Source organism: Coturnix japonica, chromosome 1, assembly GCF_001577835.2.
Source record: "Coturnix japonica isolate 7356 chromosome 1, Coturnix japonica 2.1, whole genome shotgun sequence".
Taxonomy (NCBI): Eukaryota; Metazoa; Chordata; class Aves; order Galliformes; family Phasianidae; genus Coturnix; species Coturnix japonica.
The window spans coordinates 19061283-19125432 of record NC_029516.1 but is presented as its reverse complement, the minus strand read 5'-3'; the positions used below and the strand labels follow the sequence as shown (position 1 = coordinate 19125432).

Here is a 64150-nt window from a genome sequence, read left to right as displayed (position 1 = left end):
ACTGTCTCCTTCCTACTTCATGTTCATTTGCCTGCTCTTAAAAGGTCTCCATGGCACCACTGGTGCTGGGCAGACTCAACTTGGCCCAGTAAGTCATTCAGATCTTTCATTGCAGCTTGTTTCTCTGCTCTGAATTTCAGCCTGGAGAACATCTGCTTGTGGTTTCAGAGGAACTTTGTCCAGAGTGAGGAAAGGGACAGAGGACCACACTGGGACACACTGACAGGCCTGAGCCAGCCAAACTGCATGGGCTGTGTCAGGGAAATACCCAGTTACCCTCCCTGCTGCTTTCTGGCTCCACCCATTGAAGTAAATCAAAGCCCTGACCTGGCTGTGCTGTATTTCTCATTCCCTTTCTAACCCACTTGTTGCATTAATCAGCTATTCTGATTACGTTTTTCCTGCCTGTTGTTTTAACTGGGTTCTCCTCTTTCTTTCTCTTTGTCTCTCTTTTAGTCTGGAGCCTTTCATTATAAATTCCTACACTTGAGATTTTGTCGAGAAGCTGCAGAATCTTACATTCCAGTAACAATTTACATAAAATTTTAATTAAAAAAGCATTGATTTGAAAAATTTCAAACCTATTTGTGTAAGATCTTACCCAGGATAACTTAAAAATTCTCTTTTTCAGATCCCCTGTACTGGGATCTAATTTTGCCTACATTCTATGCTATCATAGCCATTAGGTAGTTAAGAAAATGTTTTGATCGTATACGCTGGTGTAGAGTGAAGCAGTGCAATTTGAAGGGCAGATGCTAAAGGGTACATATTGTGAGGGACCTCTTGAGATCCTTCAGTTCATCCTCTGTGCAGGACTGGAAGCAGGACTAACTTTTCCATGAACATCTGATTGTAAGCAGTTTGGATTACTGTGTTTGTCCCAGCCCTCCATCTGTCTCTTTTCCCATCTGTTTCCAACCACTGCCCCTCTGCCTGCAGCTCTGTACCTCTTCCCTGGCTACAGTGGCATGGTCACCCACCACAACTCCAGACTTTCCTGCTCCTGTCCTCACTTCCCTCTCTGCCATTTGCATCATCTCTCTGCGTTGTTCCCTGGGCATAAGCAGCAGCACAGCCAGGAGTGGCTGTTACTCCAACAGAGGTCAGAAACTGAACACGAGTCATCAAAAATTGATCTAAATCAAGGAAGATAAATCTGGCTTATTTCTTATCTAACATTCATTGTCTAAGGTGGGGCTTTCTTTGCCTATTCATAGTAAAATGCCCACAGTTTTCTGTTTTAAAAAGAAGACAATAAACTGTTGTTTAAGAAAAATTAAGAAGAAAAAGAAGGAAATGTGACTCAGTGAAGAGGTGTTTCCTCACCGGATACTTAGAAATGTGCTATTTAATTATGATTAATATGATCATGACAGAGATGATTGCAGATATGTAATTATTTTTTATTTCATTTTATTCTTCCTTAGTTAAGTACACCACTGTGTGGCATCAGTATACATAAGTGGATCACTCAGCGGATGGTATACCTAGAAGATGGACTAAATATCTCTTCATGCAATTAATGGCTCCTGTTGTCACCATGACCAAGGGCTGCTGTTCTATTTACTAGTTAAGTTAAACATGCTCAAGTTTCCCTAAACAAGTCACCACTTTTGGAAATCATTTTGGTTCAAGTGATTTTCTGTATCCTGGAACTTCTGATGCTTAGCAGAGGCACCCAAATGTCAGAGCCACACGACATTCTGCATTACCCTTCCCACACATGTGGGCCCTACTGCTCAGTGGGGACCGCATCCGCATCCCCTTATCTTAATGAACTGAGCATGAAGCCCACCTTCCAAACAGAAGTATCTCCCATATTCTCTAGGTTAGGCCATTCCTTCAGGAATGAAATTGTGTGTAGTGGTACAAACTACAGTCTTCTAACTCATTGAATGCACTTTCAATCCACCTCTACTCCACCATGATGGCATCTGCTGACACCAGGAGCCTGGGAGGTGCTGAGATCAGGCACTGAAGGAACTGGAACCATTTCAGCATGGGGTGTTGTACTCAGAGTCCAAGTCTGTTGGCAGCAACATGCCCACCTGAGGAAAATTCCCTGGCTGTTTCCAAGTGTGGTGTACCAGCAGAACCAGGGTGAAGGACGCAGTGCTGCCCAACCTTGAGAGTCCTCAGTTGGAAGGGACCAACATGGACTGTTGAGTTGGTGGTTTTAAATAGCTGTGAACTCACCTGCCAGTGAAATATTCATTGCAGGGCTGTAACCTGATGGCACAGTGTGCTCAGCTCCCAACACACAGATCTGCATGCTGGCACCTGCAAAACCTGGTAGGCCTGGCCCATCCCAGCCTTCCCGTGCCCTTGTCTCTGCCTCCATCCCCTTCCTCCTTGGCTGTAGGAGGAAGCGAAGGTGTGCAGGGAGACCTGATACCTCAGGACAGGGCTCCCAACACCCCCATTTTCACTATTTATTTTTTTTTCTCCTTTTCTTTTCAGCATATGTAGCCTGAAAGTATTTGTGTCTGTGGCTATTGTAGATCTGGCACACTGAGTTTCCAGATGCCTGGAAAGCCAATTGAAGTGCCTCTGGTTCATGGTGGCAGACAGAGACCTCACAAACACGCATAATGATTTCAAAGCTATTGTCTCTATAATCACTTCACAGCACCGTACACAGACTGACATTTTCTATGTGCACTGTAAAAAAGGGAGAAACAGGACTGGAAAGGCAAGGAGGGAGCAGACCTCTCAACATCCTTTCCATTCCCTATTAATGTTCATGAAATCTCCAAGGAAGTCTGCTGTATTCATTAACTTCAATGCCCATTGCTGCTGCAGTTGCAGAGCAGCTCTCCTGGCAATCTGCTGCTGCTGGTGATACTCCTCGGCAGAGGAGGCTCAGGTTGGCTTTGGAGACCAGATGGTTCTTTCCAACATGCACATGAGAACTCAGGATCTGTTTGCATTTTGGGAGCAGATCCTGGTTTCTTATGGAACTATTTGAGTTGGAAAGGACCCTTGAGGGTCATCTAGTTCATTGCCCCTGCAATGAACAGGGACCCCTACAGCTTGATCAGGGCACTCAGAGATTGGTCCAGCCTGAAGTGCTGCTGGCAAATTCTGTTCTCTGACACAGGCAGTTTAAATGTTGGTATTGTCTAGAGTTACTCCAGAGAGATATTTTTTGGCACGCCTGTATTAAGCAAAATGTGCCGAGGGAATGCTGATAAAGCTTCAAAGCATTACTAAGAGGGGTGTGAAAGGTGCAAAAAAAAAAAAAAAAAAACAACACCCCAAACCAAACAGAACAAAAAAACATCACAGGTTTTAATTCTGACTCCACCCACATCCCACTTAGACTACTGAAAATTAAAACTAGTCACACAGAATCACACAGAATCACAGAATTACCCGGGTTGGAAGGGACCTCAAGGATCATGTAGTTCCAACCCCCCTGCCTAGCAGGGCCACCATCATAACATTGTAGTTAATAGCAACACACCTTTATGTCACCTGTCGGTTTATCGTATTGTCTTTGGAATGGGAAATGCTCTAGGAGATGTGAGAACTGAGAAAATATACTTCAAGATTTTCATAATACTGAAATACTATTTTAAATGTTTATTATTATTATTATTATTATTTTACATGAAACGTATGAGACTGGAGCATTGGTCCTGGTTAATGTTGCAGAACTTCTAGGAGTTAATGATGTACACAGCTCCACTCTATGAAAGAACCTGAGTAATGTTAGAGGGGAGAAGTGGTTCTTATACAGTTTTTAAATCAGTGTCAGACCCTCCTGAGGGTGCAGCACAAATACTCTGTTGCTGTAAGTGAAAGTCTGCTTTATATGTGGGTTTCTGAAGTGAGCAGGATCAGGTGCCCAGCTCGTGTGCAAGCTTGTGTGAGTGATGCTGTATGTTAGGCACAGAGCAGGTAAAGATCTAGGTAATGATGTGCACCTAATCTGCAAGCATTGGGTCAAGTAATCAGGGTGTAAACTTACCTACAAGGCCAATTTCAGAAAGAGGAAACTTAGGAAGAAACAGGAGGGAACAGTGTTGCGCTGGCAATGGCAGAATGATTGTCATCACTTGCTGTCTGTAGTGTGGTGGTGGTAAGAAGGAAAGAACAAATGACCTCACACGTCCAGTTCACAGTTTTTCAAGTTATGTGAAAACAGTCAAAACATACCAAGCATGAGATTCCAGTAATTCACTACCCACCTTGTGTCCTAATTTCAGTGATCTTGCCTGTTTCACTGCATGTAACTAAAGATAGGACTAGAGGGAATGGCCTCAAGTTGCACCAGGGGAGATTCAGGCTGGACATTAGGAAATACGTCTTCTTCAAGAGAGTGTTCAGGCACTGTAATGGTCTGCCCATGGAGGTGGTGGAATCACTGACCCTGGAGGTGTTCAAAATATATTGACATGTTGTGTTGAGGGACATGGTTTAGTGAGAACTGCTGGGGACAGGTGGATGGTTGGACTGGGTGATCTTGTAGATCTTTTCCAACCTTGGTGATTTTGTTATTCTATGATTAATTTAGTCTCGTCTGCCTCAGCACTTCTCCTGTAGTCCATCAATAATCCTTGTCTTGTTGCCACTTAACACTCTTCAATGGATTAAAAAAATATCACATGGTTGTGGTCTATGTAATGCAAGGCCCACATAAAAATGTGTCTCTCCACCAAGGGTGAACATAACAGGTGTTAAAACAAAGCTGCCAGAAGCTCCTCAGTAAGAAGGCAATCTTTCTCTTCATAAAGGTTTGTTCTATCATCGGATATTAAAGGCCATCTCAAAGAAGCAGGTTTTATGTCACTTCCTATTTTTTTCCTTGAGTTAGTTGTGGAAAGTCTGAATGTTTTCACTGTCTTTAGAAACAGAAGCTCTTTCTCCAAACTTTACTAAATCTCTGGCTTCAGTGACATCTTGGAAAATGTAACTTGTGGAAAAAAAACTACTTTTTTTTTTCTGTGTGTGTGTGTTTACAAGATATAGACAGTTTTCTGAGTTTTGAACTTTCTATTCCATTATTCTCATCCTGAGAAACATGCACTGACCCATGACATTCAGGATCTTGAGCATCCCTGCTGTGTCACTTCCCAGTTACATTTTCTTTTCCTGTGGACATTTCTAGGAAGCCTTGTGTTGGACGCTGGGCTGTGTAATCCTTTCTTTCCTCCATTCTTCTTTATGTCTGTCACATCTTCTTCCAAGCAACATATGGCACGTGCTTTTCAGGTACACAACTGTTTTACAGAATGTGAGCAGAGCACCCTGAGACATGGGTTTTGTGTCGCAATAATATAACATCTCTGTGCACTGTGTCCTCCTCCAAAACATATCACATTAACTATTTCCCGAGCCACCTTTTTCCTTCATCTTGTTGGCAATCCACTTATCTTGCTTTCTAACATGATGTTTGTTTGTTTGTTTGTTTGTTTGCTGGAAAGTGCATGAGAGTATTTGAATCCCCTTAAATCTTTAGCATCATTGTCACAGAGCATCTTTTAGCTTTGGAAACCTCATGTTTATATTATCTCTGCAGCTGTGGTATTTATACGCTGTTGCATAGGGCACAGTGGTTGTGGTTTAAGATGTGTGTAGCCACAGGCAGAATGCCCAAGTCTACATGGTTTAGGCTGCCCTCAGCTTATTCAACTTTCCTGAACTGGCAAGTTATCAAAGAGATGAGGACAGACATCTCAGCAACCTTGTATATAGCACAGACATAGACCTTCAGAACGTAAGGCTGGTGGGTATAAAAGGGAATAGGTCGGGTTCTTTGGGGATGTTTTGTGCTTTTATGCCTTTTTCTCTGGTACTTTCTGATTGTGCTAATAATTATTTGAAAACTTTAAATCTCACTTTTTTGAGATATTGAGTGGTTGAAGAGCTGCAGTGTGCCTTGGGGTTCATCTTGAACTGCAGGGCAAGGTGCTTGCTACCCAGCCCCATTCAGGACTTTGGGGACTGTCCTCCCTGGAAGAAACAAGTGCCAGGTAGGTGTCCCAGTGCAGCCTTGTCAGGTGCAGGTGGTCTCAGGTCCCCACAAACACCAGATGACCTGACAGAGGAGCTTCAGTTCTAGCAATGTGTGGGTCAGTCCTGGCCCCTGGCAACCTCTGCCCCCCCCCCCCCCCCCCTCCCATTCTGCAGAGACTGGGCTTCAGCCAGAGGGCTGGGAACTCTCATCCCCTGCAGTTGCTGAGGTATAGAGAAGATTCCCCAGATGAGACATAAAGGAACTCACAAACACAGCTGTAAGATGAAGTGCTGTGGTGTCATAAAGATCTGTTTTTAATAGTGCACACAGTATTGAGTTTCCCTCTTAAATGTATAATTTATTTACAACCTTAACACCAAGTTAATGACTTCTGTCTAGAAATTAGACATATTTTTATAGCTTCAATATGCTCACAGCAGTGCTTTCAACTCTTATTACTGCTCAAAAAATACAGTTATCTCATGGTTCAGCACTGCCTTCTTTTTAGCCAGTGAAAGACAATGGGCAAAACTATCAAGCCCTTTAATTTCTACTTTGTGTAAATACTAATCTACTTTATGTACTAAGTATCCTTAGCAGTAGCAATAGAGTTTCTCATCAACATTCCCCAGCTGTGCTTTGTACTGTAGTGTTTGAGAGCGTCATAGGTGCTTCATTACAGTTGTTATTTTTTTTATATTTATGGTCACATCTACAGAAGCAAAGTGGAGCTATTTTTGAATGATTACATTTCAATCTAAGCTATGTAAAATCACTGAGAATTTCTTCCTAATGTCAGATTTCCTGTTATCCATGGTTCAGTAAAGCATAGGCCTTCCTTAGCTGAAGCAGACTGCACAGTGCCATCTGCAAGGGTGGCATGAGAAAATAATTTTCTGATGTTTTTTACCAAAAATGATGACCTGTAAAATTATAGAGATTGGCAGCACTAAAATCTACTTCAGTTTATTTAGTTAGGGTATCTAAATATGAAGAGTTAATTGAATCAAATATATTTAAAAAGAAGATGAACGTATTCTCAGGTCTGGATAAAAAATGCAGAGTTTGTGAATATTTCTTATAGTCTCTACTTGATATCTGTGACCACTTTCAAGGAACTAAATGGCACCGACTGTGCAGGACAAATAAAGCAGAAAACTAAGTGTCTGCTGAATAAAACTATATCAGACTATATATACTTCATATAAACATAACAGAGCAGTAGGTGTCTACTGGGTCAGACCCCTGCAGCAATTTTGGAGGACAAAGTTTCATTGTATTATTTCTGGCTATAGAGGGACTGTATATTAACTTTAAATTTACCTGCCTTACAAAAATAAGCAAACTGGTTTTATAAAAGGGATCAGATGTAAAACTACTCCCTAGCTACAGAACCTGTGAGTTTCAGAAAGTGGCCAGGAGCTATGGAAATTACTTTTTTTTTTTTTTTTTTTTTTTTTTTAATAGAAGTAAACTTTAAGAGACTTTAAGCTGTACGCTGAGGTGATGTGTTACAAGGGAGACTGCTTTACAGTAACACTCCTGAGACCACTTAGGCATGTGTGAGTGTGAGAGTCAGTGCAGTTTGTGCTCCAAAATCCAGAAATCCACGTTGCAGGAATACAACTCCTCCTATTTAAAACTGAGGTCCCCACCTCACCAACACGAAATTTCCCCTCGTTTAAGTACATACTCACTTTATTTGGACCAACTGAAGAGAAGAACATGACTATGTAAATGCTTTATGTATTTTTCCCTCTACAGGCACAAGGAATATTAAAAAAGTAGGTGGGGCACATTTTAGCTTTTTTAATTTCTCCAGTCTTTGTTTTTTGATACCAACAGGCCATTCTGCTATGAAAAATGGTGTACCCAGCAGAGATTTGATGGAACTCATGCACTGAAGAATGAAAAAAGGCAAGTGAGAGAAAAAAAGGTACTTATAAAAGGGCATGGAAAACTGAAATGCACCACCTCTCTTTAATGTTCACCTTCTCACAACTTTTCCCTTATAGAATTATAGAACCATTAGGATTGAAAAAGACCATTAATGTCATCTAGACTAACCATCATCACCACCATGCCCACTAAATCATATCCTTCAGTGCAGATGGAGATTAACACATCACCAGCTGAGATATGCACATCAGACAGCACTATCTGCACTCTGGAAGAGAAGGAATAGACAGCCATAAAAGGTTATGGATCTGGGAAACAGGCTCATTAACAGAAGTTGAACGTGTGGCCATGATAGACACTTGCTTAGGTGCCTCCACAGTGGTAGTATAAGATATCAAAAATAATCTGGAAATGTACCCAGCACTTGTGCTGAGCGTCTTCATTTCCTTCAGAAGAAAAAAAATATCACACATGAACAAGGAAGATCATCAGATTTCTAGCTATTCAGAATAGGCTGCACTGTCTTAATATTGTTCTACAGTGAGCAAAAACCTGCAAATATTCCAGAGTCTGAAACTGAAATAAAACAAGGCTTGTTTCATCTGTACTATTTTGTGGAAGGATTTGTAGCACAGAAGGGGAAACATCTACCAGTGTTTTGTCATTGTATTTGTACCATAGCCTTTGTAAATCAAGCCTTGATTTTTCCTACAGTTCGTATGGAAGTGAACTGCCTTGTGGATATAAGCCATGGTTTTCTCTTCAGCAGCTTGTCTGAGGCTGAATTAATGTCAGACTTAAATGTGCGGGAGGGTTTTTCTCCCCATTTTCTTTACCCAGATTTTCTGTTCTCTGTCCAGAAAGCCCTTGTCCAGTACAGCCAACAGCACCATTTTGGTTTCCTAGAATGAAACAACAAATGTTTAGTGAGCTGTTTTCTTTTACACACATCCCCAAAAATGTGTGGTCAGGAAAGGGGCAGGATCATTGTAGGCCCCAGAAGGTGGCAGAGACCTGGTTATGGGGGAGATGGGTGGGAGAGAACAAGGCTGGGTCTTCCATTTCAAAGTGGAAGAAATCACATCAAACTTGCAGCAGGATACACTTCTTCAGGACACAAATATTTCTTGTTGGATGTGTAGGTACCATCTTAGCTGGCTTACAGCTCTACCTTACTGACTCTCTCCCAGCAGCTGTAGGTTAGTGCACTTGAACAGAACCAGAAGGCACCTGAGTCAGTGTGCGCCCAGGGGAATGGGAGCTGTTTTTCCATTAGGGATGAAGATTTACATGCTCACACCCCTGCCTTTGTTCCAGCCATGACAGTGAGCAAGGCATAGGTAAACACTAGCATTACTGAAGTGACCACTGCTCTGTCAAAACACAACTTTTCCAGAGGACATCAGCCTAAACTAGAAACAGCTGTGCACCTGGGGGACAAATAATGACTAAACAGTTGATTCTCTGCCCCTCAGAAAACCCCAGGTAAAAGTTCAATTGCCCAAGCCGGAGCAGAATCAAAGACTGCATACCCTATAGGAAGTGCAGTAATTGCCTTATACAAGCTGTGCTGTGTTGTTGAGACAGCCTCTGCTCCAGACTGGCTCCTGTGGAGCCACAGATCACTCGTTAAAATGACTCGCATCTCGACTGAATCTTAATTAAGAAAAGTGTGAGGAGCAGGTGTTAACTTGTTTTATAGAGTAATTATAGTCCCTAGGGACTCCCTAGGCACAGCTAGATACAGTTACAGAACATTCAGAAGTTCCTGATTTTGACACTCTTTGTCTCATTTACAACTTTGTATTTGTAGTAAGTATTTGTTCATATTCATTTAAAGATAATGCTTTGAAGCCAGGCACTGTAACCCCTGGAGCTGCAGGACAAGGCCTCAAACATGACTTTAGTGGGGAAAGATGCTGTTTCTGTCTGCTGCTAACTTGAGACACTGCCAGCTCCACCCTGCCTCCAGCTCATCACTTGCCTTTTCCTCTGTGCCTTCAGAAACACTACCATTCACTTACTGGCATAGCTGGTATGTAGTAGTTGCCCAGACCAAATAATCTGAAATTGCTCAGGTTAGTTTACACACTTTAATCTATAGAGCTGTGTCCTGGTTTATGTTGTTTTGACTGGCTAGGTTAGAGGGTAACTACATGAATAGCTATATCCACAAAGTAATGGGGCAGCAATGTCTGGGGTGTGATTTTATGTTCAAAGGTTGGAGAAATGCACAGAGAAGTAAACTCTTCACAGAGACAAAAGAGGATATGTGGCTAAGGTGTTTGGTTCAAGCTTTTAACACTTATTTGATGCTTTTACTGCATAGTTAAGTCAGCAGCTCCTAAATTACTTTAGGGTCTACATACACTTCCAGGACAGGAATCAGTGCTGATAGCTGGAGCTCTTGGATGCAGACCAGGCACTTTTATCTGATCTGGTATCTAAAGCAAAAAAAAACAAACCTCTTTTCTTTTCTGGAATTGAGTTCTTGCCACCTTGACTTGTCCCATGAAGGGAGAATCATCCATCCTGCAATCTTGTAAAGCTGTAAACAGATATCTGTTCTCCATTTCTGCAAATGAAGGGTCTTGAACCTGCATAACCCAGCCTATCATCTAACGTTTTACTCTCTCTCTCTCCAGATTATGTGCAGGGCTGGTTTCCTCCAGATCTGGTGCATGGATGAATGACTGAGCAGCCCAAGGAGCAAATGCTGAGAATGCATCAGTCTAGGCCATTCTGGGAAGCATGTCCTGCTAGTGGTGGTAGTTTTAGGCACATGATCAAGCACTGGGTCTAAATGAGCAGAGCAGGGATATGATAATATCATCTGTGTTCCAGCTCCATGAATCCCACAGCTGCTTCTCTGTCGAGCTGACATTCATCTCTCAAAACTTCAAGTATCTATTAAAGACTTCTATATATTGCTTTAGGCTTTCTGTACAATAAGCAATATTATGGTATAAATATCTCTAGAGAATAATTCAAGTATTAATCTTTCTGTGATGAATACAGATTATGACCACATCACAGTTAAAATGCCTCAGTTCAATATCTGGAGCCAAGTAGGAGAAATATAGCCTCTGATGCCTGAAAACAGACAGGTGGTTTCTAGAAGATGTCATCCTTGATTTCCAAGCTGAACCTGCTTTGAGGTTGAACATGTTTTGAGTGTATGTTTGGGCTCTGCTTTCATAGCTGAAGGTATGCTATTTTAATAGCTCCACCGGGACTTCAGTGCTGAACTGTTCTAGAGACTGAAGAGCCTCACAGACAGACAGCATTACAAAGTTATCAGATTCTGCCTCCGTGCTTCTGCAGGGAAATGATGCAGCGTGGAATACTGGGACAGATGATGGGTGAAGCAGTAAGACCTGTTAGGATTTAACCTTTTAACTTCAGCAGTAAATCTCCTTTTCTGTCTGTATTTTATAACAACTGGGCAAAGCAGTGAACAAAGGATATTGAAATAGGATTTTACATTAGCTAATAGATACCACAGCTGTAAAGAGAGCTCAACAAAGGCCTTGAGATGAAAAAAATTATCAGTCCATACAAATCGTGTTCAAATTGTAATCACTCCAGTAAAAACATCTGTAGGAGACAGCATCGTATTATTAGTTATAAAGATGCGAGTGATTGTTTATTTTTGAAGGAAACCAGTTGTGGCCTATATCGTGCTGGGTGGTGCACTGCATAATGACTGGCGGGGTTGAGCTTTCAGGGTTTAAAATGTTTTCCATCCTATTAGGATAAATAAGGAACAGTAGTTTTCTTCAAATATATGAGACACTAAATCTTTTAATCTAAATCCACAGAGGATATGTAGAATCTTTGGATCTGCCATGTGAAAGTAAAGGAAATAAACCTCACAGAAATAATAAAACTTGTCTGATCTAGAGAATACAAGACAATTTGATTATCCGGGGAGGCTGTACTGACTGTATCAGGTAAAGCAGAAATATTACTTTAAGCTCCTAAATCCTAGTGAATCACAAAAGAAATATGGAAGTTGGTCATAATATGTAAAAAAGAAAAGTTAAAAGACATTTTCAGATTGTTCCATGTGATAAACTCTGCCAAATCCAGAACTGGTCTTCAAAATCTGACAATATCCCTCAGAATTTACCGACCCTAAGGGGCTGCTGACAACTTTCATTTCATCCACTTTATCTGCAGTGAGCTCTTTGTAACCACACTGGCTTTGCCAAAAGGCATCTGAGGCATTTGGATTCCTCACTCAAGGTTTCTAGTTCTGCAGTGACACCTTCACATAGCATAGAATCATAGAGTGTCTTGGGTTGGAAAACACCTTGAAGACCACTTGGTTCCAACACCTCAGCAACAGTCTTCTCTCAGATTTCCAAAAGCTGAGCTCTCTAAAGTGGAAGAGGAACTTCTCATGTCATCTGAAAGAAACACTGAAGTGAAGTAGAGCAGGTACATACAGTCAAAACAATGAAGTAAGATGAGCCAGATGCAGAGCTAACAGGCAAACTATATTTTTCATCTGAGACTACAGGGGCTTGTTTAGGAGCTTGACTCTATGCCAAATAGTTCACTACACCTCTAAAAAATTGCTTTATTCTAAAAAAGTAATCTGAAAGATCCCTGGACTGTAGTCAACTTAATATCATACATATCTGCTTCTTCAAAGCATTCTCTTTGGCTCAGCATAGCAACAGAAGCATAACTATTAGTGGTTATTTCAGCCTTGAGGTAATCGGATGCCCAACCACTCCACCCGATAAGCAAATAAATTGTCTTTGATGTCCTTTTAATATGTCACAGTAGAGAAAAATAAAGTAGAAGGCCTATATTTAATGTTGTGAAAAGGATTATTCTATAGAATAACATTGTCAAATGAATATTAACTGTAAAAACAGTATTTGTAGATCATTCTTTCAGCTCCTTGTCAAATAAAGCCGGTTGAAATACAACATCTCCAATGGCAGAGCTGACTTGCCAAGGCATTTCCTTATAAACAGGGAAATCTTTTTTTGTTACAGACAGTTATTCCAAAGATACTCATGGAGATGAACTTGGTCCCGGTGGCTCTCTACCCTAGTAGGCTAAAACTCAAATAACTGCACAATTTGTACTTATGTGAAAGACTGTGAGTAACTCTCTGGATGGTGATTCCTCAGCTTCAGTTCAAAGGAATGAAATAATGACTGGAATGAGTGCTTTGTATTTCAGGGCATTTATTTTTTTACTGCACAGCTTTAGTGCCCCCACCTGTAGTTTAAAGTATATCCTGGTTCCACTCTAGGTTTGACATGTTGCTGGTCAGAAATTGAGCAGGAAACACCACTTTTCTGTGTACTTTTCCCCCAGGTTGGTTAGGTTGATAATGCCAGTCCTTCCATCGGTTCTAGGGCAATTCATGTCTGTACTAAGAGGAACTCACCTTGACAATGAGGTTTTTTGCCATTTTAATGGTGCGTAATGTGACTAAGGCAAATATAGGGGGGAAAAAAACTATATTATTAGGCAGCAAATACAGCAGAAACATTCTAATGCTTATTCTGGCAAAATATCATAGCAGACAAGATAATTCTAGAGCAAAACAATAATAGCAGCACATGTGCTTTCACTGGAATTCAGACATAGTAATCCTTTTATTGTCCTAGTCTTAATTCTGATGTGTATGAACAAGCAGTGCTTCCATGTCAATATCAAATCTCTTCTTTCATGTACCTCTAGATGATAGATACATTTTGAGTGAAATAGTGAAAAATCTCTTTTGGCACCTGCATTCCCTTTGTTTATTCCTAAGATTACATGACTCATATACAGTGATAAAAATATATATATTCAAAGAACTCATTTAAATAAACATTGGTTTGCAACTGTAACAATAAATTTGTACACATGTAAATACCTACACAGATACATAAAAAATAGCAAACATACAGAAGAAATATAACTTGCTACATTTGAAAAATATTAAGATTTGGAAAACATTAAGACATCTGTGTGTACAGCACATGTAAACCATTTTGTGGTGAAACTGGAAGTGATGAATTGCACATTCGCCAATATCAGCTACAGTATGACAAAGTCAGCTCTTTTTCTCACTGTAGCTGATGCTTCAGCCATAGTCTTTGATTAAAAACAAACCACAAACACATAAACACAGGTTATGCCTTAAAAACATTTGTGTACATAACAATAACAGCCACAGCATGTGGATTTAAATGAGCAAAGAAGATCTTAACAGAAGCAGAACTGCGATACTCCTATCATTGATCATCTCAATGCCAATTATATTTGGCTGCCTTTTGCATCAACTGATGTTAATGACTTGATATGAAAGCTCTTGACTTAAAGCTTGTGCAGTTCTTTTTGCTTGTGCAGAGTTCCAAACCCAAGCTTATTATCTTATGTCATTTGCATACAATTATATTCCTTAGATAATCACATTTCTCAAAAACAAATACTGACATTTGCAGTATTTATGTACAGCTCCTGACCCTGTCTTTCATATAAATCTCCATTTCAGGAAAAACCTTATGCAGAAATTCAGGGACATTTACTGTAAGCATAGCAGCAACATATTGTAGAAAAACACGTACATATATATTCACACCGTCTCACTTACTGCAAGGTCATTGCCTAAACTAGAAGCTTTGTTTACTTAGTGGGAAGTCTCCGAGATTAGAGGGTACCAAATCCTCTTTTTGAGAATCTACTGACAATCTAGGAAAACAGGACTCTATATTGCATGACTTCATATATATGAAGGAGCAAGAATTCACAATACTGTAGCTGGGGATACGGACTGTGTTTAAGGTTCTTGTTGGTAAACTCTAAACGTGGTGCCATTAATTTCTAGTCTTATTTCTAAATATGGTAGCCCCTCTTTGCTACAAAGGCCCAGAAGATAGTAATTAGTTTTGTACTATAATTTGTGTGTTTACTGACATCGCTTGTGGCTTCCTTTTCCAAAGAGAGTGGAAGCAAGTAGAGGACTATATATAAATCTGTGAAGGGAGAAGCAAGCCAGAGAGCTCAGTGGATCCTTTATTAGACTCATACTTATCCGGTTCTGACTCCCCTCTCTAGTGTGTAGGTGATTTATTTATTTTTTTTTACTTTTCAATTGACCTTTGTGCTTTTAATTCATACAAAAACAATACTGCTTCCTCTTAAGACATTTGTAGTTGTGCCAAAACATATCAGGCCATGGATTGATCAGATGTTTTCTAAAGTATCTGTTATGGTCATCTAGTCAGAGTCAAATACAACCACAGTGCTGATGAGGATGGTGCAGCAGTGTAATTCTGTGTTACAATGGGGCCCGCCATTTGCAATAGGATGTGACAAAGGTCAGCCTTCTTGCATATGGCCATTCTTCTACAGTGTGACCTAGAATAAGTCTGTTAAAGTATTCACTGAATTTACATGTTACTTTAACACAATTACAATCAGTCTCAAGTCTAAGAAATCTATTTCTATATTAACTTTAGAAAATGCAAAAAAATAGAGTAGACATCTGTTGCATTTAAGATAAAAGGAAGGGAAGTGTTTCCAGGGGGCAAAAAAATGAAGTTCAAAAGGGCACTTTCGAATTCTATAAACCAAGTGTCTAAATAGAAAAGATTTGATACTGAAGGGGATCCCATCCACATAAAATAAAACTCTTTAAAATGGAATGTACCCAGTTTCTAAATACATTCAAATATTACAGTGTCTCTATAAATAGAAAATTAGATAGTGCGGAAGAGCTAAAGCAGTCCTTTCCAAATTGTTCAAGTGTATATATTTCTCTCTTTACTATCATTAATAAACAGTTGCTTGAGCTACAGCTGTTCTAGCATTTGGCAACAGTTCAAGTAACTTCCCATCTGCTCTCTCTCTGCATCCCTCCATCTTCCATTTTGAAACCACAAAGCTTGATTTCATAACATGTTAGGAAAAATGCCACGTTTCAAACTCTGTTGGTACATATGCAGCCAATCAAGGAAGCGTGTCATAAATTCAGCATGGTCCTGCTAATGTCATTCACATAGTGGCATATCTCCAGTCCCAGCACTACATCAGGAGAGGCTACGTGCTGACAAGCCCCCTCTTACTTGCGCAGAGCCTGTTCAGAAGGATTTCAGAATAAACTTGATTTATTGGACCTCGGACATGATATGGGGACTGAGAATTTGATGCATAGTCCTGCAGTTGCGATAGCTTGCTTTGACTGCTGAAATACTTCCCCAGTGTGTAGTGCCTTGATAACGTCATTGTTATGTGTGGACTTTCTTCAGAAGGATTGGATTTCACCACCTGCAAAAGAAGTGACATATGTGAATGCTTTCTGCATGCACCTAGAAGGATACACAGCTGTGTCTACACAAATGTTGAGGCAGTTCTCCACAAGGCAGATGCTGATACTCTTACCTTGAGTTGCAAGTTGCTTAGAAATGTTATTTTAGTGGGTCAACTTGTTGCAATAAATGCTAATTAATGTGTAAGATCGGGTTAAGCTTTGAAATAAAAATGTATATGTCCTTCACACTCACTTGGCTGATTCTGTAATATCTTTAGTATATTAGACCCTCTTTATTAGGGATAATTTTTTCTGAGCTATCAAACTCATTTTTCATAGCTTGTCTGCACATCTACCTTGTAAAACACAAACTCAGGACAGCCCTCACTTGCAGAAGTGTTTAAGTCCAGATGTTCTCAGTTCCCAGTAAGTGAGGAACCTATGTTCTATATTCTAAGCCAGAATACCCTCACTCTCAGGTCTTGATGCAAGAGTGGCTCAGCTCTCCGCTGGACTAAGAACCGGGCCATGCCTTGCTTCTCCAAGAAGAGACTTAATTGCATGTTATGTGCAGTCTTCCCTCTGCTAAGGTGTTCAGGGCATCACACTGACAAAACCACGATGAAGAAAAAACCCTCCCCCTCAGGCCTCTACATATGCATAAATCTCTGGAATGATCATGTTCAATATGTATGGAATAATCAAATACATATGGAACTAGTGAGAAAGTGAATGATAGGGTTCTCAGGAGCTTCTTAACTCGAGAAGTCTCATGATGCCGAAGACCTGGGCTCAGTCAACATACAGTCACTGATTAATAATGAAGCGACTTCATGAGAAAAAATACAGAATTTTTGCCCATGGAGGATAGAGTACAAAGCCCAGTCGGTAACAAAGGAGCCAGGCAGTTAATTTATTTCTGATATCTCTGGTAGTTTTCAATTTTGCTGCTGTATCAACCATAGTGCAGGATAAAGAAAAAAACACACAAAACAAAAAGACAAAACAAAACAACCCCCAAAAAACAAAACAAAACAAAAAACAGACTTAATGCATATATTTATGCAGGAGCATATTAGCTTTGTAAAAATATTTATTGTCTGTTTACTGATAGTGAACAATCAGAAACAAAGTTAATAAATAGTGAGGCTCATAGTGAATGGATTGGAATAACTCACACAGAATTAAATGCGAATGAAGGAAAAATGTTCAAAGGCTTGAAAAACTGAGCAGAAAGTCTACAATGGAGACGGCTGAACTAATAAAAGACCAGGAATTATCCAAGTAGCAAATTAATGTATCCTCAGATCAATTTGATACAGATAAGCCAGGGGCGGTTATATTTTTTTTTCAGGCAATTACTACAGGTACATTTTTCTAAATTAGGGCCTTAGGTCTTACAGCTATTCCAAAATGATGCCACCTTGAACCAATCACCCAAACTGCATTCCTGTTAGGCATAATCTCCAAGGAATGCAATCTAATGTTCACTCAGAAGCCAAGCACTTATTAAGATACCAAAATACCAAGCTTGCTTGTTTCTCTTCTGTTGTGCCCATGATTTCATTGCCATCAAATTAGGGAATAAATCTAAATAAAAGTAGGTTCCAATAAGATCTTTATAACTGCTGGCAGATCTACTTCTCCACAAGCATTTTTGATGCATGAGGTAATTACAAAATAATGTTTGCATATGTGCACAGAACTAGAAGTATGGTTGGACAGAAAGATCCAGAATTATGCAAGATTTTTTGTCCCAGATCAATATAATTTCCCACGAGTCTAGATTCCTTGCCAATCTGCTGCAGATTTCTGTGCTGTCAGCATGACCCAAGGCCCTCTGAAGTGTGTTGGTGGGGACTCAAATAATTTATCAGGACAAACAAGATATATTTGACCAGCTGGTGAGAACTAAATGAGAGCTGATGAATGCATTTCGGTTCTTGTTTTCTGATCACACAGAAGGGACATCCCTCCATTGCCACATGGCCGTGTTTCGCTTCAGTTTACAGTGGGGATGCTGTCTTCTGGGAGATTAGAAGGACATTTTTTTTAAGAGAAAGAAAGTGAAAGTAAAAAGTAGATTTAATCACCTCATCTGGTTTCATACAACATGAAAAGTTCTCGAGTTTTACATAATGTTCTTGGCTCCAACCTCAGAGGCAAAATGCCATTTTCCTAGTGGAAACTGCTTCAGCACCTGATGAAACTTCATTTGCCAGGATGTAGAAATAAACTGATGACAAAACTGTTAAAACTAACGAGGTACCAAAAACATTCAAGGACTTTCTTTTTGCTTTCGTCAAGGATCAAGTCTGGTTTTTGGTGGCTGATGGATTCTCCTGGGTACATCTATGTTTCTTTCAACACACTGGCCTCTCAAGCCTCATTAATAACAGCTCTACAAGCCAAATTCTTCCCTGATCTTCCCCAGAAACACACACTCTCTGTTTAGATCCTTGGGCGGTTAAGCATGGCCAAATCTGCACATGAGCGCATGTAAAATGATGGAAAAGTGCCTGAGAAATGCTGATGGCTGATCATGCCCTGCTGTTTTCCACCTACAAAGCTTCTGAAATATTTCACTTTGAAGTCCTCTGTTTCACTGAAGAGCTTGGTGGAAATGGAAAGCATCAGCAATGACCCACGAAGACACCCACATCTGGGCAGTAGGCAAAAAGGGGATCAGTGTAGCTGTCTGGGTGAAATGGAGGGAGGCTTTTACTCCATGGAACTATTTATCCATTGCATAAATATCTGCTCTGTGACTTATTCCCATCATCCCAGCTCCATTTGGGCTGAGCTATGTTCATCCCTCTCTAATGTATAAAGCAGAGCAGATTAAAGGATCAGCTAATTAACCATGTACACTGTGTTTGGTCCCAAAACAGGACAGAGGCCAAAGCGATGGACTGAAAACATATGAGTTCTGTGGACCCTGAAGGAGAAACCAGCTGTGTGGCTTGCCCTCAGCACTCCAAAAGGTCTGATAATGCTCCCAAGCCTGTGCACTGTCCCAGTCAGCCTTGTACTGAAACAAAGTTCAGCTAGGCACAGCTGATTGTTTCTCTTTTTTTGGGATCACGTTTATGGTCTGGTAGACTGTCTTGTTCCCTTTGTGTGGAATGTCTAAGTAGAAAAATCAAAGCCTTATATTAATACGTTTTCTGAATGCCATGGCTGGTAGAGTTAAATATAACCCACAAGCTTCAAGAAAGTGGTCAGGCTTGCTATGCTGGGGCCTGACTGACAGACACAAAAAGGATACTCTGGAATTTTGCTTTAATTTTAGTACAATCAGCACTGAATTTCACTTTGTTTGGTTTAAACTACTCCAAAGTTTAATTAGCCACAGTATATCTTGTTTTTCAGCACATACTCTGCATGCCTGAAGAAGAAAGCCTTTTTATTAGATATTTCCATCTTCTGGAACTTTAAGGGAAATACATCGCAGCTGTCCTGACATTTCTTTACAGCAAGAATCACTGCTTCTACCTTGTTCTGGGTGTCACAGCCCACCTTTGTAGCTGTGAAGCTCTACAGAAATTCTGTGCTAACTCTGTATGTGGTCCATGTCCTGGGGACAGGCTTGGCCAAGATTAAGGCTTACAGAAAAATAGGCATGACTTGGAAAATTAACCAAAAGCTTTAGACCTCCTATTGAGGGATTCAGAAAACACTTGGTGGTCATTCTCACTTTAAGTCATTTCTTTTGACAGAAAACAAATCCCTAAAATCATGCTAGAAAAATGCTTGCATTTCATTTGTGTTGTTGATATATATATATCAGATTATTGGTGTCATTATTCTGGTCAGGAATCAAAGTCCTGATACTTCTGTTAAGTAGCTTCCTACTGACACAAAGCCCCCAGCTGGCTGTGAAATACCATAAAGTCATTAACTCTTTATTTCAAAGAGACATCCTTCATTGCATCCTTTTTCTTCCAATTTTTACTTTTCAGTAACAATTTCTTTTCATTTCATATTTTCATTCCATTCTGTGAAAGAAAGTGTATCTGCCATCTGTCTTATGGTCATGTAAAAGCTTCTTGAAAAATACAGCAGTTCAAATTTCATGGTCCTAAACAGATTTTAATATAAAAATTTGTAGTAGTTACCTAGTTTTTCAGTAAAGAGGCAACTCAGGTTCAGTTCATAAGAATATGGATCTTTGTAGCATCACAAACAATTTCTTAGTGTGCTACACACGATTTTATCTATGGAGACTCCAGAAGGCTTATCTGTCCTTAGGTCCTTAGCAATGAACTGAGGCATGGTGTTTCTGGTGATCTCTGAGTGCACAACTGCATTTTTATGCTGATGAAATACTTTTTTATCAGAAGTTGTGGTTTTTGTTCTTTGGGTTTCTTTTTTAGCAAGCACCTGGAAAGATATGTCCTCTTTATTCCTCAAAGTTTTTCCTAGTTTCTGAAGAAAATAATGTAATATTCATGAGCCTTCTTTTAAGCAATGCTCAGATTTTCAACACACTGATTATGCATAATAGAAACCCAGGAATCAGCATTTATACCAACAAGCTGGTGTCATGATACTAGGACTTAGTTGGAAGCTACTGGAATATTCTGGTGACCTTGTTGACACTTCAGAAATACCACATGCTAAATCAGCAGAAAATACCTGACTCATCAGAAATTACATTCTCTGTTTTCAGGTACTTCTGTGATAGACCAGGGATGCAGATCTTCACTGTTACATATAAAGTTCAAAAAGTTCAAAACCTTGCTGACAGGGAAGAGCTCTCCCAGTAAAAAGACATGCCACATATTCGAAGGACATCTCAGACAAATCAGAAAAACTTTAAATATCTTGTTTTTCAAACACTCATTGGTTTGGATTCCTCTGCACTGATTTTGTGCCTAGATATAATGTGTTTGCTTATTTGTGTCTGATTTAATCCATGGAGTCCTGTCACTCGTAATATGCTGCAAAAACTCCCAGCCTTGGAACAAACAGAATAAGAATATGTTCTCATTTGGCTTATTCATATATTTTACCACATCCCTGTTGTGCTCACTTTCTACAGACCTCATACAAAAAAAAGAAATCAGAGACTTGGGTGAGAATGAGAACAAATGACTTACCATTTCTGTTCATTTAACCTGTCATTGTAATGGTACCAGATAACTCTTTCTTAGACATATGAAAGCATACATACAGAAATAAAACAGCCTTTCATTTTTGAATTCAAGGTTTGATGGGAGTCTGCCAACCAGTTCAGTTAGGAGGGCTTAGGACAAAACATGTGAGACTGAACTATTGTGAAAACATAAACAGAGTACATGCAAAAACAGTAGAGAAATGTAATGGATAGCAAAGAAGAACCTGGAAAGAATAAAATATTCATTTCCAAAAGTTACCTCTCTAGAAGAGTATGCTTGCTTCAAGGACCCACCACCACACCAGCTCAGCCTGTTCTTGGATAGCCACAACATTTGGTCCACATAGTGACCAAGTGCCACCATATGTATCCTACAGTCTCTACAGCCTTTACTCAGGTCTAACTTCCAGTTATGAAAGCAACCCTATTTGCATACCTTTTTGTTTCTAAGCTCCTAAGTAGTTAAAATCTCTCATAAATACCTGAGAAACACATAAACTCCTACCTCATGGAAATGACACCCGCACTTCCCCCGCAGGAATTCTTTGTATCGTCCCATTGTGATGATAAATGTGTCAACAACTTCATAGCCATATGTTTTTGCTGTCTCCAAGATAACCAGGTTTTCATTCCACAAGTTTCGTACTTCTGCCTGTGTTCCAGATAACATATTGCAAAGTTTTTCAAAAGGACTTTTTAAAGGTTATTTTACTTTGCCAATGAAACGAACACTAAAACTGCATTTTGAACAAAACAATTACATTATATGTATTTCCTTAAGACAGGTTATGCAGCATATAAATAGTTTACAAAAATCTACAATATTTTCTTTTAATTACACAACAAATTGGATTGATTTAGAGAAGATCTAAACTAGAAATCAAATTAGCATTAACTGTAAGTATTTTTCAGTGGATTCCCAGCTTCCTTTCCTTCATGGGAATGTTTTGATGCTGTTTAAAATTAAATTACTGAGTAATTTTTTAATATACATTTTGTTAATATAATTCAGGAAAAAAATATCCTGTTGTGAAGTTGCCTATGTAGCAAATGATTAAACTGCTCCCGAAAAAGGATAAATTCAGATTCAAAACAAAGACTCTGAGACTGTTGCTTAAAAAGGAATATATGGCCATGGATATCTAAGACACAGTCATAGTGAAGAACAGAATATTTGTTCTCAAGATACTGCAGGATGGCCAAGAATAGAAAGGTTAGCTATGAATTTGCCTAGGCAGCACATTTTGACACTGCAAGTAGAAGGGCTCTGAGAGTGGCTGGGGTAATCCAAAAGTCCAAAGCACCCAAACCACATGGGTCATTTGACATATGATTTAAATACTGAAAAGAAAGAGAGAGAGTTGCACGCTGAAGTTGATTTCTGGTCTTTTCTGTACTTTTTTCTATCCTTGCCTCAGCTACATGATATCAAAGTTCTCCTTTCTAAGTCTGAACCCTGATGAATGCTATGGCAATAGCTTTGACCATATTTCTTCTCACTGATTTCAGCCTCTTCTCTAATGTCCCCTAATTTGGTCATTTTTATAAACAAAGGAAATGGTTCGAATCCATAATTCAATAAGTATTATTGGCAGATAATGTAAATCTAGGAAGGAGTGGGCAAAATCTGACAGGGTGGCCTCCACAGCAAAAATCACATGCCAAATAAAGCAATGTGTTATGGCTGGAAGAAGAGATGAACAGCAGATCTGAGTGTGATAGGAGTGCTCTACATAACCTAGGAAAGCTAAGAACTTTATTTAACAGATGTGGATAGCTGGAATGTTGTATGCAGTGGTGGTAGGCATTAATTACTTTGTTCTACCTTCCAGTGCTTCCCAGCTTAGTCTTATCCACATATTTCACGTGTTCTCTCTCCACTAACAAAATCATAAATAAAAATATTGAACTGAATGAGTTATGCAGTGCATTGAAATGAACCCATCTGTTAGACTGAGAAGCCTTGGACATGACTTCAACTCTCTGTATTACTCTCTTGTCCTGATTGTATCACCCTATGGAGGGCCTGTGGTCCCCAAATCAACTTCAGCTCTGGCATAAGGCTCAACATTGGAGGTTCCTCTAGTTCTTGGCACAGCTGAGAGCAGTGAGACTGAGCGCAGTGCTTCAAATGACTCTGAATGCAGTGGAATTCATGAAACAAGACTAATTGGTTTGAATCCACATCAGTAAACCACAGTAAGAGATATAAACACTACACTTTCTTTGATCCACGTAGAAGTTGCTAAGCAGAAGAGGTAACATACTTTGGCCAGACAGAAATAATGATTGCTGAAATAACAATTCTTCTGTGAAAATACACTCTAAATATACTGTTACTTACCTGTGATAAAGAATGTATTCCATCCACTGGGAGGTGAAAGCCCATCCCTATGGATTTGATAATCACCAGGATATTTGATAGATTTTCTCTATTAGGCAAGTGAAAAAAACAGGACACACATTTTACTTAACATGCACATCAAAAGGCATCACATTTTTTTTTCTTTCAAAGTCAGTTAAGTCCACACCCATAAGAAAACAAATGAACTGTTTGCATTTTAAATCTCTGGTGTTTTCCCATAATTTATCATATCAAGTCTTGACATGGAATAACACTAAGTGCATAACATTACCTGTTCAACACCTTTCGGATAATTTGCAGGTGATTGGAATTAAGCCACTGAACGCCACCTACAATTAATACAGTCTGGTCTGTGTTCTCCAGGGGACGTGATCTAAAACCCAGAAAGAAAAAACAACACGTTGCCTTAAAACAGATGTCAAACATTTTAACAGCATTGCATTGCATTTCAGTGAACTGTATCTGGCACCCTGATCAGAGGCCTGATGTCATTTTCTACTATTTTTCAACCACACAATATGGCCTGAACACATTGTGTTTAATTGTTTGCTTACTTTACTTTCAAAATCTGTTAAACACATTTGTGAATAGAATAAAACACAAACAAGCCAGAAATGGAGTTTATACAGTACCTCTGCAGAAGTTGTTCTAGTGCTTTTTCAAAAGTTGGTCTCTGGTTTGCAGTCATCCAAAACTGGGGATAGTAGGAGTAACTGATAAATGTTTTTCCCTCATTTATATTATCATAACATTTAACATCATGAGTCTTTTGCCATTCCTGAAGAGTCTCATTCACTCTTTCTATTAGATAGTACATCATCCCTCTGTTAGTTGAGTCACCTATAAAAAGAATCTTTGGATAGAAAGGAAGATGTGACTTAGAAGTTACACATGACAAAAAACAAAAACAAAGAAAAGAATACAGCCAGGCTGGAGGCTTTTAGAGCCTTTTCATTCTAATTTAGCAAATGTTCTCTGCTTCAATGAAAAAAAACTACAAGTTATAGATGTCTATAGTTTCACAGTTAATACTGCATTTTTTATCCTTGTTTTCTTTAGCTTAAGTTTATAGTTACTTCAAATTGCTAATACAGTTCCTCTCTTGATTTCTTGCAGTTTCCTGCTTTGCTTCCTTCAGTTTTTCATGTGGTTTGTTCCTACACAGCATGTCTTGGTTAACTTCTGTCTTCCATAAGCGTGATTAATTAGAAGTTACACCAAAGGAACACACACATCAATGAGTGCAACTGCTGCCTTATTTGTAAAGAGATGGTCTTTCTTTCATTTCAGAGAGAATTAAAAAAGAGAGCTATTTTGGCGTCAAAGAATCTGAATATAGTCCTGGACTGTGTGTGACAGGAAGCACTGCATCCAAAAGGGAGCTGAAAGAGCCATAAGGATAACAGAGGTGTCAGCAGTCTGTCTCTGAACTTGCAAATGAATAAAGAAGTTAAATGTAGGGTTGCTTCAATCCATTCTATTGACTCCTCTGCCAAATTAAGCGTCTCTGTACATTGAGACCACAGAACAATAAGTATATATTTTTAATACTATTGCCCTATTTTTAGTGGATAAAGCTAACATTTTCTATTGCTAAAGAAAACATGTAAGCAATGTCAGATGTGCAAATCTGAAGAGAACACAGGCTCACTGAGTTTTGCCAGGGAAACTGCCTGTGATCTGTAAATATCACAATAAACCAGAAATGCACATGAGGGAGCAAAAACATAAAAGAAAGTCAGAAATCCCACAAAGCCATAACACAGTATCAGCCCTGTTTTCTGTACAGCAGTGTGCCTCTTTTTCCTGCCTCCTCTGGCACTTGAGGTAGTTGTAATCCTGTAAGTTGGGGTCGCCGTTTGGTTTTTTATTTAATTCATTGAGTTTTTTTTCATGCTTTAACACATCCACCTTGAATGCTTGGTTGGGCAAACAGAATTCGAACAACACAAGATTACATGTTTAAGAACATCTTTCCAAAGCGTGCCTTAGAGATTCTATGTGGTGAAAACATTATGGACTTATCTAATAGATCTCTATTTATCTATTCCCTTCAGGAACAGTTTTAGAGACTGAATTTAGTCCCCACTATGAGCCTGTTGTGAGAAAAGTAAAAAGAACCACAACCATGTACCAAGGAAAGCTCCCGTAGAACAGAATCTGTTCCACATGAACATACCCTAATCTGGTGGCAGAGCCGAGAATGCACACAACAGTAATGTGAACATCCCATGCCCTGTCTACAGGCTGCAGGGAATCATTATTTAGGCACAGAAGCTGTTTTAAATTCACACAGAGAAGCTGTTTTATGTCCTTTTCTGGAACTCTCAAAGCTGTTTTGCAGATTAAAATTTGTAAACAGTTGCTGTTCGTGCTTGGACCGCACAAGCGCTTCTCTCACATGCAAGGGGATTTCCAACTCTTTTCACATTGTGCCACAAGAAACCTTTTTAAGCCAAGCACAACATGATTCAGAAGTCAAGGATCTTTGGCAGTGGAAGGATTTGTTGGATTCTCCCTCTCTTTCCTTCTCTAACACACAAACATGCACACAATTATTTACAGTTTGGAAGACAGTCCACCCTACAAAACAATATGACCTAATTCTAAAGTAGGATAACTTGAGGTTTTAAACAAGAATTCTTCAACTTGAAAAATCTCTTAATTTCTCTAGTTTGTCTATATCCACATCTCTTTAATCTCTACTTCATGAATTCATCTCTGTATTGTATAGATGTATATCTATTTAAAGAGGAGTTCTTAGATATTTGTAGGCAAGGATATAATTAACTTGCAGTGTGGGTGAGTAAATTTCTATAGAAGTATGGAACAGCATTAGTAGAATAACAAATAGGCTCTACCAGGTTACACACTGTAGACATGTTAGACTATTTCTCTTCTTCTCTTCATATAACACCATTTTGGTATCAGTTACCATAGGGATTTCCAATTGAAAAGGAGCACATTCAGCTATTAGCTACACTGATTTGGAAAATGTGGTGATTTTACCTTAGTCTTTGTTGTATAATTACTAATATTCTGATAAATATTTTCTCATCTAGCTGTATGCAGTCTAATCTCATCTAACTGTACTCCAATAGCAGAACAAGAGCCCTCACAGTAACAACAAAAAAAGACACGAAAAAGAAATGAGAACAGCCATGGCCAAAGCCCTCAAACATCACATATAGATGTAAAGACGTCTTAATGCCACGACATCATACAAAAATATTGTCCAAAGATTGACCAAAAAAAGTGCTATTTTTCTGAGAATGTGAAGGAGGTGCCGGGAGTCAGAGCAGACTCTTGTAGAGCAGTCAGCATAACTAGATGAAGTAGATACCTGTCAGCGCCCTGAGGTACTTCTTCAAATAGCACAAGACCCACAAGGGTGTTCACACCTCACCTCTGAAGGAGTAAGTTTTGAGTCTCAAAACATCTCATTTTTCACTTTGAGTGAACTTGCTGTGAGGAGTTAAAGCAGATCAGGAAAAGGATTAGATCCATGTCTGAGTGTCCATGTGGGAATGTAGGTTTATTACTAGGGGAAGGTGTGGCTGAACAGGATGTCAGGAATGTGACAGATGGCAACATCACACTGGTGAGGAACACAGGCTGCACCAGGAAAATTAACCTAAATACTCAGAAACCGGTCTGCTAAGAGAATAGTTAAGACTTGATGTAAGAGGAGAAGAGGAAAATGAGCCATAGTAGACCTGTGTTTGTACAGAAAGAGAGATAAAAAATGTAGATTATCCTCAAAGATGTCAGTCAGTTATAACCATATTAGCTTTTAGTCAAGAAACCTCTGACTTCAAGCAGGTATGAGCTGTGCCAAGACAGTATCACTGAAATCATGTAAGTCTGTTTAACTCCAGCTATTTCCTTCACAATGAAATCAGAGCACTGTTGAAAGATATATCATTAAAATGAGTGCTGCAGTGTGTGAAACCTATGGTCCCTGCCCTCTCGCCCTGACGTCTGTGATCTTCACTAGAGGTGCCAGCAGACACACTCTGGAGACTGTGTGCCACATTCTGAAGGGGATGCTCTCCCATAAACAGAGCAGAGATCTCAGACAGAAACATAGCTGTGGATTCTTTGTAATCCAATGCATTCCAGGCTGCTGGATGGACAGCGCATCACCACCAAATCTGCACACACAGAGCATCCATTCATTAAGGCCTTCTCTGCATCCAAAAATCTGGTTCTAACTATTGTTCCAACCATGCTGTGAGACATCTGTTAATCCTGGAAGAAAACAGACACATTCTTTTTCTTCTGCTTAAAAAAAAAATAATAAAAAAAATCCATGTGGGAGAACAGGACTCTTGTGTGTAACCCTACCTGCAAAACGTCTTTTCAAAATGCCCTTATTATGAACTGGCCGAGCACAGTTTGTTGTGATATGCAGACCATCAGAAAGCATCTTTCAAAGCATCCACCCTTTGCAAGTCAGCTTCATTATCAGCATTTGTTTGGACAACCCAGAGGCTAAAGCAGGCGGTTCATAGCCCCAGGAAGAAAACTTGCTTATGTCCTCCAAATATTCCGAGAGCTTTGATGAATTAGAAGAATCATTAAATGTAATTGAATGTGTGGTAGCTATGGCAAGATCACACATTTCTATACAGCTGCAAGAACTTACCAAAGCTGAGTATGCCACATATTATTTGAACCAGGGGTTCTGAGGATGCTTCTGTTTAGCTCTATGACAGTAATGAGCCCAATAATGGTTCAGGTGTGCAGAATGTGCTCTATCTCATTTTCTCCACAGACTGGCACAAGGTTTAGTCTTGCGCTGTTCAGGTCAATGGGGGATTTGTCTGCAGGATGACTAAAGGATCAGGCATACATAAGGCTATAATTTTACCAGACAGAAAACAACACTGTCACGCAGACAGATGCTTTCAGCGTCTTCTGTTGAAAATGTTTTGTGAGAAAAAAATCCATCATAGCTTACAGGCTTTAAGAGATTGTGCAAGCACAGTGGAATTCACTTCTTAACCAGACCTATCATTATAAATTAACCACGCTTAGGAAATCTAAGCACCTGTAAATCCCAAACAGTACTTAACTTTAAAATATTATTAAGAAATTATAAGCTAAAATTCCTGTTTTAACAGCTGAATTTTAAGTACTTCAGCAAATATTGCCTTTTCACATTTCCTGTTCTTAATTACACATGATTCAGAGGTACTTTATTATAAGACTAAACTCTGAGCAATATTTCTCAATGATAGACATAACTCCCCCATGCTATTGAGGGCAGATTTCCATGTGCTGCTAATTGGATAAATAATTACCTGTTAGAACTCCTTTTCCTATACCTTACTTTAAAAGTTATTGCACAAAAGTCAGAGCATCGTGTCTTAATAGAATTAGACAATTCTTATAGCAAATTCTCGTTAATCACAGATAATTTGTTGAGGCAGTATCATACATACATTCTTTTTGTTGATTGTCTATTTCTTTCATTCAATTAGGGCACACATGGAGTTCCCTAAAACAATGAATCTTCATCTTATTACCCTTACTGAGAGTTTAGAATGGAGAACAATTACAAATGCTCAAATTGGAAAATCTACTCAGCCAGAACCACCTGAGCCTCAACACTTCAGAATTTTCCTGTTTACAGTGTCTGAAATGCAAACATATGACTGACTAGTCTCGCTAACACATCATAAAGCAAAATGAGGCCTCCTATAAACTGTTTTTGTGAATGCATATCCTTTCTCATGTCTCCACCAATCTGTTTCACTACAGGTGGTCTTAGGTCCTTATGAAACAGAAACAGCTTAGCCCAAACACAGTTTTATGTGCACACAAACTGAAATAGTAGTTAAAGATGATGTGAAACCAATTTGAAGTCACAGCCAGGGTAAGTGAATCACTGTTACAGAGAAAGGATATGATAATTTTAGAGATGAGCTTTGAATTACAAATGCATTTTAATAGAAGATATGAAAGCAGCTTGAAGCTAGATATAAAAATTTAAAAGCATATTTTGGAAGGCTTTTTTTTTATAACAAATATAGGAAAGAAGTGTTGTTTGGATGATCGTGAATATTGTTCTGAAACGCTGATAAATGCATGAACATAATCAAAGAGCAAGTGACATATCTGAGCACTGTATTTAACTGTTGTTCTACGAAACATGACAAAAAAGTACAGTTGCACTTTTAGAATTGGATTTTGGACAAAAATCAGAGGCTTCAGCCTAATGTATCACAAAAATCACTAATTCCTTTGCCTTCAATTCCTGATCAAATCCTGCACGAGTCTGAATTTTCTCCAAAGGGTATTCTAGAGACAAATCCACAAAATCACAGAGATTCAAGGGAAGGCATGACATCATTTGATCCATTGATGCTAGTGACACATGTCACTCTGTTTTCCAAAGGAAGACTTGGTAATTATGTGGACTGTTTAATAGCCTTATTTTGAAACAGATTTTGAGCAAGGATTCAAATACTGTGTGGTCTGCAGGTAAGAAAACAGGGCTGAGTTGGGAAATATCACAGTTACTTCCAGCTCTGATGGAACAGTTTTACTTCTGATGCTGCAAAATGTAGATTTTGTGGAGAATAATGTTACACAAGATGAATAATTCAAATGTGATGGCATACTACAAATCCCCAGAATATAGAAATATGTACCTTATTTGAGCACATTTTGGTAAGTGAACATGAGTGATTTCTGTTGTCCTCTAGCTTAAGTAGGATTAGAAAACATTCTAAATCATCACAGTATCCTCATCTAGACTAATGGTTTTGGGCTTATATTTTGTCCTTATTATGTTTTTGTTGTCTGCTTACCGCACTGGTATTGAACCCTTCTGTTTATTCTACTAAGGAAACTATGCTGTGATTAATTGATGTTAATTCAGTGATCTCTATAGTGTTTAAAGCTGAGGTACATAATGTTTTGAAAATAGCATCACAAGTTAGGGAAAATAAATATTTATGTGTGGTTACATAAAACCTCTTGAATATGAAAAATGTATTCATTCACAAGAATTATACCTTACTGTCTACTCAGTGGTTCCCTTATAAAACTGATATACAAAAGTCTTTTTCTGTGGATGCCTGAAAAAAAACCAAAACACAAAAACCACACTTTTTCTATCCTATTCTACCCTATTCTCAGACTGTGTAAAGTTTCCTTTAATCATAGACATAATCAGGACTTTAACACCTAAACTGAGGACCATTTCTACTCATCCAATTTATGTATAAAGAAAGACTGTCTAACTTCCTAAGTTCCAACAACACAAGGGACTTGGATACAGGCCTTACAATTATTCATTCTCTGACAGAAGCACAAATGTTACTTTAAAATGCTATACAACATTAATAATACCACAGTGTAACAACAATAACATTAGAGGAAGAATATAGGAGACAATAGATCTACAGCAAAATGGGAACATGCATTAGGATGATGACTTATAAAGCAGGTACAGGGACATCTGTGAAAAGGTAACATGAGTGACTCAGAAGCTTTCTAGAGCCCAGTAATGGTTATCAGACCGTGATGCAAAAGATGCAGAATAGGAAACATATGCAATTAGTTTTACATAGATTTTTCCCACACTGTGTTAATGCACTGCACATAAGCTCTGGCCCTTGTTTGACACTAGAATGGATGAAAGTCATAACATAGTAGAATTTGAATTCAGATTGGCTATAGTGGACATTTAAGAACTGTCCTTATTTTGACACAGATGAATGCAAGCACTCATTCAGGTGGTGAATCCCACACTGCCCTGTCAATTCACTTCTGCAGCAGTTTATCGTTCTTCTTCTATCCTTTAACTGTCTGACCAAAGGGTGTCTTCTCATTGAAACAGCCCCATGTCTATGGAAATTAAAAGCAAAAGCTAGCGAGTTAATCTGTATTGTTTGCTGTGGTCAATCCAGAAGCGCTTGTTTTGTATTTGAGAAGCAATTTGAGCTTCTCTGTCACATTAACCCACTGCTTTTTGTTGGTTTGTTTGTTTTGAGAAAAGTATGGTAGGAGAAACCCACAGGCAGAAATCAAGCCAAACGACAGTGAAGAACTCTGTGCAGGACAAGAAATGATCAGAAATGAAGGATAAAATGTTAATTGGAAGACTATTAATTTTGTATCTGTCCATACAGAAGTTTTATCAGATTCTATCAAAATGTTAATTACTATTCTCTTATCTAGAAAATACACTGTGAAAAATCTTTATAACAATTAATTACTTACTTTCTGGATACTTGTATCCTCAGTAATGTACCTGAGCCTCAGATCAGAGCTCTTTCTCAACAGTTTTATAGTCATAGCATGCCTATTAAGGAGACCTTGTATTTCCAAGCAATCACCTTAGAAGCTTCACTATAAGAAAAGAATGTGCAAGAAGACTTGGTAAGATTAGTGTGCACAAGCAATGCCATGCATTAGGTATGCAGCAGAAGAAACTAAACTTGCAAGAAAAGTGCGAGACAAACTGTAATATTTCAAATCCCTTCTCTGTTTACCACGCTTGGATACTCCTTGCATGTCTCACTGATAATAATATACATTGCAGATCTTGAAATTCCACTGGTATGACCTGAGTTTTATGTGAAATGGCAGTGTACAACTGTGACTGCATAACAGGCTATATTATCGATAGCAGATTCTCTATCAAAAACTTTTTCCCCACTATAATAAAAATGTATTTTTTTTAAACATCACTCATATAGTTTCTTTTAAGATTCCAAAACACTAAATATCCAAGTAAGTAGCAAGAAATTCAAGAGCAGAATCTGTTACTTACCTTTCTGCCCTCCACACACTGCTGGAGCTCAGGTTTATCAAGCACAGAGTATTGGCAGCCATGGGGCTGCCACATTATTTCTCTCCAGTCACAGGTTCTGTTGTCAGAGCAGCTGAGGCAAGGAACAATCCACTGCCCTGGAAAACAGCAATGGGGTGTTAGCATCTCCTCTGTATTTTTATGAGGAGTGTTACTATGGAGCAAGTGAGGCATTCTCAAGCACTTTGTGACAACAATTTTCCATGTATTAAAGAGACTCTCTCCTTCTCTGCATTTCTTAGAATGTAGAAAGCATGGGAGGTTTTGCTCTCTCAGAAAGAACTGTGAATGCTCAAAATTGACAGTAGCTTTTGGGTTCATTTCTCAGTTCAGTTTGCTTTTCTTGCAAACTGAAGCTTGTCCTTTCCCCACAGAAGGGACAAAATAAAGTCAAAGGGGTTAAAGAGGCAGAATGGGAAAAGGAAAATATTTACAGTTCTGAAACATCAAAAGGCAAGATTTGTTCTCATCTATCAACATTCATTCTCATCACCTTACTGAAGAGGAAAACAGACCCTTCAGCACAGTCTATTGTGACAGGACAAGAGGAAATGGTTTCAAACTAAAAGAAGGGACATTTAGACAGAATATAAGAAAAAATGTTTTTTTACAATAAGTGTGGTGAGAGAGGTGATGGAAGCCCCATCCCTGGGCACAGTCACAGTCAGGCTGGACTAGGCCCTGAGCAAGATCTAGCTGCCGATGTCCCCATTCATTGCAGGGAAGCTGTATTAGAGGGCGTTTAAGGAACCGTTCCAACTTAACAACTCTATGATTCAATTCTATGATTCTACGATTTTCAGCTAAAAGTTGAGTAGTTGATCAAAGCCTCTGGGTAGAAAAGTAAAGCAACAGAGAGGATGGCTTTCCCTCATCAATACCAATTTCTTAATTTTGTGAGAATTCAGAAAACCATACACATGCATTTCAAATGGTTAAAGTCAGATGAATAATTTACATGACTGACCTCCATTTTCAAACATTATTTTGCAGTTAAGGAGTGCAAAGTGGAATTGTCAAAAGTCAGTGAGTTTCAGGCATCTGTTTTGAAAGGCTGAATAATTTACTTAGTTTGGGTCTCTAAAGCTGTTTAATTCCAAAATCCTACTGGAAGTCAGAGGGAGTTTGCTTCTGAATGAAGACAGAAAACTTTTGAGTTGTCTTTATATTCATATCCACTGCTTTCTCCAGTCCATTCAATTGTAATGTCCTGACAAAAGCTCTCAGTGTGCACGTAGCTATGCCGGCAAAACCTGCCTTTGCCTGATTAAAGAAAAAAGCAGATGCATTCAGATTCTTCTGTCAAAGCTACTAAGCCTTCTTAGCATGCTCTGTTTTCTCCTAGCAGCCCAGCAAATGTTTCCAGCAGCAAACTCCTGCAGAGCAGGCCTGCAGTCATTCCTACTGGACAGCAGCACCAGCCTGGCAGGCTTCTTGATGTTTGTTATACTGCTGCTACACAAGAAGCATCAACACAACACAAGGCCACTGTTTATCAGCACTTATCAGGCCAGGACAGAGTGGGAGGCTGAGAGAACCAAGCTTGGAGAATGCCAGAGGCCCTGGGCTGTCAGCTGCTACCTCAGGAGCAAGGCCACCTCCATGAGTCACCCCATGCTTGAATTGCAGGAAAGTCCTAAGTAAATGTTTTGGCAAGTAGCAGATAAAAGAGTCCTCTTAAATAAAACCATCAAGAATTGTTTGTATGGGAACCTGAACTGACACATCCGAGAGCAGAAAGTATCTCACAGTGCTATGGCTGCACAGCTCCAGCTGCTGCTCAGCCTGTCCTGCAGCCACTTATGCTCTGTGCAGAATGCACCCACTGCCAACTATACCTGCAGGTGACGCAGTGCACATGATGGCAGTCTGCAATTAAAGGAAAGCCTGAACACTGCCATTGTTATGCATCAGCACATCTAACCTAGCTCCTGCAGGCAGCCATGGGGCATGCAGCCTGCTGGAAGGAGGAATGGCTCTGGGCCACGGTGCAAAAGCACAGAGGTAGAGCCGCTCAGCACTCTTCACACAATGCAGTTTTCAGTTTGTGTTCTTTCTGTCCTAATCACTGAGCTGTCAGTCCTCAAGGACAACATTCCCCACATTCGATAACAGAGGACTACTTAAAGTTCAGCATTCATTAGGATAAAAAAGTATTGTAGTTCCAAACAGGTAAGTTATCTGGGAGATGAGACACCTGACTGTTGGTCTCTGGATGAGATCTTACACAATTTTTGCCTAGGGACTAAAGTAAATCTTTACCAAAGCTACAAAATGATGACCCAAGTTCTAGAGCAGGGCGTACTCTTCCACCATGACAAAGATTTCTATGTCCAGTGGTGGATCATGCTCTCTCAGCACTCCCCCTGTGCCCTATCTGCAGTCTGTGGTGAAATGCCCATTCCCAGCTTCACAGCAGTCATATGGACAAAGTGCGAAGTACCAGGTCTCAGCACAGTAGAAGGTGCCATGTAAATGCCTTGTATCATGTTATACTTCCTGAGTAGCAAAGTAGGGGAAGGAATGAATGGTTGGTTTGAGGTCTGGAATCAGAAACTACCACTGCTGTCCAGTTCTTCAAAACTGATCTCAAAGTGGTTTTGAGCAGTGGTTTATACTTAAAAATACATATGAAAACTGGCAGTTTTTCCCAATCTAGTTTTTATTTCAAACCAGTTTCATAAAAGTTCTGGCAACAGCTATGTCTAAGATCCCACATTTTATGGTACAGTCTGCTTAACTTTGTATACGTTTACGAGCTGTTCTGGTTTTAGGTAATAAACTAGAAAAGTAGAACTATATAAAATGAATATTAAGGAACTGCAACATCGAAATAATAATAAAAGTTCAAACTTTGGCAACCGAAAGTGATAAGATACCTTTTGAAAAGCTTATTTAACTTATGTTCAGTAATTAAGGATAGTAAAAAAAAACATGAGATATTTTTGGTATATACTAAAAACAAGTGGCAAAAAGCAATGGCATATGATGGCACATGTTTATAGGAAGCACTGACATTTTGTGCTAGCAGATGCAGTTGCTGCACTTACACAGATTTTTAATGTTAGGTAAATATATGTATTTTAAATCTAATTATTATAAAATTTTCCCATTGTGGCTTCGCAACAGCTAGTTACTGCATTCCTAACCTTCACAAATGAGATTTTACAAAATCATAAATCTTATATATAGAAACAGAAAAGAAGCAACAGTAAAAACTGCAGTGAATCAATATTGGTTTGGAAGATAAGTCTATTTTCTATTCAGACTCTGAGGTGGTTTGTTTCTGTAAGGGAGCAGTACACAAGATAGCTTTCAGAATAACTTCAATTATTCTGTTTTATGCTGCTTCAGCTAAGAGTCAGCACTGGTTCTATTGGGCGGCCTTTCAGTATCTAAGTGGAGGCTGTAAGAAAGAAGGCAGACTTTACAACAGATTTTAGCAGAGTCTGTTGTGATAGGACAAAGTGAAATGATTTCAAACTAAAAGAGGGAAATTTTACATCAGATATAAGAAAAAAAAGTTGTATTACAATAGCAAGGGTAGTGAAGCACTGGAACAAGTTGCCCAAAGAGGTGGTGGATACCCAGTACCTGGAGACCCTCAAGATCAGGCTGGATGGGGCTCTCAGTGCTCTGATATAACTGTGGATGTCCCTGTTCATTGCAGGGGAGTTGCACCAGATATCTTTAAGAGTCCCTTCTAACTCAAATAAATATATGATTCTATGAATCTGAGATTCTCTGTGTAAGAAGAATGTTCACTGTTAGGAAAGGGATATTGCTTACTTATAAATGTTGAGTGGTATAGCACAAAAGCGGTGCTTTCCAGTTCCAGTTTAAATCTGTGACATGCATTAAAACTTTACAGTCACTTCTTCCTGGAAATGATATATCCCAGTTCTAGGCTCATTAGACATCTCTTGGCAGTGTTTTACTTTATAAGCCAAAACGATTCCTCCCTTTTTAAAAGACTTATCCTTTGAGACTAGATCTCCTGAGTAGTTTCCATTTTTAACGTATATTCTATTTGCAACAAGTCTTTAAATATATTTTATATTCAGCTCCACTTAGCTAGGCAAGGTATTCAAAAGAAGCAGATTATATATATCACAAGAAACAGTCTGTTTGCCCCAAAAGGACTCTTCTGTCAATTTTATTTGGGCTTTCTAATCAGGATTTTTGCATTCCAATATAGCAATATAGTCTGTGTTGTGTTTGTTTATGACTCATCACTTGCTGTGTGATTAGAACATTCTGCCAGGTACAGTGATGTCTACTTTGTGTATTCTGTTCATTTAATATTGAAAAAAAAAAATGTATTTCCATATTTTTTCATATCATCTGATGTATTCAGGCATATCATGCATTCCTGCTACTGTGCAATGATTGTTCATAGTCTGAGTCTGTGCAAGTTCACTGCTATGAGAAGCTGCTCCTATCTATGAGAAGGAAAAAAAGTGCATTTGTGTAGTGGAGATACAGGAATTCGGGTTTATTTTTCATTTATCTAATAAAGAATTGAAAAAATTCTTTGTCTAATCCAAAAAATTGCCTAATCCAAAAGCAGCTTAAACTGAACATAGGACTGCATACTCCAGTAGTCCTGTGGATTTCTCATATTTGTTAACGCACATTTGTATAAGTCTTCATGCATCCATGACCTAAAGATGAATATCTGTCTGCCATTCTTCTCTGATGTGGGTTCTCACTGATCCAAAGGGATACCTCAATCATATTGGTTGTTGAATAGTTATTAGTTTAACAAAAGGCACTTCAGTCACATTTATCCATGTTGATATTTAAGGTACTGATACATGTAAAAGCCCACCTTAACTCTGAAATTGTTAATTTTTATTTTTTTTTTTGTTTTCAGTATAGAATATAAAATTAAAGTGGGTCCAAATGTTTTATTATTTCACAAAAGGTTTTTTTATTTTATTTTTTATTTTTAATTAGACACTCCCTTTCATTTAGAATAAAACCCTGTTTTATTTTTAAATGTTTCTGATGGAAATAGTTCAGTGCATTTCACAGGCTACCTGACAATAACACAAGTAGTGGTGGATTGCTGATAATGTGTTCCTTAAACTAGAAGTTGTCACAAACTAATTAATCTCATTCTAAAAATCCACAACAATTACAAATGATTAGTTATAACTGTTGTGTGTAGTTTGGTGCACGTGCAAAGAGAATAAGAAACACCTCTTTCAACATCTGTTTTGGTGAAGTGCATGAGTTGAGAAGACTAAGCACAAACCTTTTGCATCCCCAGCTTCACAGGTCTTCAGCACTGTCTGTGAAATTGCAGAGAGGTATTCATGAGACAGAGGCTGCAAGCCACAAGACTCCTCTGGATGAATCTGAGAACCACAGTCCTGCATAAAAAAATGAAAGGAGTGAAAATGACTGAGCTGCAACTAACCACATGGCTTTGAAATCCTCTGCAATGACACGTAAGGAACAGCAGTATTTGGGGTTTGTTCTGCTGTTCCATTCACACTTAGCTCTCTAATGCATTTCTTAACACAAAATTTAGAATTTTTTTTTCCATTCAAACAGTGGTTTAGTAATAATCTCAATCCATAATCAGTGTACAAGACAATACATTTGCTAAAGATAAAATAAAATGCATATTCAAGTAAGTCATTTCATTTCTATCAAGCAATCTCTACTTATTTGCCCACAGCAATTTTGTCTGCATATCTGTGTACAAAAATCTGGAACATACTTAAGGAGATACAGGTGAATAAAGAAAGAAAAATCCATAAAAAGAGAGAGAAAAAAAAAGAAAAAAAAAGAAAAAAGAAAGAAAGAAAAAATGCTGGGAGATGTTTGAGCTAACAGAAATGTTACAAAAACTAGCTACAGGTGAAGAAGGGTTTAATATAACTATAAATGTAATCTTCTGCCTGGATCTACAGGTGAGATGCATTCCATAGTAAACTTCAGACACTATCATTAGGTTAAAATAAATAATGATCATATAGAATCATAGAACTGTAGAATCATAGAATGGTTTGGGTTGGAAGGGACCTTTAAGAACACCTATTTCCAACCCCTGCTATAGGCAGAGACACCTCCCTCTAGGCAACGTTACTCACAGCCCCATCCAGCCTGGCCTTGAATGCCTTCAGGGAGGGGACATCCACAACCTCACTGGGCAACCTGTTCCAGTGTCTCATCACCCTCGCAGTAAAGAATTTCTTCCTAATATCTAGTGTAAACATACCCTTTTCCAGTTTAAAGCCATTTCTGCTTATCCTGTTGGTACATGCCCCTATAAAAAATCCCTCCCTAGATTCCCTGTAGGCCCCCTTTTAGGTACTGGAAGGCTGCTATAAGATACCCCCAGAGCCTTCCCTTCTCCAGGCTGAACAGCTCAAACTCTCTCAGCCCGTCCTTGTAGGAGAGTTTCTCCAGCCCTCTGATGATCTTTGTGGTCCTCCTCTGGACCTGCTCTAACAGCTCAATGTTCCTCTTGTGTTGGAAGCACCAAAATTGTACACAATACTCTAGGTGGGATCTCATGAGAACAAAGTAGAGAGGCAGAATCACCTCCTTCTTCCTGCTGGCCCCACTTCTCTTGATGCTATCCAGGACATGGCTGGCCTTCTGGGCTACAAGCGCACACTGCTGGCTCATGTTGAGTCTTTCATCAACTGACACCTCCAAATCCTTCTCTTCAGGGCTGCTCTCAAGCCATTCTCTGCCCAACCCCTTACTGTGCTTGGGATTGCCCCAGTTCAGATGTCCATGTCACCTACAAAGATGTTAAATAGCACCCGTGTCAGCACCAATCCCTGAGGAACGCCATTCATCATTGATTTCTATGGGGACACTGAGCCATACCAGTTCAAACTAGAGTTCACTTAGACACAGAATAAACATAGAAATACTTCATCTATTATTGGCTTTTCAAAAGCTTGATTATGATTCTATTCAGAAGATACTGGAGGTGCCAACTGTTCCCAAAAATTTCAAAGGAACAATTGAAGAGATTTGTGATTCCTGACACAAAGTTTTAGTGTATGTGAGTTCTTACATTTTAAATAGTACCTTACATCACTTTTGTGCTTTACAAGCCATAACCTTCAAGCATTTATCGATGATATAAATAACATCTCAGCATTTGTGACATGGGGCAGTTATTTTAGTAACTTTAGACAGCTACACTATATATGGCTGCACAAATTGCCAATTACAGCTTTCCTTTACTTTTTCTGAAGAGAAATAACAGTGATGCTTTGGATGTTTACTTTAAGACTGAATTAATCATACCCTAACAATGCCTTTCCCTCTTAAGTGTAAAAAGAGTTTAGAATGACCCAGAGGTATATATCATCTAGTTATTTCAGATGAATCTCACTTAAAATTACTTTGTAAAGATACCCTTCCTCCATATTGCAAAGCCCAGTTTTTAAATACTGTATGAAAAATGAAGACATGGCCCTTTCTGGCTGAAACTGAATATTAGTAATGTTAACATTCAATAATTCAAGACTTGCTTTGCAAAGGAATTCCATATGCTTATTACTTCTAATTATTTGCAAAACAAACTACACAAATGGAAACACACTTTTAATGGAATACATTCATTTCAAGAAGCAGTATTCTTGAAACTGAAATCAAGAATAAAATTCAATTTCTTCAAAACAACAACAACAAAAAGATTTAACTATTCTTTTTCTTCATGGAAATATGATGATTACTATTTTTCTTTTCTAAAATAGTATTAAAATGGATAAGACACCTGTCACATACTATCATTCACTGTTTCTGAGAGATGCTAGATCTAGAACACTATTTCTAAATTGGACCAATGGACAAATAACAGTTACATCCTAATATTATCGAGGTGAAATTTGGCGATATAATTAGAGCCCCTTATATTGCTGGAAATATGAATATATCCTGGATTTTAGTAAATACAAATGTGCCTTGATTATTTAATTAAAAAGTAGGCAAAATAGTTGCCTCATATTTAATATAAATTCATTTGATTTCCTGATTAAAATAAAATAGTAAAAAAAATAAAAAAATTTAAAAAAAATCCTCCTATTGATTTCAAAGGGCTTATGTAATATCTGTGTACAAAATGCCAGATAAACAGAAAAATATCTGTGGGTCCTTTTGTATAATTGTCTTTTTTTTTTTTTTAATGCTCTGCAATAATGCTTACTAACTAAAGAAAGCTGTTATGACAAAATGAATGGCACGGTGTCTTCTAGCATCAAACTGTGAGCTTGTCTTGGAGCCTCTGGGTCTGGACACCCTGGACAGATATTTGACAGTATTACTTCAACTAACATTAGCACCAGAAAGCTCCTACTTTGCAGTAAAACAATTTGCACAGGACCTCACAAGAAAGCCCCAGATTCCTGAATGAGCTGCTATTGCTCTCAACACAGCACCATAAAATAATTTGACAGGGATTTTCTTGTTTACACCTCTGCACAGGGTGTGTGTTTAAGCAATCAAAAATTGACTTTAATTGCATTCCTTGGGAGATATCTGTAACAGAAGGTTCACATAGCTTGTTTATTAATAAATAGTAACACTCAATTTGCAAGTCACATTTTATCACTGATTTATGTTGACTTGGTGTGTTTTCAAATCACACAAGCCACAGGTCCTAAAGGACAGTGCTTGTGCTTAATGTGTAATTCTAGGATCACTGAGAGACTGTCAATCCCTGAAAAAGCATTATATCTTTCAGCTTCAGTTTGTAGGATACCAATCCCTTATCATCACTGAGACGCTAAATGTATTGGGCAATACTAATCTGTGGCAGCCACAGATTCAGTGCAGATGCACCACTGCACAGTGCATTAGGGGCTTTGCGAACAGATTTCAGATTTTTTTAAGTTTTCTTGAGGTGCTGCAGTGACATGACATCCTTCTTACCTTGCCCAAAGATGAAACATCTTGTCATCTAATGTTTACAAACGATCACTCACGGCAAAGAAGAGAGCCAGACACATAAACTTAGATGATAGTCCTTGCTGTATCAGCTCTCCCTTCTTTTTCAGATAGCAGACGAAAAGGTCCTGAAATGTCTGGACCAGAATCAACAGAAAACTTCCCCTGTGTTACATACTTCAGTGCTTAGCTAGAATTCACTCTTAATGGGACTGGTTTGGTGTTTTGCTAGTAAACTTCCATTTTTACAGAAGATTTGCTGGTAACTAACAAATAAAAGAAGAATAAAACCTTTTAATGTACATCTAGAAACCTTTCAATCAACATTAGTTGATACGTAGGGAGCATTTCTGAAGTCCATCTGCTGTGTTCTCAAATAATTTTCTTGGAGCTGTCAGTGCCATATTTCATTTATTTCATTTATTTATAATTTAATGAGACTTGAAGAAAAAAGTCTGATTTTACAAAAATCTTGTTTAGCTTAGCATTCAATAATTGATATATATATATGTGTGTGTGAGAGAGGGAACCATAGCAAAGCTGTTGCTAAATTTCATTCACTGTTTTTTGGCAAAGAAGGGAGATCTGCCAATCCTTGTGCTCTGACTCTGCAGCCTTTGGTCAGCACTGCCCATCAGCACCTCAGCCTGGTCTTGCCTTAGGATGCTGCTGGGGCTGCCACATTGCTTTTGACTCTGTTTACATTTGAAACATGACAGAACAAAGCTTGCTGTGAGAGAGATAATTTTAAATGCTTTTCTGCTGGCCTTTGTAGGCTTGCTGACTTCACTTTATTTGATCTGGTTCTATTTAAACTGATCCAGTTCCTCATGAAACACTTTCATCTCTCCTCTTACTCCATCTTTTTCTACAACTTTACACACAACTAAAACTAGAAGTGATTAAAAATGATGCTATGGAAAGAATTCTAATAAAATTAGTCAAAGGGTGAGCTCATGAAACAGTGAAATTGTATCTTATTGCTAGGGAATAAATTGTGAGCAGATGGATTAGTTCCACTCTAACAACTTTATTAATATGGCAGTAACAAATGAAGGAACAGTTGGCATGTTGACTTCTATTCAGCTGTCTCCCTCTGTCCGGCTGCATTATTCAATGATAAATGAACCCTCAAAGATTCAGAGATTTGGGCTGGTTCAGATCAGCATCCAGTATTAACTTCATTAAACTGAAACTCCTATGTGCAGAAAAAAAGGTCTAGAACACTCTGGCGTGGAGGAAAGCAATCTTCTGAAAAGTTTCAGTTCACTTTCAGCTAGAAAACAATGACTATTACTTTTCATCAAGCATTAAGACATATATGAAGACATTGCCTACATCAAAAGGAACAGAGAGAGGAGGATTAATGGGATGAACTCACGGGGTAGCAGGTTCATGTACTGCTGCTATATTTTGAAGGAAAGAAATTCCTGCCACTGTGTTTTTTGAGAAACCTAATGTGTTCCATCTGCAAAAATGGCATAATATTTCCCCATTGGCCCCAAAGGCACTGTCATGAAAAACACATTAAAAGACTATGAGGTGCTCAATTCTGCAGGGATCTGGGAGAGGTCACAAAAGCACTTGAGATAAGAGGTTTGGGCACTCAGAGGGTTGGAACATGCAGTGCACAGACATCAGTAGGGGACTGGGAATGATATAAAAAGCTGAGATACTTGCCATATTGTCAAGGCATGGTGGAAACATCAGAGAAGAATTTGAAAAGCGGACAAAGCACAGCCATAAGTCTAAATTGCTTTCAAGTTCTTACCAGTGCTATTCACATTGTGGCTATTATTACTTTGTCTGAAGAATACAAGTATACCATACATTACAGGATTTTTCTCTTAATCACAAACTTTTGCTCAGGAAGTTATGGGGGGGAACATTATAACATGCTTTAATCAGTGATGGAAGAGTATCTTTAATATTTGCAAAAGAGCTTTTGAAAACCCCAGTAGGTCCCCATCTACAAAGACAATTGCTTCAAAGTAAATGCAGATTGTATGGACAAATACAAGTCATCTTGATACTGGAGCAGATGCAAAGTGGCTTCCTCTGCACTCAGAAGGCTAACCTCAGAGGAAGCTAAGAAACAGTTTTGAGAACTGAACACTGTTAGTTAAGAGAAAATATTGCAAATTTCATACCCCTGTTCTCTTATGTGTGTAGAATACAACATAATCTTTTCAGTGATGTCAGATAGAGACTGGTTATCTGCCTTCTTCCTCTAAAGTAGCCCAACTTTACATCTGTGGATCTTAGAAAAAAATATTAACAAAGTCTTTAAAGTTTTTCTCTTAATCTAGTACAATGATGAATTGCAATTCTGAACAGTGCAGAGGTGCAGCAGAATTTGTTGAAGTAAGACAGGTGAATGGGAACTTCAAACTACCTAAGAATAAAATACTGTAAGCATAACTTCTGGAAAACAGTTTTAACTGTGCCAAAAGACCACTATTTTTTGTTGTTGTTGTTTTTCTCCAATATGTAAAGCTAACAAGTGCACGTTATCTTTTTCAACTGTGCTTTCTTAGCTTTCTTAGCAAGTGTGCTTTTTTATAATGCAACTAAATGATATTTTTCATAAGCAGGAACAGTCATGATCACAAGCTTGTACGCTTGATAAACTAAAAACACAAAGCAAGAAAAAAAGGAATGAGAAGAATGCAATGCTCTCTCCTCCCTTAAAATGAAGATAAAAGAGGAACAGCAGATAAAGAGAGGCATTTTGCTATTTTAGGTTCTACAGGATTTTTATTCTAAAGAGTGAGACTGTGGTTTCTATCTCGACATTTCAGGAGCTCTGTCAGTTTTGGATTCCCACTTAATCTACCTCTTTCCCCTCTCTTTTCCCAACATAAGCTCTGAATATGAACTGATTCAATTTTTTCCAAGTCCCATATCTGCATATGGAGAACAGTTTGAGAAAACCATGTGCTTTGACACTTTGAGAAGTAAATATTATGGATAACCAAGGGAACTGTTAGGTATTTATGGTTTTCTCTCAATAAAGTTCCAATGATCCCTGATGCTTTTCTATGGTAATTAGGTATAAAATCTGCTATATTGTTAGCTGGAAAATCCCACTGTCTTTTGTGCCTATTTTTTAGTAGAATTTTGCTATACCCTTCCACACTAAAGGTATACAGCATTCATGTTTCACATTGCAGAGAAATGTTTAGATATTATGCACAGGAGGCTGTTGGACTCTAGTCCCATCTCCTAGATTTTAGATCAGAACCTTTATATCATGACGAACAAAAGAAATCAGATTGAACAGGCATCACTACATTCATAAACTATGATGAGATGTGAGTGAGTTAAAAAGCACTTTTGTTCATTGCTGAATCCTGAAACCAAATTACTCAGACAGAAATAGCAATATAAGTTAGCTAAGGATTCTGTCTAGTGAGTTATGTCTGCTAAAGCTACTGTTAAAGTTGCTTCTTACAGTAAGCAGGGCTTGAGGATTTGAATTCACTGTTTCAGAAAATAGCATTTCAAAAATACTTCTTTTCCACTTTTAGCACACAAAGCCATAGATCTTGCAAGAGCATCTATTGACTTTATTTAGAGTTTATTTAGAGTATATTGTGGGTCATCCTGGAAGCAGAAATTTAGGATGTTTGGGATTGAGTCACAACTCTGGCTCTCAGTTTCTATATCAGCTTGAGCAGATGACTTGGAGCTCTGACAGCACCCACGTCTGGAACATATCTCCTCAAAACCCTCACTCAACTGACACCAGTCTCCTAAGTGCATATGTTTCTTTAGCTGGACATAGGCAAAATCAGCCTCAGCTCTACAGAGTTATGCTACTCAACTCCGTTAGTTTGAAGAGAGTTCAAAAATCTCTTTGCTGATGGTACTTATCTGATAGATATTCTCAGGACATGTCACTAGAACTGTGTCTTACGCAAAGCATTACTTTCCTTTCATATTACAGTTAGAACAGTGCCATGTGACACAGGAAGCATAGTTTAGAGTCTCTCTTTTAGCTGATTTGCTGCAGAGATTTCCATTCCATCTCTCAGTGCCTTCCTACAGTCAATGGACTATAAGCTGCTCTGAGCAGTGCAGTCTTTCAGGCTCTCCCAAGGAAGCTGTTTGCATTCGCTTTGTACATATAATTAAATAATGACTTGTAAAGAGTCTTGAATCAAATCCACCCACAGACTAGATGTGTGTAAAGAACGTAGGGTGAAACTGGATGGCAGGAGCAACCAAGTTCTCTGTTATCTTAAGCTGAGAGTGGGTACTCAACTCCCTGAGAGAGCACATAGCTGTATGAAGTGGAGGAAAGACTCTCCTGTGTCCAAAAGTGGACGTACAACTTCCAGAGAAAGGCATACTTAACATACATTCCTTTTCCATATTATTTTCTTCTGGGCAATACATCTGAATCCATAATCACTATGCTTGTTCTTGTAGATCTTATTTTTACAAGCCTATGTGTTCTATTTCAAAACTAAGAAACGATTGTATCCAGACATATTCACTGTTGTTGTTTTCTCCTTCAGTTGTATCATTTGTTCTACTAAAAACTGTTAAACATTTCTCTGCAATTTTTACTTTACTAATGCTCCCTATACGACACCTTAAGGAACCTGGTTACACCGCCTAGACATCTGATGTTTCACTAGGCCTCAGCATGCTTCAGTGTCTCTCTTCCCAACAGATTCCCCTGGTTCTCCTGGAACATTCCCTGGACGTGAAAAAGGTGTGTAATTCTGATACTTTCAGCCATGTACTAATGATACATAGGAAGCTGGGGACTGCCAAACAGGATGCAAAACTTCTGCACGTCCAGTGCAACAGCAGAACTGATTACTGTAACTTGAAATACACATCAGAGCCATGCATGGTCTGGGGAACACTGAGGAAGCCAATAACAGGCTCAGAAACACCAAGTGAAAGACTTCTGAATCTGTTTTCACAGACACTGCCAAAACCCCATGAGTTCCTGCCTTTCATGTAAAGACAAAGTCTGCATATGTGTGGAGGCTTGACTCTAATGGAAAGCACACTTGCATCTGGGAGGCAACAAGAGGTACTTCCCCCACATGCCGACAGCCTGTGCTGATGCACATGTTCTAACAGCCCAAGCACATGGCCAGTTCAGTGCAGCCATGTGCTTTGATGTTGGCTGTCTTTTCTGGTATCACAGAAGAGCACAGAGGCCCAGCTCCAGGCAGCAGATATTCAAGTCGAGTTCCAAGAGCAGAATACCCTCCACTTAAAATCCAATATCCCCAGTGAAAGGACCAACAGTTGGTCTCCAGCACTAATGATTTACCTGCTTAATATCTATTTTGTGCTGAAAAATATCACCAAGGTACATAGGCAGAGGGACAGCTAACAGTGACATACGTCCAGACCTGAGCCTAGCAACATCCATTTGGTGGAAGGCCACCTGAAGGGTGCCAAGGAGCAAAGGGGCATGTGAAGCTGAGGTGCACGTACTGCAATGCCCCCATCCCTAGCAGGGTGATTCTTAGCACCTTATGCTTTCCTAGCGGCTCAGACAGAGGTAAGCCATAGTGACTGGCAGCCCTGCAAATAGCAGCCTGACTGATAGAACACACACCTCTCACAGTGTCTATATATATAAAAAAAAAAAAAAATAAAAAAAAAATAAAAAAAAATCAGATCCTTTTCTTACTAAGGTATTAAACTGCTTTTTAGGTGAGACTGGCAACTGATGCAAAGATTTTGAGAGGGTACATTTTTTGAAGGAGTATTTGTGTGAATCATTCTGTGACAAATAAATATATTAAAATCTATTACTGATGCATTTTTAGAGCCTTGTTGCATAAAGAAAGATGAAGGTCAAAACTAAGAATGTGTAAATAACACTAGAGAAAATCTGTTCAAATATGCTGGATAAATGAACAATACTTGGCCTCCATTCCACACTATATATAACTCAAACTATTTATATTTAAAAGGTGCTCTATAAGCCTACATTAATTCAGAACGGAAAACTGTTACTTTTACTCTGAATGTATGAAAGAGTGAGAGAATGTATAGATTTAGGAAGTTCTTTTTTCCCCCCTTTTTTTCCTAGAGTTAAAAGCTTCAGTAAAAATACAGTACTATAAAGGACATCTAACAGTTATTTTCATTCAAGACTAAAATTTCTTGGTCAATGCACACAATAAAGTCTGCACCAAAACTGAATGGGTAAGAGTATTTACAGACAGTATCTGGTTATCATTTTTACTTCCCTTTTACTCCACGCTGAAAAGCATGAAGGAAGGACCGATTTGCCTTTAAAAATCGATTCATATTTCATTGAAAAGAATCTCTGAGTTAGAATATTATCCTTGCTGTCTAATAGCTACGTCCTACACTAAATTTTACATATCCCCAGATACTTATTTAACATACACAGCTGGGAGACAGGAGTAAGACAGGCAAGTCTGTTTTCCTAGAACACCTACAAATCTGTCCATGTAAGTAATTTATTTTCTAAACTATAATGGGGTCAAAACTGACCCTAATTAATTCACAGCGCACTTGCTGCTATCATCACAGAAGTGAATTTCATGGATTGTTATTAATTGTGATCTTTACAAAAGATACTGATTAAAGATTTGCCTTCTGGTGAACAGCAGACTGAAAGTGCAGCCTCCTTACAGCCTGATGGCTTACCGAACAGCAGACTGCATGCAGGTAGCTTTCACACATGGACAGAAACAGATTGCATGCAGTTAGTGCCAAACAAGCAGATTGAAGTTAGAGCACTCCCTGCTCCCTGCAGCAGCCTGCTCACAGTAATTTACTTCTGCATGTCCTTTTCATTCAAAGTAATCAAGCACCCAGTAGTTGAACAAGGTCCTTCTTCACAAAAAAACTACTAATTACTTCTGAGAACTGAAAGGTACTTGGTGACAATGTTTATTCTACTGCACAAGGCGTGAGAGGGAGGCTGAGCTGAAGCTTTGCTTTGCTCAGTACAGATATCACCACAGTAACAGAATATGGTTAAAGTAGGAAAAAACGTAACAGTCAAAATTTAAGGCTCCCTCAACAGTGATATTAGGGCAGTTAACTGTGGTTCATTAATCACCTAATTTCCCCTGTTATACACAAATAGTTCATGTAGCAATTCACTCTCCCCAGCAGACAGACATCTCATAGATTGCAGTGATTCACTTCAGGCCTGAGGAGGAAAGATGAGGCCAGAGCAGAACTGCAAATGTCACTGAATCAAAGTGGCTCAGGTTGCTCACCCCAAACATCAGAAACATGTTAGGTACTGGGTTTTTTTTGCAAAGACAGAGGCTACACTTGCATTCAGGCAGTGTTCCAGGGCCAGGCTGTGACCCCCTCTACAAAAGCCAAGATTCAGCACTTCAAAGAAATTCCTCTGTAAAGAGCTAAGCACTTCTACACCTTTCATATGAATTTTTAATCAGCCTATGAGAAGAATTGTGTTTAACTTTCTTGTATCCACTCATAAAATAAATTGGTGTAAATTCAAGTTTCTGAATATGTAGGACAAGTTTGTTTTTTTTTAGTAAAGGAGGCATGGACGCCTTCACTTCCAATACTAAGCCCTCTCACACTATAACTTAGATTGATTTCCTAACTAGTAGGATTATTTGATTACAAGCAATACCCCCTGAGCAGCACCAGTGCTATGAGCTGAATATTACCCTATTGTTTAAATATTTTTGCCTGGATAGATGAACAGTCTGTAGGAAGACAGTTTTTGATCTGTCCACACTCCAGGTTGATAACAGCTATGTTTCGTGTTCCTATTCTTCCTCACTAAGATACTGGACATCTTGAAACAGGAATCTTGTGCAGTGTTTGCATAGTAATAATTCAGCAAAACCCCCACAAATTCTGAACCAAACAGACAGCTTAGGTTTCCTCTGTAATAAGTTCTTCTACATGGAAAAAGGATGCCAGAAATTACTGTGGATGTGGAGACCATAACCGTTGGCTATTGCAGAAAATGAAAACTACTCCAGCTAAAATCAGACTTAGAGTATGTACTGCTAGCAAAATGATATACCATAACATACAATACACTATATATTCAATACGTTAAAATAATTTAACAAAGGTTAAATTAATTATTACTGCAAGGATGCTGTCTTGCTTTTACTTTTCTCAAATTCCATTGCTCTATAGCCTTTTTGCAGCCTTTTTATCATTTGACAACAGTTATATAAGAAACTGCATAAATGTTGCAGTCTTTTTGATGGAAATGCACAGATGTGGAGTGGCCTTGATGTGCCAGTTCTACCATAATGATCTTTACCCTTCAGCTGCTAATACCCTTCACCTAATAAAAACAGCAGTTCTGCATGACTAAGTCAGGGGAGTATACTTCTAGGGAAGTAACCAAGTTTGATAATTTTTTGTTTTGTTTCAGCTGTTTTCTGTTCATACTATTAACATGAGTGAGCTTGAGGGAAGGTCAGAACTGGGGAAGAGAATGGAAAAGGATATGGGTTAAAGGAAAGGGAAATGATTTTCTTATGCTCTTTAGATGTTCCATCATGTTATGACAATTGAATAAAAAATACATAATAGCTTGCAGTTGCTAGAAATATTTTGAAATACTTTGAAATACCTTTATTTTGAAGTATTAAACCTAACCTCTACTGTTTTGAAAGCATTACACAGGAGGAAACAACATCTGCTGTTCTGGGGTATTGCTTTACTACCTTCACATAGAGTGCACTAAAAGAAAAAGAAACAACAACAACAAACACATAGCAGATAAAATCTAATCTGCAGTTTTGCAATGCAAAATGTTTGTGCAATGACTGATCTTAATAGACCACCACACATTTAATCACCTGAAGCAATTAAATAATCTCCTTTTAAGCTTAGAGTTCAGCATCTAATACACTGTGGAAAGACAAGATAGGTATATTCATCAAAATGACCTCAATACATCCGTGAAAATTCAAACACACACAGACTCCAAATGGCCCTCACATTGCCAGGGTAAATGCCTTGGGTATGCACTCTACTTATACCAAGAGGTATAAACTTCTTTGCTGTATCAGAATGCCAAAGCAATGCTTCATTTTTATAAGACATGGATTTAATATAAGGTGTTTCCTGTTAACCAAAAAATCTGTCTCAGTCCTTTTCTGCCTTTCTCCAGTAACTGACTGAAGTTGCAAAGCTATCTCTGACTTAAAGAGAAGTGAAGGAGCTGCCGTTACTTATAACTGCTGCTGGTCCACTGGTTGTGTGCTTGTTGAGAACCACATTTTACAAGAATCAGGACATTTCCCAAGCTATTTTTCTGACTTCTTACCAACCTCAGTGGCAGCAGTTGAAGTGCACAAAGCCAATGAGTACCCCTCCAGAGCAAATATACAGTTCTGAAAGTTATCTTTACCTTTTCGCAATTCTTAAGACTAAATGCCTCAAACTCAGGAGATAATGCGTGGTGCAGGTTTCTCGAACACTCAGTTTGTACCCTGCCTGCTAGAGCACACATACGTAAGTTTCAACAAGGAAATTCTTCTGATCTCCTTGTCATTTCTTTCTGAAGTGCCTTATCTGAAGTTTTCATCAGAAAGTCAGTAATGGTAGAAAAATGCAGTGTCAAAGCGTAGCTTACCATCAGAAAAACTGACAAACAGAGAGAAAGCATACTGATCATAGCTTCATGGTGATTTTACCTGGAAAAGCCTGCTGCCTTCAACACCCACATGTGTAGTCTTTGAAGAATCTGTCTGACCACATGTTTTTTTTCCCTCCATATGTGTGAACTAACAGCAGAGATCTATTTGTGCGATGTAGTGCTCTGGAAAACTGTGGTAATCTCATGAGAATTTCTGGCTTACAAAGCAAGAAACTGGTTACCTTGAGGCTGTGGAATGTTCATCTGTTTTATATGCCACAGTTGTAACACTATTCATATTTTGTAGATTATATTAGTTACCTCAGATGTCAAATGGTAGAATTTCAAAATGAAAAGGAACTTCTAATCATTATTACACTAATGTATACAACTTTGAAACTTTCACGTCATAATGAATTTCCACAGCCACATCTAATTTGTTTTATACCTCCCTAAAACGTATATTTTCCTCAATATGGTTCAAAAAGTCACAGAATCGTGAGATCATTCAGGCTGGAAAAGATCTCAAGTGGTCTCCAGTCTAACTTCTTACTGCACGCAGCTCAGTTATTAGATCAGACCTGAATGGTAGGTTGCTTTGTTTAATTTGGTGTAGAAAAGCACAAGGATGGAGTCTCTGCAGCCTGCTCTGCCACTTGGCCATCCTTATAACAAGATATGTTCTCTTACATATTAACAGACAGAAAGTCCCCACATTCTATTTGTTACTTGTATTTTAACTCTTATTTAGATCATTTGCAGCTTTAACTAAACAAGAAGCTGCAACTCAGCTTTTACTCAGTTTACAGTTAATTATGGTCATTAGTCACAGTCCTGGTATATAAAGACAAGATATTTTTAGCAATGCAGAACTCAAAATATATGTTCATTAATAAAAGTCTCTGCTTCATGTGAGGAATGGGCATGATGCAATGGACATTGCAGAACAACCTTTACAAATACTCCACAGAATTTTCTGATTTGTATAGTATGACCCTAAATGTGACTTACTAAAGACTAGCAATAATGTTCCTATTGACATCTTCATGGTTTAGATTCATATGCTTAAGACTGATCACTCATACTGGAACTTTTCTGGGTTGAAAACAAATGCATAGGGACAACCACTTTCACTCCTGCACTTGCTTGTGTGAGAGGCAGAGAGGCAGCCTGTAGTCATGTAGGAGCCCACTTTCACAGCCAGGAAAAACATCAGGATTGTGAAGCCTCAAGATAATTTGCAAAAATTGTGGAAAGACAGTGTGTAAGTTCAGTGGATGTCTTTTTTTCTCATCACCATCTAAGCTCTACTTCTGTTTTTAAAAGTGACCATGATCCCAGGTCCTCGAGAACTAAATCACGAGAAGAAATATGTTGCCAAATTGACTTAGAAGAGAGCTTTTCTCTGTATCGTCTGGATGATATGGGTTAGGTTTTCCATCTTATTCCCTCAAGGATTGCCTTTCTCCATTCATTTTAAGGGAGACTCCACATTTGTGCTTAAATATCTGAGAGAGATAGTCAGTGCTAGACAGGGATGAATACTTTTATTTCACTTAGGGGATCTTCAAATGCTCTACAGACATGGGAAATTGGCATGAATATAGACATATATGGAAGACAAAAGTGGTCTTAAATTTCTTAACTATAAAATTTTATGGCACAGACTAGTTATTGACACAAGAGTACTGCTTCATCCCTCTCAATTTTTTGCTGGAGAAAAGCTGGTACATTTTGTCATGTACATTTTTTCCCATTATTCGTGTTTAAAGGTGTCCCCTAAGTTTCTAGAAAGCAGATGAAGGTATAATTAGTCAAAGGACAGAAAGTAACAACTCCAGAAGTTGATTTGGATCATTCCTCCTGGAGAACCAGACTAGCATCCATTTGCCACATTGGGAACCTAGTGTAACTGTAGCCCTAACACAGATGATTCTAGAAGAGTCAATGAAAATTCAGTGTGCCAATCAAAAGGAATGGAAATAATCCAGGTTCCTACAACTACAGACAGAGTTTCCAAACTACTAAAAATCCAGCACTTGCTCAGCAAGTGGGAGGGTCAGAACCACATGTAAATTTAAATATTTAATGAGCTCTTTCCAGTCTTGCAAGACAGCTACAACTAAGACTCAGATAGACACCATCCATTTTGATCTTTCCAGGAAGAAGACTTCTCCAGGTGGCCCTTACCCCCAGTATTTATCAGTTAAGGAACACTCTTGTAAGAGCTCAGATTGAAAGCATGAGACTTAGAAACTCAGAATAATGAAAAGAAAAAAGTATGTTATTGAAATTCTACATTGTATGTTAATTTGCTGTTCATATAATTCCATAAGAAAATAATAAAAGCAATCACAGCATTTACAGATCAGCTCTTAATTTTCAACTATTTTCAAACAAGTTATAATGTATTTCACAACTGAAAACTGTAAATAGTGACAAAAGTATGTGACTGGAGGGAAGCTTTAAAACTTCATAAGGTGAGAGGTGAACACTACATTTTTATTTCATAGGAGCTATGGAAAATTCTTCAGTCTTATCATGAGTGGATTAATTTCTACATTGTTTATTTAAATAAAAAATTGCATTCCTAAGAGATGATAAAACCTTGCATGAAGGTTTTTAACCTCAGGGCATATAAATAAAAGTCTTTTTTAAAATTTAATTTATACTTTCAGATAAAACAATAATGGGAAAAGTGGTTTCATTGTTGAATTTCCTCCATTATCATTCTTCTATTTTCTTTCTCTTCTTTCACTTCCCTTTCCAAAAGAAACCTCTACACAAATCACATTACTTCCATAATTATGTGACCCTGTATTGTTAAAAGTTTTAGGAATTTTCAGTGTGTAAAGAGCTGGATCCAACATAAGTCAAATCCTTTAAGAGCATATGTTCCAATTTTGCTAAAGTGTGTGCATACAGAACATCCAGTATCCTACAGGTTTGTTACCTTCTCAATATCATATTAATCTTCAGGAATTCATTCGTCATAAAGTGGCACTGTGGTTCTGAAAACTGTGAACTACAAGTACACACACTACAGTTCTCATATTCTAGCAAATGCAACCAACATCCTGCACCCCATTCCCTATCACCTGTCATCATGCAACTCATGTAATTTTGCTTACATGAGTTGTCTCACAGATTTTATCAGGATTGTTCAGGATGAAAATTACAGAGGATAGCATTTATCTGATCAAATATTAACATATGAAGCATAGACTCTACATCTTTATATCTGAATTACTAAGACAAAACAAATAGGCTGAACTGTGATTTTTCCCAATTAATTACAAACATTTCAAAGAGAAAAAGCTCAACTATGGAGTTCTACAGTACTGAAAACTAAGTTAGGTGAAATGGATCCCACTGACAGTATTCAAACTGAGGAAACTAATTGTTCCTCATAAGGCTTTCCATTCCATCCCATCAACATATTTTCATTTTTGCAGCAAGTGGGGACTGAGCAAAATATTTGGTACAGAGGGCCAACATAAGCCAGTAATTACCACAGCACTCATTAGAAACGCACTGCATAGCTATTCAAATACCATATTAGTTTATCACCAAAAAAATTTCTTTTAATCTTCCTACAAAGCAGGGATGGAATACACACTACTAAACACTTATCTTTTCTGTAGTCATAAAGGCAGCTAGCAGAAGATATGGCTAGTGCATTTCTACAGCAAACAGAATACAAAACTTAACAAGGATCAATACACAGCACTTTCTTTTCCAATCTGCAGGAAAAGCAGTCTGCAAACATATGAACTTTGAATGGAAACAGTTAATGGTAAGCAGTAAGCCACAGTAATCAGAGCTTTAAGGCTAAGTTGGAAATTATACCATTGAGTTCAAATGGAACAACAAAATACATTCTTGAGAGATTATAATCTCTCATACCTCTTTTCTGGTGGATTTATACACTTTTCTGGGCTCCTGTCTGAAGCTGATAGTTACTCATTTAATTGACTGTAAAACAGTAAATAAATAAATACATGTATATATATAAAATCCTATTGAGTGTGGTATACCTTTAGCCCATGATTCAGCTTTCCAAACTGCTCTTTGCTGAAAGCAGTCATAGAATACCTTAGAAGAGTAGTAGGACAGAAGAGCAGCAGTGCTCTGTTTTCTTATTCTAAAACACTGCTCTCCCTAGCAGACACCTCTGTCTTCATTAATGAACCTTGCACACAGAGCCTAGTCTATAATGCCTCACCACCATAAGTGCTTGTCAGGCACTCTAACTTGGTAAAACATAAAGAACAGCAAATAAGGAATTTCTTTCTCAAACTAAGCCTTAGTGGAAAGATCATTAAAGAAAGTGTGATGCTGTACAGGCTCTGGTTTTTGGTTTGTTTGTTTTGTGCTCTGAAGAGATCACTGAAAGCATTGTCTGCACAATGACATCACAATTTTGCCTTTCAGGGTCAACCACCAAAGTTGTGTAATAAAACCTGCTGCAATCTTGGTCTTTTATTGTTTTCTCAAGAAAGATCTTCCTGCACAGAACAACAGAGATGACACTTTTAGATTAGACATTTGTAGCTATTTCTGAAGTCTTATCCAAGCTGAAAAGAGCTTGCCTCGCAAATATTAATAAGATGACTGAACAAATCCTGGGAGTCCTGGTAGATGACAAGTTTAACATGAGTGAACGCCCTTGCTCTTAGGAAGGCTAATGGCATTCAGGCTAATATTTCAATTTGTTAATCAGCTTGTAATACAAAATGTAATCATTTTTAATTATTTTGATGGCATGAATAAATTGAGAATATTTGATTTTTTACTTGCCAAAAATAAAGAAGTCTTGCATCTTCCTTCATTGGATTTAAGCATCAGTATTGCAAGGCAGAATGTGTGCATGCAAAAGGTAGCACGAACAGTGGTAAAAGAGAAAAAAAAATGGCAGCCTGAAATACTGTTACTTAATTATACACAAGAATATACACAACCAAGTCCCAAATTTTATTTTCAGATACAGCCAGATATATTCTGCTTTTAATAAATTAGCAAACACCTTGACAAGATGTGTTCAGTTCTTCTAGCACTACAAGTTTCGCAGATCAGGAATACTGTACTAATAAAGTTGAAAAAAAAAATCCATTATTGTAGTACTTGCATGTGGACACAGCTCCTCTTTTTGCAGCTGCTCTGTTACTGTTTCACTCTTGTCCTACATCTGTTCTGTTGTTTCAGAAGAATAGAGCTTTTACGTTTTCTGGCTTTGTTCAGCACACTGGAGCTTAATATACAGTTAACTTATGTGGTACAGCTGATATTAATAGACATAAATGTCCCCTAAAGTAAATTTCCATATTTATTTTAGAACAGATGTTTTACCTCTTTTTGTGTCCTTGGATACTGGCCATTCCTTAGGACTTTGAGATATAATAGCAGCTGTCTGGCTAAAACATGTTTTGCTCAGCAAATGTATCTTCCTTTCAGTTGGATATACTACAAATGTCACTCAGGAATTATTTTATCTGAAATTTATTTTGTTGTGCACAATTGATCCAGAGTACAGAAAATGTGTAGAATGCTTCCTATGCTGTAAAAAAAAAAGTTACACTGTAACTTGTGCTCTTGTGATAATATATAGCTTCTCCTACATGAAAACAGCAATTTTCTTTGGGTAGAAAAAGGAAACAAAGCATTTGTGAGCAAGCTTTCTTGCAATGAAATGTTTCAATATTATACCTCTCTCTTGCTTCAGTGTTTTAGATTGGAATGGAAAGAGAAGTTCTTAAGCTTTCACTATATGAAATACAGTTACAGCAAATCATTACCAGCTGAAAACAGTTCAGTTCTTCCAGTTTAGGCCAAAATAAAGGTAACACAGTACAGCTTTTTAGAAAAATAAGTGGAAGCTGTGAGAGCCACAGACATGGGAAGCAGGAAAGGAACCCACAAGCAAAGAAACCCATGAGGTCATATAGTTCATCCTCCCAGAACAAGGCTAGATCAAGTTTACCAGCAGTCTCACTAATCACACTCAAAGTCTTCCAATAAGGGGCATTCCATATCATTTCTAAAAAGGCTGGGAAAAGCCACACAATCTATTACTCATGAAATTTTAAGGAATAGTGATGGTAGAAAGGAATGAGAAATAATGTTTCCTGCCAAATACCTGTTTTCCATTTTTCTTTTTTCTTGATAGCACCTTTCTTTGTTTCATAGATGGACTTAGAACTAACCATTATTAGGAAACAATTAACTCATAGGGCACTTCTCTATAGATATGACACTATGAAGTTAATTATAAACAGTGCAATAGGGAAGAGGTGCTGGTATTTCAAGCTAAAAAATGAAGCCAGAATTTAAACCAGAAAGGATATTTAACCAAAATACCAAAAACTGTAGGCTAACTAGAGGCTAATTCACTCATTTTAACTAAATATATCAAAAATATGAGTTCTAATAGGATAGTAATTATTAATCTCAGTGATTTTCACATGTATGATTTAAAGTCAAAATCCTCTGAATGGATTTTTGATTAAATGTGATATGAAGGAATGCGTGGTTTCCTCTGGACATGAATGAATGTCAAAATATCAGAGTAATGGAGGAATGATGAGCTCTTCAATTTGAATATGACAGAAATACTCAGAAAATAAATGGTTAGCAAAGCAGTGTGTTATAATTGGTTATGTCAACTTATGAGTGTGATCCCTAGCTGGCAAGAACAGAATACTGTTGCTAAGATTTAACAAAATAGATGTGTTAAAGCCATCTCAGACCTTTGAAGGCAGGTAAAACTCTGATTGATGTAGAAGAAATTAGTAGTATCCTCTGCTCTGTGCCATGGGACACACACAGAAGTGATGGGAAAATTTATGTTCATAGAAATTATAGAAGGAAGAATGTGGTATCTGATAACATCCCCTGTTCCTGGCATACTGATAGTGAGAAAATAAAAGGGAAGCTCTAGCACACAATCTGAAGAGAACTCAGAGTTTTGAGAGAGAAAAAACAGCAGAAAAACTAATGTATTAAGGGATGGATTCTGGCTTGAAAGGTGCTGAGCATCCTTTACTGAACTGTGGAGTAATCCATGTGACTGAGATATTCTCAGCAGCCTTTGCACTCTGCTAAGTATTATATACTTTAGACCCATAGATTTAGGTTAGAAAAGACTTCAGGAGTCTCAAAGCTGGCAGAAATACCATAACTCACACTCCTAGGTAATTTAATTTCCAGATATTGCAGTCTAGCAAACCTGGTTAGCCATTTCGAAATAACTGGGGATAATTTATACAAAAAGTTACTGGGCCTCTGCTAAGGAGGCTGCACCCAAGAGCTGACAGGTACTGAAGCTCATGTAGCAGAGAGCTGTTGCATCCTAACCTTTGGTTAACACACCACTAGTTAGAAGTGTTCCAGTGAGGTATGAGCCTCCTCTGGAATGAGCAAATTACAAAACCTTCTCACTAACTCAGTAATGCCTGAAGTTCTGCCCTGGTGCCTTCATCTGCAATCAATGCCCTTCACTGACAGCTTGGACTGACTGACTAAAAGATCATTAGAAAACTTAACACTGGCTTGATGCTGTGAATTTGTCTTAGATCAAATCCCAAATTAATAGAACATTTCTTGATGGAGAAGCTAGGTTCTCATGATGTTTAAGGCAATAAGGAACCATCTTATTGCATTTCAGCGCATCATCCAGCTACAAAAGAGATCAAATTACAGGCACTGGTTTTATCCTCTACCATCTTTTCTGATTTAAGGTCAGGTGTGTTAGGATGCCCTCAGTCTTGTTTTGGAAGCTAGCACTAATGACTGAGCTGCTTATGTAATAACATTATGTAATGAATTTTTCATACTCGAGTCTAACATACATTTTATCTGGTCTTAAATATATCACCCTTACTCAACTAAGCAAGAAACAAAAGTTAGAGACAGAACTCCATTTGTTCCCAGAGGTTTGCATTTAAAAGACTGCTGTTAGGAAAATGGGATATTATATGTTGTAAAATCATCACATAATCACAGCAGTAACAATGAGTTATGGTTTTGGCTTTAGTCCACCAGAATTTCCAGATGCTTTGCAAAATGCACAAGCCTACAGTCTGTACTCAGTTACAATAGATTCAGTTACTTCAACAGGGCTCTCCAGATGGGCACAGCAACAGCTGAAAGTAACATTAGCCTTCATTTGTGATAATAATAATAATAATATATATGTATATATAAAGCATTAAACAGGTTAAGAAAAGAGCTGTAATTTTATGACTAATTGAAATAAACTGCTTTATAATGTCAACATAGAGCACACAGTCTATCCAAAAGGAAACACATGAATACAAGTATGGATAATAAAGACAATAAATTGTGCCAAGCTCCTCCTCTGTTTCCATTCTCCTGACACTTTCCTTTCTCTGATATGCAAATATCATGTAGTTTAGTGCCACCATCTCTTCTAGAAGTCTCAAGACCTCATGTGCCACAGACCCAGTTTGACTTTGTAACACCTGGAATGCGTGCTGGTAATCACGCTTATTTCCAAAGGACTTTTGTATGTTTATTACTGGTTCTGAAAATGTATCCTAGGCATATGCCCAAATTTTTCTTTGAAATATGTGGCCAAAGCTGAGGGCCAAAATGAAATCATTACACACAAAGGTACTCTCAAGTGAACTGAAGAGATTTGGGGTTCTGTGAGTTCTTCCTTCCCTCAGAACAAACTTTCCAACTCAGTCCAAACCAAAAACCTCAGGGCATTGTGCTTTGTCTACTGAAGGTTAAGAACTGCTACTAGTGACACATCACACAAATTTCTCCCTCTGTGATCTACAACGTTTGTTTATTCTTTAACTGCTGTCTTTAACAGTCTTCAATCACGGCTTATTATACATTTTGCTCTGACAGGATTTTTGGAAGGTAGCATTGCATTATAACACCAATGGTCTATCCTTAGACCTATGGTCTATCCGTAGACTCTTGTAGAGTGAGCAATATCTGAATTCTCTGTGTCCAAAAGTTTACAGTGCATTCTGCCTACCATCAACAGGAGAGAGGAGGCCAGGGACTAAATAGCTACTCCTACTACTATAGCTACTCTACTGACATAGAAAAGCTCTCTCAGGTCTGAGTTGCAAGGAAGCAGAACAACTCCCTATATCCAAATACATTCTGCACTGTGCAGTGAACTGGACAACTAATGTATTTTCCTGGCCAAAGGTTGACAGACTACATTCTCAGATCCCAGCTCTCCAAGTCCCTGGTACATGGTTCACTAATAGCCCTTAAAGTGCTCCATGATTTGATGCAACAGTTAAGAGTTCAGTCACCTTGCCTGTAAATGGAGAAAAGGCACATGAGCAAAGGTTTTCAATCCCTTTTGTGTTTTGTTACCTCACCTAAAAGACCTTATGATCTTTGGTACTCTCTTTCCAGCTCTGCTTGGGACATAGCCAATCTATTTGCAAGACTGAAAGTTTTCCTGACACCTGCTTTTCTCTTACAACTGGGGATATGTGAGAGTGAAATCTATGTGTGAACTTTCTCAGCAACTGAGCTGCTGAATGTTGTATTTGTTCCCTAAGGAGGGAAGGACGTTAGCATCAGCTCATTCAGAGCAAACTGTAACCTTATTCTCTCAACCAATCTAACTCCCTCAACCAATGTACATCAGTGCAGCACCACAGAATTCTCAAAGGCAATGAAAAGAAGCTAGAAAGATAAAGGAAAAAGGAAGAAAAAAAGAGAAGAAATTTTAAGTTCTTAAAAATTTCCTGAGGCAGCATAAGCAAAGTACCATAATTTAGTACTGTTATTAATTTCACTGTGTTGGTTTTGCTCTAAACATGAGTTTTAGTTTCTCCAACACTCTGTAACAGTCAAGATGTGACAGTGGAATGGGGAATGAACAAATGAATAGGGAGCAGCAATGGCAGAGGTTCTCATTGTTGTAACAGAGAAGAATCTTTGAATACCAGAAACAAAATACTAAAATACCACTGCAAGTGCACCTGCCAGGGGCTGAGATCTAGTGCTGTAGATGTCTTCCTCACATGGCTGTTCGGTTCAGTGAACATGGGCGTAAGTAAGATTCATTACGTTCAGAGCAAGCTATGAGTTTCCGGCCATAGCATTTTAATTTTGAATAAACAAACAAACAAACAAAACACCAAAAAAACAGAAACGTAAACCAACTTCTAAACCCTTCCACAGCCTCTAGAGAATTCAAGAGCAGTTTCCTGAGATTTTAATGCACAGATTAAAAGGCTGGCTCTGCATTAGATGTCTGCTTTATATGGATGGTTTCCTAATATCAGCCATAAATCGTTGCACTGTTTATTTTTCTTTTTTAAATCCTATTGTGAGATTTCCAGATCCTCATAAAGACCTCAGTTCTCTCTTTGTTCTCAGCCAGCTATCAGCCAGAGGATTCCATAGGCTGTGTTTACTCCTGGGTTAGACTTGTTAACTTATGCAGCACAGAGAATGAAAAGTTTTGACAGAGGAGAAAGCTCACATCTTTAACTGCAAACAAAAAAGAACAGTAACTAGACTGTTCAATTTGATAACAAAAAGGATGATTTTGCATCTCTGTGCAAATTAAAGGAGATGTTCACAACATGAACTCCGATTAATTACATAAGTATGATGCTTCTAATGTGAAAGTTCTGTCACTCCAGCAAAAAAAAAAAAAAAAAAAAAAAAAAAAAAAAAACAAAAAAAAACCACCACCCACATACAAATTCAATTCTTCCTCTGTTACAAAAACATAGAATCACAAGGGCGTTGTGGACACTTATGGAGATCCCTTCCAACCCTGCAGTCCAACCCCCTACTAAAGTAGGTTCCTTACAGTAGCTTACAGGAGAAAGTGCACACATGGGTTTTTAACATCTCCAGAGGAGGCTCTATTGGCAGACTGTTCCAGTGCTCTGTAAACCTCACAGTGAAGAACTTTCTCCTCATGTTTATATGGAACTTGCTGTGTTCTGGTATGACATTTTCCCTTGCCCTGTTGCTGGGCACCACTGAAAAGAGCCTGGCCTCATCCACTTGACTTCCACCCCTTAGGTATTTATAAGCATTGATAAGATCCCCTCTCAGTCTTCTCTTCTCCAGGCTTTCTTTATCAGGAGATGCTCCAGGCCCCTCACCATCTTTTTGTCCCTCTGCTGGACTCTCTCTATAAGTTCTCTGTCTTTCTTGAACTGGGGAACCCAGAGCTGCACACACCACTCCAGATCGCCATCAGGGCACACTGTTGGCTCATTGTCAATCTATTGTCCACCAGGACAGACTATTGACTGCGGACCTAATAAGATAGTGGACATAATAGACATTTTTCAGGAATATTTGCTCCAAAAAGGCAAGCAACAAATAACCTCAGTGCACAGGCAGAAAGAAAGAAAGAAAGAAAGAAAGAAAGAAAGAAAGAAAGAAAGAAAGAAAGAAAGAAAGAAAGAAAGAAAGAAAGAAAGAAAGAAAAGAGGAAAAAAAAAAGAGGATATTTTCCCTTTGTTCATTTTGATCATCCTGGTAGATTACTGTGTCCAGAAACTTTTAAAGCCTTTGGGAAATGCCTGTTTAAAACTAGTTCAGAAGAGATGATTAAAGCTCCATGGATGTATAAGCAACTCACTGATATTCATTAATGTCTCTGTGTCATCAATAAATGTCCTTTGCTGAATTACTAATGTAATAATTCACATAAAATTTACATGAATGAGTATTTTTTCCTAACTAAAGAATAAACTAATTTTCCACAAATATCAAAGCATATCATCGTGAAATAGAACAAAATAATAAGAAGACAAAAGCCAGCGCCGCTGATAATCACTACAAATATGTTTCTGTTTTAGGAAGAAATAAGTACTGATTGTCCTATTATAGTGCTGGACAAATGTGAACATGGATGCAATTATACGTTCCCCAGACTTAATAAATTCTACTTTGAGCCTGCAAAGATGAAGACATATGGTATTATTCAGAACAAGTTGTCCCACTGACTTCACTGGAAATGTCCACAGTATGTGAAGTTAAGTGTGCATACCTCCTTGAAGAAAAACACACAAAATAATTCATGTTTTCCATCTGAAACCTCATCAAGTCATGGGGATTAGAGCTCTCCCTAAATATTTTCTGGGTCTTTTTGCTGTCACCATATTGTTGCTCAGTCCCTGCACTCTGTCAGCATTCCATTTTGCCTAGAATTTATTTGGCAGCATCAGAAACCATTTCTATCAATCCACCCTCTTTCACAATAGAATTCTGGAGGTTTGTCTCAAAAATAAAGTAGCAACAAACACTAAATGAAAATCCCCATAATCTTTCTATCAAGCTTTTGACAGCATTATTGCAGCAAACTAAAGAATTATTTTACTTAAGAATGCTTTTAATTAAAAGCAAATTATACCTAGAGCATCTTTTTTTCTCCAATCTCTTTTTTAATTTTTAATCTGGAGCAGTGAAAAACACTGGGCTTATGGACTAGAAAAGCAATAGCACAGTGGAAACAGTAGTCACAGTCCCATTCTCTTTGGGATCAGCAGTTTGGGGTGAGATGCGATACAGACTGAGGTAAGATATCTATTGAGTTCTGCTCCCTGTCTCTCTGGATCCTTTTCACTTGAACATTTTTTTTTCTAAACTGATTTAATTGCTAAAAAAAAGTTTGATCTTTATTACAGGTGAATTCACTCCTGATGCCTGTTATTCTCTATCCACCCATTCCTGAAAATAAGGGACAAAGTGGGCAGTCAGATCACTAGATGGAAATTTTCAACTATTTTGCATGTTTCTCTGGTGAAGCATTATAAAAACTGTTTTGCTTTTACAAAATACAATCAAGAGATATCATTTATTTCCATGTGAGATCTTAGTCTGGTCTTGAAACACAAGAGAATGTTATTCATTGTTTTTTCAGGAGTTTAAAAATATCCATTTCTTAAGGGATGGGGTGTGCTTAGTTTGACAAAGACTGAACTGCCCTCCTGAAGCTCTTTGTTTCCCACAGGGAATCAGATTAAGAGGTCTAAGTGAATGGGAGCAGTCTTAAACCCATGTCCTATTTGAATTCCAATCTATCATACATAAGATTGGAGGGATGTTACAGCTGTCTCCATGTATATTACAAATTAAGGCATTCCGCGGTACATAGTAGTTGTAGGCATAAACAAAATAGATAATTCTAGCAAGAAAGAAATCTGCTTCTAACACA

At 38.3% G+C, this 64150-nt stretch overlaps 1 protein-coding gene across 2 annotated transcripts; it reads right to left on the bottom strand.

Moving 5' to 3' along the window:
• Positions 1-13282: 13282 nt before the first annotated feature.
• Positions 13283-37843, bottom strand: CPED1 (cadherin like and PC-esterase domain containing 1). Of its 2 annotated transcripts, none has more exons than XM_015852785.2 (7): positions 37699-37843; positions 32400-32536; positions 24244-24464; positions 23883-23984; positions 23591-23678; positions 21752-21898; positions 13283-16144 (listed from the first exon to the last, which is right to left on the bottom strand). In XM_015852785.2, the coding sequence occupies exons 1-7, from the start codon at positions 37820-37822 to the stop codon at positions 15917-15919; spliced, it is 1047 nt and encodes a 348-aa protein (XP_015708271.1). In that variant the 5' UTR covers positions 37823-37843; the 3' UTR covers positions 13283-15916. The 2 variants fall into 2 exon arrangements, with proteins under 2 accessions (XP_015708271.1, XP_015708280.1); XM_015852794.2 differs by lacking the exon at positions 37699-37843 and adding an exon at positions 31847-31975 and having other exon boundaries at positions 32400-32506.
• Between the last annotated feature and the right edge of the window lie 26307 nt (positions 37844-64150).

What these genes read in the sequence shown, in the direction of transcription:
- CPED1 (XM_015852785.2), bottom strand. Translation starts at nt 37,822, where the DNA reads ATGCAGGACTGTGGTTCTCAGATTCATCCAGAGGAGTCTTGTGGCTTG. An exon ending in ATCCGAAAGGTGTTGAACAG is followed by an intron (nt 23,679 to 23,882) that starts GTAATGTTATGC and finishes CTTGCCTAATAG; the next exon opens with AGAAAATCTATCAAATATCC. An exon ending in GAATACATTCTTTATCACAG is followed by an intron (nt 21,899 to 23,590) that starts GTAAGTAACAGT and finishes TCTGGAACACAG; the next exon opens with GCAGAAGTACGAAACTTGTG.